This window comes from Hyperoodon ampullatus, assembly GCF_949752795.1.
Source record: "Hyperoodon ampullatus genome assembly, chromosome: 15".
NCBI classification, from domain to species: domain Eukaryota; kingdom Metazoa; phylum Chordata; class Mammalia; order Artiodactyla; family Ziphiidae; genus Hyperoodon; species Hyperoodon ampullatus.
The window spans coordinates 28,633,940-28,705,475 of NC_136928.1; the positions used below are offsets into that span (position 1 = coordinate 28,633,940).

At 46.8% G+C, this 71,536-nt stretch overlaps 1 protein-coding gene across 2 annotated transcripts; it reads left to right on the plus strand.

Moving 5' to 3' along the window:
* Positions 1-4,169: 4,169 nt before the first annotated feature.
* Positions 4,170-42,351, plus strand: ADD2 (adducin 2; the record flags this gene model as incomplete). Of its 2 annotated transcripts, none has more annotated exons than XM_079721454.1 (14): positions 4,170-4,352; positions 6,308-6,446; positions 13,223-13,374; positions 13,823-13,903; positions 15,785-15,934; positions 17,413-17,556; positions 19,714-19,812; positions 24,165-24,341; positions 29,548-29,805; positions 30,721-30,840; positions 31,671-31,760; positions 33,707-33,854; positions 35,434-35,559; positions 42,044-42,351. In XM_079721454.1, the coding sequence occupies 14 exons, from the start codon at positions 4,170-4,172 to the stop codon at positions 42,349-42,351; spliced, it is 2,175 nt and encodes a 724-aa protein (XP_079577580.1). The 2 variants fall into 2 exon arrangements, with proteins under 2 accessions (XP_079577580.1, XP_079577581.1); XM_079721455.1 differs by having other exon boundaries at positions 42,047-42,351.
* Positions 42,352-71,536: the final 29,185 nt, after the last annotated feature.

The following is a 71,536-nucleotide window of genomic DNA, read 5'->3' on the forward strand; positions in this document are numbered from 1 at the left end:
CCCTGCTCACCCCTTTTCTTTTGTGATCTCCCAGTTGACAGGTTCCCACTATCTGCTCAGAGAACGAGGCATTCTCGTCAGTCTCTTTCTGGATTTTCTTTTTGTTAATATAGTTCAAGATTGAATTCGTTTGGGGACTAAAACATATAATTACAGTTATTTGGTGTGCACCTGTTTACAATTGAATCATAAGCCTCTCATAACTCGAGTTCCTCATGCTACGATGATTCTAGCCCCTCAATGACACATAAGAAGAGCAAATGCTAATAGCACTTGCTATGCACCAGGGGCTTTTTGAACTACTTCACATACATTAACTCACCCAATCCTCACAGCAACCTAAAGAGAAGTTAAATAGTTGCAATCCCTGTTTAATATATGGGGAAACTGAGGCACAGAGAGGTTAGGTAACTTGCCCAAGGTCACACAGCTAATAAGGGGCATAGCTAAAATTCGAACTCATGGTCTGGTTCCAGAGTCCTTGGTTTTAACCACTAAGGTGTGCTGCACACAACTTTGACTACCTCCCAACATTTTGGGAAGGGAAAGAAGGGGCACAGAAGAATGCCTTTGGTTCACGAAGCCGAAGAGTTTGCCCAGGCCCCAGCTGTCGTGGTGAGGGAGTCAGGGCTTCCATTTTCTACCCCGTCCCCCATCGGAGCACCTCTGGAGCAGCCCTGTGGGGCTGGGCTCTAACGAGTGAAGGCAGGCCTGAAGGTTCCTGTCCATCGGGCCTGGAAGGTCTTCATTCCTCATGCTTCGTGGGCCAGAGCTACTTCAGAGACTTCACAGCCTGATTCCTGGGAAGTGCAGCCACTACAAAGGGAAGAGAGAGGACCAGCTTTTTCCTGCCTGGATGAAAAGGATTTAGTCCAGGAGGGTCCAGTACCAGGCTGTGCTGGTCCCAGAGAAGCTGACAGCTCAGGTGGTTCTGGAGCTAGTGGGATTTGGCGTTGTGAGGGGCACAGGGATCTCCACACCCACATCCAGTGTATCCATTGGGGTGTTGCTTGTTGCTATTTTAAAAATAACATCAAAGATTTGGGGGTGTGAAGGTGCCCAAGAGAATTAAAGGGGACGGATGCAGGGGGGCGATGCCTCTGGAAGAAGTTTGGTCTGCAGCGGTGTCTGCCCAGAAGAATCTGGGTGGTGACGCCATGTCTGCATGGCTCTGATGCATTCCCATTATGTTTGACCTTGCGATCTCTTCTTTCTTCCCAAGTTCCAGAGATGAAGCTGTCTGGGAGCATGATGGGAGAGAAGTATTCTTAACTCATCCCATGTGCATGGCATTGACTTGAAACCACAAGGCAACAGTCAGTAGGTCATATGTGCTCTTTGCAGATGTTTCTCTTTCAGCATTTGGCTTGAGGAAGAGGAACTGGGGAGATGCAGGAAGAAGGTCTCTTGCTCCAGGAAACCTAGATCCTCCATCCTTCTGCCTTTTCTACATGAGTCTGTCTCTCTCCCTATAGTGTCAGAACTGGAAGGGGCCCCAGAGGTCCATTCTATCCACTCCCCAATTTAGGGATGGACAAAGTGACACCCAAAGAGGGAAATTACTCGCCCAAGTCCATGAACTAGAGAATGTCAGAACTGGGGCAACATTGCAGATGCTGACTTTAGTCCAGAGCTAATTCAACCAGAAACGTCCCTGATGGACTCAATCACTCTTCACTTAGATGAAGAATCTGCCTTTACATGTCACTAAGTACAACCTCAAACATTCTGGCAACCTGCCACATACGTCTCAAAATATTTCTTTAGAGACCGTTGGTTGGTTTCTTTGTTTCTGGCTGCCACTCCAAGGTGACTCCTTCTTCCCTTCTCCATCCCCCATCCCATCGACATGGCTGGTAAGGGTGGTGCTAACTGGGGGAGATCTGGTGAGGGCTTTCACAAGGAGCTGACTAATTAGTGACGGAATTAAGATCAGAGGTCATGGTTTTGTAAACTTGTAAAAGCAGGTGGTGGTGGCACTTGGAGCCCTCTTGCTGCCCCAGGTCAAGTGTGTGGTGGCAGCTGGTGAATACAGTGGGAGGAGGAGGCCTGGACAGCCATGGGAGGCAGTGCCCGATACTAGCATTAGAGGCTTTGTGCCATCTTGGCAGTCTTGCTAGAAATGGCCAGCACCTGGAATGGATGCCTTCTGTTGCATGATACAACAACTAACATCTAGCCAGTGGTATTTCAACCCGGCTGCCCATTAGAATCACCCAGAGAACTTTTAAAAATCCTGATGATCAGGTCACACCCTGGACTAATAATATTAGCATCTCTGATATCAGTATTTTTCAAAGTTCTCCAGGTGATTCCAACGTGCACCCAAGATTGAGATCCCTGCTCCAGGCCAAGGGTTCAGAGCTTCAGCTGACCCTTGAAGGACCTTGTCCATGTGTCTTCCCTTGAACTTGTTACTTGCCTTCCCCAAAGGAGAATGCAAATAATAATAATAAAATCAATCAATCAATCACCTGAGTGTTCTGGGCTGATGGGATGGACTCCCACTTCTCATGCCCACCCCACTCAGAGGAACTATAAGGTGGAGGGTAAAGTGCTGACAGAAGATGGAAGAAGAGGTCACAGACAGCTCATGGACAACAAGAATATGCTTTCCTGGTTGTCAGCAAGGCCTCTTTTGTAATGAGCTGTTGGCTGGAATGAAGGCTAAGGCTTGGGCTAACAGGATCAGCTGAGGGGTCGGAGCAGATCAGATCTGGGGAGGCCAGCAGCTGCTCTGAGAGAACAAGAGAGGCTCCATCTCCTTCTGGAATGGGAGACCCCAGAGGCAAAGTGAGGGAGGGTCAGGTTAAGGATGAAAGCCAGGTGCCCTGACCCCAGGTAAAGCTCTTTTGTTGGTATCTCCCTACTTGTGTTCAAAGACTAATTATTGTTCAGTCAAGGCACTTGCCTTCTTTTGCTGAGAAGGGGCTCAGCCAACTGGGAGAAGGCTGAAGCTCTGTAAGCCTCCACCCCCTCTGGGTGTTGAAGGGGCACAACCCAGATTTGAGGGCCTAGCAGTGCTGATAGAGAGGGAGACTGTCATGGCCAAAGTCTCACAGCTGGGAAGCAGAGGCTGAATGGCAGCCTCCTTCTTAAGAAGGGCTCCAATATGGCCATAGAAGCCATTCCTTCATTCATCGTTCAGGCATTTAAAAAAGCCTGCTTGGGTAGAAAAAATATGTGTCCCCAGACCAACTTGCCAAACACTACCCTAGTCCTCCCTTCAGGGACCAGGTCAAGATATACGGGCCTCTGGGCAGCCCGGCAATGTGGTGCCCTTCAAACGGTGTTTATTCTTTTACTGTTTCTCAATATTTATTTACTGGGGTTTAGGAGGAACTTATTTTCCATTAATAAAAATTGCACACCTCTTTAAAACTTGGAATAAGAATCTGATTCTCCAGTGAGACATGTTTTACAGAAACCGATTCACCAATAATTCTTTTCCAGAGCCAAGAGCAAAGTCAAAGTTGTGAAGAAAAGCACTGCTCAAAGCGTTTCCCGCCTTTTAGAAGTTACCCGTTCTCTTTTCAGTTTTGTGGGTTTCCCACGGAATGTTTTTTGTTTGTTTCTTTTCATCTTTTTAATCAACTCGGTGAAAGACATCCTAAATGCTACAAGAAACACAACAGAATATTTTTTTCTTCCAGTATTAAAAAAAATGACACACAAATATTTTTAAGAAACTTCTATATAATCGAGGCAGAGATCTGGAGTAAATCACCGAATGTTTTTAGGAAGCTTCTTAGAGGGTTTACATTTTAGATCAAGTACGAATTCCCAGTGAATAGCTTTACACTGTGTAGATAAGCATCACAAGATGCCCCCAGAGGTTTGCAGGTCGCGCTCGCACTGGAGGACCAGTCTACTTGAACCCGAGTGTGGCCGCCGAAGCCGGCCGGGTCAGGCAGGGAAGGGTGGGGGACCCCGAGCCGGCGACACATTTTCACTTCGTTGGACGCCCTACAGGCCGGTAGCCGCGGCGCCCAGCCCTCCAACCCTCGGCCCCGCTCACACCCTCCCGGGAAGAGCCGCCCCCGCCCCCCACCGCGAATCTCCCCGAATCCAAGCCCTCTCTCTGCCTTAGGAAGCGCGTACCCCGACTGGGAGTACCCTCCTTTGTTCTCTGCAGGGTTCCAGGAGTGGACTGTAAACCCACCAGGACAATGAGTGAAGAGCCTGTCCCCGAGGCCGCCTCCCCGCCGTCCGCGCAGGGGCAGCAGTACTTCGATCGTTTCTCCGAGGACGACCCCGAGTACCTGCGCCTTCGCAACCGTGCAGCGGACCTGCGGCAGGACTTCAACCTGATGGAGAAGAAGAAGCGTGTCACTATGATCCTGCAGAGCCCGGTGAGCGGGGTCTGCCCCGGCGGGTTGGGGGAGAAAGGAGGCCGCAGGGGGTGTGGCGAGGGGGGATGAGGGGGACGCTGATTCAGCCGGTGAACCTGAAAGATAAATAACTTTGCTTCCGGGCTTCCCTGGTGGCGCAGTGGTTGAGAGTCCGCCTGCCGATGCAGGGGACACAGGTTCGTGCCCAGGTCTAGGAAGATCCCACGTGCCGCGGAGCGGCTGGGCCCGTGAGCCATGGCCGCTGAGCCTGCGCGTCTGGAGCCTGTGCTCCGCAATGGGAGAGGCCACAACAGTGAGAGGCCCGCGTACCGCAAATAATAATAATAATAAAAAAAAACTCCGCTTCCGCTGGCTCAGGGTCGTTTTCAGCTCTGTGAGCGAGATGCTCTGACAGGGTGTGTGAGTCTCTCCCTAGTCACTGGCGGAGGGCAGTGGTTTGGCTCGGTGCCGGGAGGAGGTGGGCCTGAGACACAGGAGCCCCACCTCAGTTTCTTGTGCCCCTTCTTGAGCCTCACTTTCCAGTCTTCCTTTCCCTCTTCACCGAAAACTGTAACAATTCGAGTAAACCAGGGGCCACCGGGGTTGCCACGTGGGAGGTTTGGGGCTCCCTTTTCTGAAAGCCACAAAGAACGCGGTCCTGGCAAATAAGGCTTTGAAAACCCCAGGAGGTGGGGGAGTGGAGGGCACAGCAGGCAAGACCGGATCAGCCAGCCGTGGCCGGAGTCTGGAGGTCAGCTGGCGCCTGCCTGGCCTGGACACAGAGCTCTTCCTTGAGGCAGGTGGTGCGTTGAGGGTGGAGGGTGGGCCTATGGGACCAGTGAAGCAGGAGGGTGGTGCAGGCCCTCGGAGGGGGAGGACGAGCAGTGTGGACAGAGGCAAGGGGGAGTCTCGGGGCAGTAAAGCTGGGGGGTCCGCAGGCAGCAGTGCATGACCCTAAGTGTTGGGAAGCTCAGGGGTGCAGCTGGCATCTCCAGGCACTTGCCAGGATGAGATCTGCCTTAGCCACTACCTGGCTTTTCTGAGACCCTGGTTGAGAGCACACAGTGAATGCTCGGGCCTCACAGAGGAGTGCTCAGGGGGATGGGCCCGCGGTCTTGGTGACAGGTGACACCATGTTGGGGAGTCTGGAGGAAAATGGCAGGTGCTAAAAACTTTGGGATGACAGAAACTCTGAGGGAGACTAGAAGGGATGGCGGGTGTGGTAGGAGATGTGGCAGAGTTGGTACCAACCCAAGTGTGGGGGCCTGAAAGATGGGACTCTGTTCTCAGGCAGGAGATGGGGACAGGAGGAGGTCATGCTTCTTCTGTCCTTTTGTAGGTTCCCCAACACCTAAGTGGCTCCCTATTTCCTCCTGAGTGTGCCCTGCTGCCACCTGGTGGACAGGCATGCCCTATTTGTGGCCTGATGGTCTGAAAAGCCAGGCTTAGAGTAGCAGGACATCCGAAGTGGAAGTGACCTCTGAGGTCATCAAATCCTGAAAATGAAGAAACTGAGGCCCAGAAGAGCCATCGGCCTGGCTAACGGACAGGAAAGATGGCATACTTTTTCATTCAATTCTGCTTTTAAAAAAGTCTTTTAGAAAAAAAAAAAAAAGAAGAAAAAAAAAGTCTTTTAATTACTAAAGTGAAGTCCTGCCATGTCTGATGGGGGGCGGGGAGGGGAGGGGGTCTAGGCTATCCCTGAGACACAGGAAGGACCTGGAGTCTGGAGTATTGGCCATGAGGCAAAGGAACAGGATCCATTCCCAGCATCTTCTTATTGCTCCCCACACAGAGGTCTGGGGAGGCTCCTGAGGTCCCAGTGGGATTGCCCGGTGCCCCCTGGGGCCCAGATATCCCACATGTGGTCCTGGCCTAGCTGACCCAAGGGCTAGGGGTGGGCACTTGGAAGAGGGGCCCTCTGTCTCCCACATGAGGCACACTGGGAGGACCAGCGCCTCGGGGGCCTGCTTCAGTCTTTCAGGGAGGAGCTGGAAGGCCTCATCCAGGAGCAGATGAAGAAGGGGAACAACTCCTCCAACATCTGGGCCCTGCGGCAGATCGCGGACTTCATGGCCAGCACCTCCCACGCAGTCTTCCCGACATCTTCCATGAGTACGTGGGGAGCTGGGGAGCCGCCAGGAGCAGAGGTGGAGGAAGTGGGGGAGGGGAAGGCGCAGTCAGAAGCGGCTCGGTTGCCGCCGGCCTAAGCAGTGAGCGCTGCAGCTGCATTAGCAGACCTGGGGGAGCTGGGCCGCAGCCAGAGAGATACCTGCCTCTGCTTCTGATGCTGCTGCGATTTAAAGACCCCAGGAGGATTATCGCTGATGCCCAGAAATCGGAGGGCAGGGGGTGGTGGAGACTTAAGGGAGAACCTAGTTCGGGTTCTGCTGGGGGCGGGCGGAGGATGACACAGTGTCACTGCAATGAGAGGCAGGGCGGCCTATGTATGATCCCTCCACCCCCACCCCTCGTAAGCGGATTAGCATGGAGGGAAGAGCTTTGCAACTCAAGGTCCCTTGCACGGCCGCTGCTTGAGGCCCAGGAGTGGACAGTGGAGAGTTAGGATTCTGCTCTCTGTTACTCGAGCTATGGGCACAGAACCTAAGAAAATCCTTGTGTCCTCACAGCATCCTGCCCTCAGGCTGATCTTCCCTCAATCCCCTGGCGTCACTGCCTTGGAGGTGAAGTTGGGGGCGGGGGCAGATGGGAGGCCATTGGAGCCATTGTCTCCTCACCCCACTGGACGGGCCAAGAGCAGCCAGGGCTAGGCACGAACCCATCTTCTTTGGCTCTGAAGCTCTGCCCACAACTTTTAAAAAACAGACATCGAAAAATACTTGCCCTCAGCAAGATGAATATAGGATTATAGTTGAAAATTAGGAAAATAGTTGAGAAAGGGTAATAAAAATTACTGTACTGTGTTCTTACAACCAAGAAATTACTATTATCAATATTTTGGTGTATATCCTTCCAGCCTTTTTCTCTAAACATATACAGACTATGCCAAAAAAAGTGGAATTGCATTATACATACAAATTTAATAGCCTTAGCATATCTTGACTAATTTTTCACATAATAAAATATGGCTCTATAGCATAATTTTTGGTGGATGTACACTCTTCTGTACATGGCTGAATGTGCCACAGTCTATTTAATCAGTTTCCCATTTTTGGACTTTTAGGTGGTTTCCAACTTTTTGCTATTATGAATGACAATGCAATAAACATCCTTGTAAATAAATCTGCGATTATAACCATGACTATTTTCTTAAGATAAATTACTAGAAGTAGAATTGCTTATACGCATGTTTTAAAGGCACCAATGCATAATGCCAAATTACCCTGGAGAAAGATGGAATGAATTTACATTCCTACCAGAAATGCAAGAGTACCCATTTCCTCCACCCTGATCTGTAGTCTGTGTTACCATTTGTTTCATCCTCATGATATGATGGGTGATGAATAGTACTTTGTGTTTTAATCTGCATTTATGTGATTACTATAGAGATTGAATATATTTTCATACACACATTAGGCATGATTTTCTTTTTGTACTAAATTGCCTGTCACATCCTTTGCCAATTTTTCTACTTGCATATTCTTTTCTTACAGATTTAAAAATCATAAAGTAAGACTAGTTCCCTACTGTCTGTCAAATACATTGCAGATTTTTTCCAGTGTCTCCTTTGCCTTTTAATTTTGTTCATGATATTTTTGTGTTGTAGAATTCTTTAATTTCCACGTAGTTGAATCCATTATTATTTTCCTTTGTGTTTTCTGCTTTTGATTGCATACTTAGAAACACCTTCCCTATGTTTTATCATCCAATAAAATACCCTTAATTATTCATTTGCCAATTTTTCTCAACCATTGTTTAAATTGATTCTTTAAAATAACTTTAGAAGTATTTTGTCAGGTCTCTCCATCCACCTCAAAAAATTCCTTTTGGGATTTTGATTGGGATTACATTAAATGAATAGATTAATTTGGTGGAGAATTTATAAATGTACAACTTTATATTAGAATGTAAACTCCATGGTGGGGAGGATATATGTATGTTTTGTTCACCGTTAGAGTAGTGTCCTGGACTTAGAAAAGTAGCACCTGGCATATAACAGGTGCTTAAAAAATATTTGCATGAATGAATTTTAAATCTTTTCAGAAATGATGTGTGTCTTCTATTTATTTAAATCTTTTAAAAAGTTCATCAGAAAAGCTAGTAGTTATTTTCTTATAGCCCTTACTAATTTCTTGTTAAGTTTATCCTGGAAATTTTATGTAACTTTGTCATTTTAAGTGATTCTCCATTCAACTTTTTTTCTGGTTATAGCTGTCATCTAGGGAAATCATTGGAGATATATGTATTTATATATTATTTAAACTAGCCGCTTACTGGACTCTTAAATTCTAGTATGTTCTCAATTCTTTTGAGCTTTGTATATAGAAAAATCACATATTCTGCAAATAATGGTCATTTTTCATCCTTCATTCCAACATTTACCCTTTGGTTTATTTTTCCAGTTTTCTCATTGCATCCGTCAGAACTCTCAGAACAATGTTTAATAATAGATTAGAGAATAATCATCCTTGTCTTGTTTCTGACTTTAATGGAATTTCTTTTACCACAAGAGTTTGAGATAGTTATTCTTTATCATGTTGAGAAAATATCTTTGTATTCTAGTTCAATATGGGTTTTTCTCAGAAATGGATATTGAATTTTATAAAATGCATTTTGGGCATTTATTGATTTTTCTTTCCTTGATGTGGTGAATTATATTAATAGATTTCTGAATATTGAACTCTTTTTTTCATTCCTGGAATAAATCATTCATGGTTTTGATGCATTCTTTTAAAAATACTCTTCTGGGTTTGATTTGCTAGAATCTTATTAATTTTTGCATCCATGGTCACACATGATAAAAAGCAGTTCACTTTTTGGGCAGCCTTTGTTTAGTATTGGTATTAAGACTATAATTTCCTAAGATGAATCAGGGTGATCCCCACCCATTTCTTTGCCCTAATGGAGTTTAAATTAGATAGGAAGTCTCTGCTCTTTTAAGATTTATTATTCACTTGTAAAGCTATCCAGATATGGAATATTTGGATAACATTTTTTTTCTGTTTCATTTAAAGTTCTTTAAAATTTTATTTTGCTGCTTCTTGAGTAAATTTTGGTCATATTTTATATAAAATAATCCATTTCATGTGGCTTTAAAAAATTATTAGCCTGATTTACAATATTATTTTTATTACTTAAACCTTCTACTGTGGATATGACATCCCATTCTCATTCCTGGTGCTGTATATTCCCACTTCCTCTTTATTGGCCAATCCAGATGTTGGTTTCCTCATAGATCTTCTCACATAAGCCAGTTCTTGGATTTACATATTAGTTCAACTAACTTTCTTGTTTTCTGATTTATTGATTTTGTTTTTATACTCATTAATTCTTTTCCATAACTCTTCTTTGGTTTATTTTGTTCTTTATGTTTTTCTACAATAGAATAAAATGGATTTTATTTATTCTCATATTTAATTCAATAATAAAGGCATTTAAGGCTATGAATTTTTTTCTCTGAGTATAAATTTGGTCTTATCCCATAAATTTTGACATGTAGTATTTCCTTTATTGTTAATTTCTAGGTAGTTTGCAGTTGCTGTTTTGGTTTTATTTTTATTCTAAAATAAAATAAACACACTCCAAGAGTGTGTTTTCTCATTTCTAAGTGTTGGAATTTGTATTCTTTTAAAGATTTGTTGATAATGTCTAGTGTTATTGCATTATGTTTAGACAATGTAGCCTACTTAATGTCTGTGTTGGGGATTTATTGAGATTTTCTTTGGCCCTAATAATATCATACTTAAATGATATATGGGTGTAGACTCTGTCTCTGGGACATAGTATTTAATCTTCATCCTCATTTATTGTTTTTGATTTTATAAAGAATTAATGTCTCCCACTGTATTTGATTTCTGTTCATTTCTCTCTGTTTCTGATAGCTTTTGCTTTGAATATCTTGAAATACTTTTCAAAGTATGCATGTTTTTATAGCTATATCTTCATTATGGATTATGACTTTAATCCATGTAAAATGACCTACAAAATGATTCTTTTTGTCCAAAAGAATATTGTTTTCCGTGGCTTCTACTTTGATCATGTTATGGCTCTATTTATCTTTTTGTTTATATTTGCCTTGGCATACTTTTGATGGTCCCTTTATTTTTACCTGTTTTGTGTCACTTTATTGTAGTATTTGTTAGTTTTTGTAAATCTCCTATAGTATTGTCTTTGGCATCGGTTGCTGTAGCAGAGAAGTCTGAAACAGTCTATTATTGGCTCCTTTGTAGGTAACCAATTTTTTTTCTAGGTGCTTGTGGATTTTCCCCCTTACCCTTGTATTTCAAGACTGTGTCAGGAAGCATATAATTGTAGGCTTTTCTTTTTTTTTTTTTTTTTTTTTTTTTTTTTTTTTTTTTTTTTTTGCCGTACGCGGGCCTCTCACTGTTGTGGCCTCTCCCGTCGCGGAGCACAGGCTCCGGACGCGCAGACTCAGCAGCCATGGCTCACGGGCCCAGCCGCTCCGCGGCATGTGGGATCTTCCCAGACCGGGACACGAACCCGTGTCCCCTGCATCGGCAGGCGGACTCTCAACCACTGCGCCACCAGGGAAGCCCCTAGGCTTTTCTTTTAATGGACTTTTCTCCCCTGAAATGCAGTAAGTTCTTGCAGTTGTTATATATATAGGTCTTTTTTTCATTTCTGAATTTTTTTCTTCTATTATATCAATACTTATAACTTATATGCCAGGTCTTCTGGTCTTTGTCTCCCATATCTATCATATTCTTTCTCATCACTTTCATATCTCTGACCTTATACTCTTCCTTTTGAGAGAGAAATAGGGCTGACCAGCATTCCTATCACCTCACTGATCAGCAACTGCCAGGAAAACAGTTGGATGCCTGAAAATCTTGTTGGTGCACGCCAGGGTATCTGAGTCAAGGAATGTGGAGAGGGAAACTTTCAAGTGTCCTGAGTTCAAGCCCGGAGAGGTTGTTCTTTGTCCAGCTCCATTTGCCTTAGAATTTTCTTTGCCTGGTTGGTTTTGGGTTTTTTTGGTTGTTTTGTTTTTGTTGTTTTTTCTAAATAGTGTGTCCTTCAGGCTTAGCTTTCAGGGGGTTTGGTGGATTTTCATCTTTTTCTGTGTTTTCTTAGGTACTTTGAAATAATGGCCCAGTTAGATTTTCACTTTAGTGAGGCTGGTCAGAATAAGCGTTCTTTCTATGAAGACCCTGAGCACAGAGGACTGGGGACTCCTGTGGATCCCTCTGGTCTATTCTGGGCTTGTGGGTGGGTAGTCCTCATGGGGAAGCTCCACAGGGTTGGGGAGGGGATTCTTTGATACAGGACACAGAGGACATGACAGAGTGAGTGTTTTCAGTCCTATTCTGGCCTCCTGCCATCTCTGGGGCTCCGTAGTTATTTCTAAGAGAAGGATTCAAAAGACTCTGGGTCTGAAGGCTCTCCCAACAACAGCCTCCCTCCCTTCCAGCTTTGCCTAGGGGCCTTATGCTTTGGATATGCCTCCCAGCTTGCTGCAAGGGGTGAAGCAAAGAGGTAAATACTTATCTGGGGAACTAGAGAGGAGGCAGGGATCCCAGATTGGTCAGTTTGAATTAGAAATCCTTGACTCTTGGGTTTCGTTGTTGCTCTTCTTGCCAGTTTAGCTGGGTCTTTGGACCACTTCCGTCCCTATCAGCTTCGTGTACTGGACACATGCACTGGAGGCGTACCACCGTTGGTGGGCACAGGCCCTTTGGGGGCATCTTCCTGACATGGGGTGCTCAAGGCTTGCTCTGCTTGCTTTATGCCCCCAGTCCACCCTCATATTTGCAGACTGTCTCGTCATTTCAACTAATGGCAAACCTGATAGAGGACATACATCACATGGTGTGACATTGAGGTTTATAGAGATGGTGGAAGCTTCCAAAGAGCATTTTAATCCATTAACGGTTTTAGTGGGATGCTGGGAGAGACAGCATCAGGAGGCTCCCAGCCAGACATCATTTTAAGCCAGAACCCTTTCCTATTGATTCTTTTATTGTTTCCTAGACACTGATTAATTGGAGTTCTGGGGCTCAGATGCCCTCTTCTGCCTTCCCGAGTCATGCAGGCAGCGGTCATAGTGGTTAATGGGACAGACTGAGCGTCAACTCCTAGACCCTCTGGGTGCCCTGACTATCAAATGCTCTAGGCTCATTTCCATATTACTTCCACATCCCTCTAAATTCCCCAAAAGAGCCATAACTAACCAAGGGACTGCATATCCAGAGGGGACCAGATGTGGCCCACCCAAGGCCTCCAGCCCCTCAGCCAACACAGCTACACTGACTTCTGGACTTGTCAGAAAAACTTGAGGAATTTACTTTCTGGTTGACTTGACTTTCTGTCTGCCCTGTTTCCAAATTAGAGAGAAAGTTATATTACATGGTATAGTTAAAACAATATGATAATGATTAGTAACTTCATTGAAACTGATAAAATATACTCATATTTCCACTCAGAAATTTATTTATGCTTTTATTCAATGTCCATCTCTAGGGTTTGTGGTCATCTTGGCCTTCTGAGGAACTTTCATTCTGTGTCCTTGAGTCTGGCCATGATTTTTGACCCAAAGCAATGCCATTCTTCCCCGAAGGAGGAGAGGACCTTACTGGGCACAGCCCAGTAATTCTGTGGATTTTCTCCTCTGGAGTCAGGATCAAAGAATGTTGAATTCCCTGAAGTCTCGTGTGTGGTTGTAGTGCCAGTGAGAATTTGAGAGGGCAGGGACAGGGCAGGGGAGGGCAGACGGTAGCCCCTGACCCCAAAGCTTCCCTGTGCCCCTGCAGACTTCTCCATGATGACGCCCATCAATGACCTCCACACAGCCGATTCCTTGAACCTGGCCAAGGGGGAGCGGCTCATGCGGTGCAAGATCAGCAGTGTCTACCGCCTCCTGGACCTGTATGGCTGGGCCCAGCTGAGTGACACCTACGTCACGGTAAGGAGAGCATTTGGGGGTGAGGTGGGGCAATGTCTGTGACCCCCACCAAATCCAAAGGGAGAACTCCTGATCTTTGGCATGGCCATGGCACTGCTGGCGGCCTTTGGCCAAAATTCAGTGAGCCCTTCCAAGGTTTCTAACCACTGTGGTTTCCTGAGACAGATAACCTGCCCAGTGGGCGCTTCTCTGGATGAGGAGCCAGGAATTTCTGGATCCTATTTCTAGGGCTACCCTTGACCATTGGGAAATTCCTCTTGTAGTTCCATTTCCCCAGCTCCAAATAAAGCTGAGTCCTCTTCATCTCTTATGGGTCAGGGAGAAGTAAGGGTTCTTGCGGGGAAGATTTGGGTGCAGTGAATTTAGGGAAAGAGGGGATTCAAGCAGTATGTCATTGGAAATGAGCCCTCTCCCTCCTTGCCTCTGAGAACACGTGTCTTTCCTCCAGCTGAGAGTCAGCAAGGAGCAGGACCACTTCCTGATCAGCCCTAAGGGAGTTTCTTGCAGCGAAGTCACAGCATCCAGCCTGGTGAGTACAGTCCGGCCTGTCACTACCCATTTCTTGCTGAAATGACAGTACTCTTTCTGCTCCTACGGTGAGAGGTCATCTCCAAGGTAACCACTGCCATCCTGTCCTTCTTGCAGTTTGTAATCTAGTGGGACAGAGAAGTCACATGGACACCAAAACAAACTGAGAGCGCAGAGCATGATTGATCAAGAGACGAAATGGGAGGTGCAGGCTGCAAGCGCAGTGGGAGGGCGAGGCGAGAAGAGATGAGCCTGGTGGCCTCTGAGCCTGGGATTGCACAAAGGCTGGGAGTCGGGAAGCCTTCCAGCTGAGGGGATACATTAGAACAACAGCCAGTGCTTTGTCCCAAAGCAGTGCAAGACTCTTCTAGTGCCGGTGCCCTGAGAGAGCTTCTGGGTCCCCTTTCTGTCCTCCTGCTCCTTGTAGGCGTGGTAGGAAGAAACTTCCAGAATCGGTTACGATCAGGAAAGATTTCTGGGTGCGGGGGTGGGGGGAGAGGAGAGTAGGGACTGGCTTAGAAGCAGAAGAAGTTGAGTTCAGGTGCATTTTTACATTTACACAAAGTTGTTTTTGTCTGTGCCTAGATGTGATTAAGGAGAGGTTTTTGTCTTCTGTGTCACAGTCAAAAGTGGCCGTCTCTGGTGATGATGTTCTATGAGATTGTTAATGCTAGGCAGTGCCATGGCTCAGCTGTGTGCCAGGTCAGCCGCAGCGACCAGCAGTTGTGTGTGTGTGTCTGTGTGTGTGTGTGTGCACCCGCCCGTGCGCGTGTGCGTGTGTTTTCACCGTGACACCCACAACCCCTTGGAGTCAAAAGCAGATTGTAAGACCAGTGACTGCTCTCCATTTGTCCTTTAAGACCTAGCTTTCGGGTGACTGGTAAATGGGTGTTCATTATATTATCCTCTTTACCTTTGTGTGTGATTAAAAAATTTTCAAAATAAAAAGTGGGGAAAAAAGGAAAAAGGCTCAGTTTAGATGTTACTCCCTTTAATAGGAGGAATTAAAGACTCCTCCTATCTGCTTCTAGAGAATTCTGTGAATGATTCTCCTCTTGCACCTTGCTACTCAAAGTGTGGTCTGTGGACCAGCAGCAGGGGTATCACTGGGATCTTGTTAGAAATGCAGAGTCTCAGGCCGAGTTCTTGGCCTACTGAATCCGAATCTGCATTTTGACAGGATCTCCAGGTGATTCTTTTTTTTAAATCAAATTTTTAAAATTGAAGTACAGTCGATTTACAATGTTGTATTAATTTCTGCTGTACAGCAAAGTGATTCAGTTATACATGTATATACATTCTTTTTTTATATATTTTTTCCAAATGGTTTATCATAGGATATTGAATATAGTTCTCTGGGCTATACAGTAGGACCTTGTTGTTTATTCATTCTATATATAAAAGCTTACATCTGCTAACCCCAGCCTCCCACTCCATCCCTCCTCCAACCCCTCCCCCCTTGGCAACCACCAGTCTCTTCTCTATGTCCCTGATTCTGTTTCTGTTTCATAGATAGGTTCATTTGTGCCATATTTTAGATTCCACAGATAAGTGATATCATATGGTATTTGCCTTTCCCTTTCTGACTTACTTCACTTAGTATGATAATCTCTAGTTGCATCCAGGTGATTAAAGTTTGAGAAACTCTGCTCTAGCATTTTTCAATGCTGAATTATAATCGCCTTTGTTTCCCAGTAGCCTGTGTGCTCACCCTGCAGGCAGGAATGGGGTCTCTTGCCCCCCACATAAAGCACATCCATTGCCCGTGGTATGGTGGAGAGTGGACACAGGTGGGTGGGCGTGTGCCTGGCCCACCTGCGGGGAGGGGAATGAGGGGCCCCTGCCTGCTGGTGGCCGGAAGTCTCTCTTCCCCCTGGCCCAGATCAAGGTGAACATCCTGGGAGAGGTGGTGGAAAAGGGCAGCAGCTGCTTCCCAGTGGACACCACGGGCTTCTGCCTGCACTCGGCCATCTACGCCGCCAGACCCGACGTGCGCTGTGTCATCCACCTGCATACTCCGGCCACGGCGGCGGTGAGTGTCAGCCCTTCAGCCAGCATTTCAGTCCCCGAGGCTGGCAGCAGACCCATGGCACCTGTCTCTCTGAGGGTCTCCCTGAAGAAAGACATAAGCCCCCAAGCTAGGAGCAAACTTGCCATATAAAACAGTTCTGGAAAGATTCCCTGGAACTCAGAGCAAGGTGAGAAGGGGACACCCAACATGGGAACCTCCTCCTCTGCATTTTCTAACTATGGAAGTCTAGGTGAGGAGAGACAAGGTGAAGATGTGTAAAGTCTTCCCTGCTGCACCCCGCACCCGCTACATACGCAAACCGGTGCCACAGGCCCGGGTGACGGCACCTTCCGAGTGTCTGGGAACAGGGAGAGAGCAGAGGGAAGACCCTCAAGGAGCAAGCTGTCCCCCAAGGGTCTCTGGGCATTTCTCCATGTCTACCTGAGACGCTGTGGTGCACCTGGAAAGACAGCAGACACCCAGTCTGGGTGTTCCCTCAACCCTCACCCCCAGGCCACATGCCTACGGGGACAAAAATGACCTGTCACTGGCCTGGGGTTTTCTCCGTAAATCACTCCGGTTACAAGCACTCAGACCTTCCAGAATTCGGACTAAGACTGCATGTTGTATTCGTGCCAAGTATCCATTTCTGCAGAGCCGGGGCTTACGCGAGGGACAAGATGAGTGAAGGGGGCAAGCGGCTCTCCTAACCTCTCCACGCTCCTTGCTTTTAATAAAAGGCGGGGTTTGGGGCATGGCCGTTTCAGCCTGCGTTTTTTTTTTTGTTTTTTGCGGTACGCGGGCCTCTCACTGTTGTGGCCTCTCCCGTTGCGGAGCACAGGTTCCGGACGCGCAGGCTCAGCGGCCATGGCTCAGGGGCCCAGCCGCTCCGCGGCATGTGGGATCTTCCCGGCCGGGGCCCGAACCCGTGTCCCCTGCATCGGCAGGTGGACTCTCAACCACTGCGCCACCAGGGAAGCCCCAGCCTGCGTTTTAACCCTGTTCTCTGGCACTTGCATTGCTCCGTTGCCGGTAAAATGGGGGCTTCTCAATGGGCCTCCCTGTTAGTGAAGAGTCGTGGCTGTTGATGCACTTACCCAAGGCTGAGGGTCTCGCGCAACCCACTCCAGGGACCCTGGACCCTGCTTCAGCCCTGCCTGGTGCCACCTCCACCAGCCTTGCCTCTTCCCGGGTCCTAGGACAAGAACCAAGCAGGGTGGGCACGCCATGCCTGGAGCGTATGCTTTGCAGCAGTTTTAGAAGGTGATGTCTTGACATGGCAGCTGGGAAAAGTGTGATGAAAAGGCTTTAGAGGAAGCAGTGAGAAAGCAAGAGCCTCGCCAAGGGGAGGGGGAGCCTCTCTCGTGCGCTCGCTCCCTCCCCTTCCATGTCCCCAGACAACTTGACTGTGTTGCTCTGAGGCCAGGGCGACTGTGACAGAGGGGTGAGGAGGAGGTGGAGCTGCCGCGCTAAACATTCATTCCATCGTCTCACTAAAGGTGTCAGCCATGAAGTGGGGCCTCCTGCCTGTGTCCCACAACGCCCTGCTGGTGGGGGACATGGCCTATTATGACTTCAACGGCGAGATGGAGCAGGAAGCTGATCGGATCAACCTGCAGAAGTGCCTTGGACCCACCTGCAAGGTTCGGCTCAGCTGTTCTGGGAAGATGCTCTGGGTGGGGTTGTCAAAAACCGACATCACAAGAGTGACAAATGTTCATTGGAAAATGTTTATAAGTTGCAGATAAACAACAATAACAACAAGTGACATAAAAATCTTTCACCCTACCCTGCTATTTGGGTGCACACCCCCATAACTATTCATATAGATTTACAAAACTAGGATTATAAAATATATCCTCCTTTTCCCCCTTAGCGATATACAGTAAACACCCTTGTATGTTACTAAATACTTTCTAATCACTATTTAAATTATACTTCATTGTATGAATGGCTGTGCCACTATTTACCTACACAGTCCTCTGTGGTTGGACATTGAAAAGTTTTCCCCCAATTTTTTTCTTAATCTAAACAACTCTTTGATGAAAATTCTTTCAGCTACATCTTTGTCTTTGCTTGGGATGATTTCCTTAGGATAAACTCCTAAGGATGCACTTTTTTTTCTTCTTTTTTTTTTTTGCGGTACGCGGGCCTCTCACTGTTGTGGCCTCTCCCGTTGCGGAGCACAGGCTCCGGACGCACAGGCTTAGCGGCCATGGCTTACGGGCCTAGCCGCTCCGTGGCATGTGGGATCTTCCCGGACCGGGGCACGAACCCGTGTCCCCTGCATCGGCAGGCGGACTCCCAACCGCTGCGCCACCAGGGAAGCCCCCAGGATGCACATTTTAAAACTCTTACTTCATAGTACCAAATTGCCCTCTTCTCCAGCCATGAGTAGTACTTGAGAATGCTGTTTCCCTACAGTCTCCCCAAACTTGACTGTTATCACATTTTTTTTTGCTAACTTGATAGAGATAAACAGAATCTCATTATTATTGCTTGATATAAGTCTGAAGGCCTCTTTTATAACAGCATGTAATTACGGCTGTTGAGCTTAGGATGGGAAGTTTCATAGCCAAGCCTGGGTGGATGGGCGCTTGCCCCCTTCCTTGAAAGGCACTCACTCCCAGAGTCATTTTCCATCTGAGAGTCCCTGTCTTCCCATCTCTCACATAGAGCAGAAATCCCTGCCACCCTCTCTTGCCATTCTCTGAAGCCTCATTAGCAGTGCCAGGAGAGGGGTGATGTTCACAGTTGTGAAATGGTACAAAAATTTAAGAGATGGGGCGTTCACAAAAGATCTGCAAAATCTTGTGAGCAAAAGTCATGGTCTCTTTCCATCTCTCTGGCTCTTGAGACAAAAAAACTCCAGCTGTTTTCAGCAAGAGTGAAAACACCTCAGCCCAGGTGCTGCAAGGTCAGATCTGATACGTGGGTCTGTGGCCCGGCTCCCAGGTGGGTGTCACCTAGGTATCTTTCAGAGAGTTCTCGAGGATAAAACCAACCAAGAAGAGTTTCCAACAGGGAGGGTGCACCTGGACCTTGGTATAAATTCATTTCTGTTTTTCCCCCCCTTTAGGTCTGCCTGCCCCTGGCTGAGCTACAAACATCGCTCCATCAGGGACAGCCTGGGTTCTGATTCCGACTCTGCCCCTAATTAGCTGGGATACTTTCAATTTCTTTAGGCTTCTCTTTCCTCATTAGTAAAACTAGTGAGTTAGATTAGAAGGTCGCTGTGGCCTCTTTCATGGAACTGTAAAATCTTAGAGCTGCCAGGGCCTCACGGAATTCATGGAGAGGAAGCCTGAGGGCCAGAAAACAGGGGACCCAACTCACCTGTGTCTGCAGAGACACCTCTCAGAGGGCCACCCCCTTGGGTTTGACTCACAAGTCGACTGAGTTACAGGGGGGCAAGTGCTTTTGAGGTTGGACCCTTGTATTCAACAGCAAGTAATTTCCTTCACTTTAACACAAACATTCGGTTTTCAGACTTTAAGCTCTTCAGGGCCTAAAAACCCAGGCCTTGCCCAAAGAAATCCACCAAGCTATTCACTCTCAGTTTTAAAAAGCATCTTCATTTTTTTAGGGTGGATGCTTTAAACGTGCGTTTGGGTGGATATTAAAACTCATGGGGGGGGCAGCATTCGGTGTTTGTATAGGGAGAATGAGTAAGGAATGGGGGGCGGGGCTTGTGCTCCAGGATTGGATACGAAATTGATCTGAATAAAATGAAAAATCTCTCCCTCTTAACTCAAGTTTGGAAGGCTTAAAGTTTTAATTGGCTGTCTACTCCTGTGCAGATCCTGGTGCTAAGAAACCATGGAGTGGTTGCTCTGGGTGACACCGTAGAGGAGGCGTTTTATAAGATCTTCCACCTGCAGGCTGCGTGTGAGATACAGGTGAGCAAGTTCCTCGGGGGTGTGGGCCCAGGAGGGACCCTGACAGGGGCCTGGGGGCAAAGGTGGCAGCCCCATGGGCCGTGATTTAGGGAGACCTTTGAGTGAGACCCTCTGACAGCCTCACCCTATTATTCTGCCTTGGCACCACCTGATTCTTCTCAAGTTTCACATTTGGAATCAGTTTTGTAGCTTTAAAATTTTCTACCGCCATTGTCTAAAAACCAGCACCCAACACTTGGGGATCAGTGCTCAGGACAGGGAGCTGCCTGGGCTCATCAGTAGGACAGTGGGAGGGACTGTACTTCCCATGCTCCTGTATTACCTGGGGTGTACCTGTTACCTCTAGCTGTGCCCCACAGACACCACACAGGTAAGTCTTCTTTCCTTTGTTTGGAGAAGGGTAGTTTGCAAAGACCATGAATGTGGTCAAGTCCAGAAAGAGAAGTGGAAAGCAGGCCAAAGTAGAGTGTTGATATGGCAGGCCTTACCCCAAGGAAGCCCCAGGGTGATGTCCAGGGAGCCCATGGTGAAATTCTCCTAACTGGTAAAGGATGAGATAGAGAGTGGGTGGGGAGTGTCAGTAGTCGTGGGACCCCTAGAAGAGTTGATGGAGAAGCAATAGGAAAACACACGTCCTGTAGTTTTATCCAATAACCAGGTAGTGTTGGATAAGCGAAGCATATGCTCCTTCCAGTGTGGCAAGCCATCGGGTGAGTATGGGGGTCTTGCACGACTGACTGGGCTCCATCCTTCCCAGCCTGCTCTCTGTGCTCTTGGGTCAGGGACTTGCCCTTTGCAAGCCTCCATTTCCTCAACCTCAGACCTGGGTCTAGAGAGACCTTGTGAGGATGGCCTTTCAGATAAGGAGAGGTGTTGCTGATGGTATTTTTAGGACTCGGTTGACAAGAGGGAGAGGCTAGCTGCTCCAGGGTGAGTCAGCTCTTTGCAGGGCCCTTCTGGTGTCCCATCTGCCCTCTCTTGGCTGGTCTGGGCAGAGCAGTGCCCCGAGGAAGACGGCCTGCTCCTCTCTTGGGCGTTATGGGGGGAGAATGGGATAATCCCAGAAGCATCACTAGTGGAGGCTCTACAAGTGAGACCTTTCTCAATGGTTTTCGAAGGATATGTTGAGAGGACAGTGATGAAGAAATGTTAGAGGAGGTGGTGTGAGACCCTCCTGACTCCCCATCCCCCATCCAGTAATGCTGGCCCTGAACTCTGACCCCTGAGTGTTGTTAGAACCTGGCAGAGCCTCTGATATGCCTACTTTCCCTTCTCCACATCTGAAGAGTTGCCCATCTTTCTTCTGAAGAAGAGGCTTCCGTGAGAAAATATCTCATGAAAAAGAATGAATGGAGAGAGGTTCCCGGGTGTCCCCCCGCCACACGGTGAAGGATGCCTTCCCCAGGCTCCAGATCCCTAGAAATGGCCACTGCGCAATTTAAGCAAAGGGAGGATGGCCATCTAGCAGCTGGGGTGATGAAGCGCAGAGCTGCCAGCCACTTTCCTGGACAGCCCCAGCTGCTTCTCTTGGCCCTGTCTGCTGTCACTTTCTTTTCAGTCAGGACTGGCTTGATGCAACCTTTTAAAAGCACATCAGGTGATGGGGACAGATAACCCCAGGAAAGCGCCAGTGGATTTTTTTTCAGCAGGTGGAGCAGGAAGGCTTCTAGAGGGTGAAATGAAGCTGGAAGTTGTGGGAAAAAAACAGGAGAGATTAGACCAAGAGTGTGGGTGAATTAAGGCTCAGAAGAGCCCAGGTACAGCAGCCTGCAGATGCTGTTGGGACTGCAGTCCCTGGAAGGGTCATTTATGGTCAAATGACCAGCACCGACATTCTGTTTCCATCATGACTAGTGTTCTCCCTCAGTGGCCTTGGCAAACAAGCAAATGCGTCCATGGTCATTTCAGCGGTTCAAGGCTAAGAGCCTATTCCATTCTCCTGGGGACAGCGTTCTCTTTGCTCCCCATCAGTTTGGGGTTCCAGGAAACTGGGTCATCCTCTGCTGAGAGAGGCAGCTCCCTGCTCTGTTCACAGGCAGATGAGAAGCAGCTCAGGCAATTCTCCATCTGCTACCCATCGCCATGGAAACGGATGGGGGAAGGGGGAGGGGAGAGGAGGCAGCTCTTGCAAGGGTGTGGGCAGTTTTCTCCTCCTCTATGAATGACCAGTCTCCAGGGGGTATTGCTTCTCAGCCTTTCATGGTAAAACCTCAGAATTTATTTATCATAATTGTTTCTATGGCACTCCGTATGCACCAGGTGCTATTCTAAGTGTTTACAAATATTACCTTAAATAATCCTCACGAGGTAGGTACTATTTTCATTTTACATATGAGAAAGCTGAGGCACAGGGAGGGTAAATAGCTGCTGAAAATCACACAGCAAGTAGGTGGCAGAGCCAGGATCCAAACCCAGACAGCCTGGTACCCAGGTCCCACGTCCTAAACACTACATTGCACTGCCTCTCAGGAAAGCAAGCGTCGGTGGGAAAGGTCAGCTGTCAGGTTGGGACCTCTCTTCAGGGAGCTGGCACTTCAAGTCAGGGTCTCAGGGTCCCAGAGCTGGAGCCCTGCCTTGGCCAGGTAGGGGTCCAGGATGAACTTGGTAATTGATCAACCAGCTGGGATTCACTACCTTTGAGAGTGCGTTTCCAGGTGCTCAGCCTCAGTGCCAGGTGTGAGGGACTTCGGAATTAGAAAACACGGTCAGCAGAGGGCAGAACTGGGACCAGTGAATGAACATAATAAAAAGGTAGATTTCAACTCAGGGTATTCTATATCAACTCACTGTAACCCTTCTAACATTTGGACAACAGTATAATAGGCTGCCTTCCCAGGCACGGAGCTGACCACTTCTAGGGATACTAGACAAGGACTCATTTTTGGTGAGAGAATGGAATAAAAGGCCTCGAAGTCTCTATATTTGTAGGGTGCGGAGTCATCTTTTTAAGATAAAAATGGAGGCTTCCATAGGACACATGCCTTGGATGAGGAGGGCGTGGAAATGCTTGTTCTTCCTCTTCACAGAGTGACGGGGGTCACCTTGGAAAGGCTGCCTGGCTGACCTCTAGGAAGTCTCACAGGGGCCATGTGTTACACTGGTGAATTTAACACACTCTGGAGTGTGTCCAGGATCCTCATGTGTTCATAGACCTGTGTTGGTCAGCAAGCTACATTGGATTATTTACATTTTCAGTAAAATAATAACTGGCACAAAAACTGGAACACTGAAAGTTTATATAATCAGAGCCTTTCCCCCGTAACAAGCAGGTTTACATGGGATATCAAATATTAATCAGAATGCTGGGGTCTTGATGTGCAGTATAAAACTCCAGCTTCACTACCTACAATACTTGGAAACCACCATCTCTCTCTGGACTTACCCAGGAAGCCAAACCATGACCAATTATATCTGAGTGGCAGATACAGGGAGTAAATAGAATGTGCTTTTAGATGAGCATGGAATTAGAAAATAAGATTAGTTGGATTCATGAATGTTTTTAGGATCGTTCTAAAATTGCCTGCTTTATACACACACCACTTGCCCTAAAAGTCAGAGTCCGTTGCCTGTAGCCACCTGGATTGTCCCTTCCCCATGGAGCCTTGACAGTGGGACAAACACTCTAAGTCTTCTGGAAAAGCTTCCTAAGGCCTACACAGTGCCCGGCTGTGACTGTCAGCATTTCATGTGTCTCCTCTTTCTGGGCTTCCTTGACTGGCTAACGCCATCATGGAGGGTCTTCTGCCTTTAGACCTGTTAATTCAGCCCAGCATGCAGCTACACTCATATTTCACTGGCCTAGAAGGCAGCTTATTTCTTTCAAGTGACTTTTTTTTTCTTTAAGGGGAAATATTTCAGACATATAGAAAAGTGCAGAGAGTCATATAATAGACACCCGCTACCAACCAGATTTAACAAATATCAATGGCATTTTCCTCTGGAAGAAGTAAAATATTACAGACAAGAATTGAAGTCCCCTTTTCTCATCTTCCCTCCTTTCCCAGAAATAATCACAATTTGAGGTTTGTCTGTGTCCCAGGTAATTTTTCAGTACTCTGCATTGTTTTATTCTTAAGGTTTAACACTTGCTATATCCCCCTAAGAACTGACATTAGGAAAGAAATACTAATACCTCTTTCCCTGGAAATGGGCACATGCCCTACAAGTTTGGAGGGGCTTTCCTCTGGGAGGAAAAAAACAACTACAACTCAGTTTTCCAGACATTTCTGTTTCTAATCTTCCCCGATCTCCATTCTCTGTTACACAGAGGAGCACAGGTACACACGCAGGGATGTGTGTGTACACATGCACACATGTGTGTGTGAGCTGAGCGTTCTCTGCCCTTTGCGCAGGTGTCTGCTCTGTCCAGCGCGGGGGGCGTGGAGAACCTCATCCTCCTGGAGCAGGAGAAGCACCGGCCTCACGAGTTGGGCTCCGTGCAGTGGGCGGGGAGCACCTTCGGGCCCATGCAGAAGAGCCGGCTGGGGGAGCACGAGTTCGAGGCCCTCATGAGGATGCTGGACAATCTGGTGAGTCTCCTGCCGTTGTCCTTCCAGGCCAGTCCTTTGTGGCTTAGCTCCCCCCAAACCAGTCAGTATGAAGCATTCGGTGGGCGTGAGAACTGCCAGCATCACAGTTAACTTGTTGAAGCCCCTTGATCGGCCACTTGACTTAGAATTTGTGGTCATTCTAATAGTAGTTGAGTTTTCTCAACTGATGACCTTTGCCACCCCTTTTCCAAGGGCTGTGGATGTTATCATACCTGCAGAGTGCTCTTTAGAGAAGAGGTAGGAAGCCCTTGGTTGGTATGAGAGGTGGTAATCCAGCAAAAATCAGGACCACGGAGCCTCTCTCATATTGTAGCTTTGTTCACTCCTCTTTTGCAGTTAGTTCTGCCTTTCTTTCTAATCTCATGACTTAAACCGGAAAACACATAATGCCATTAATTTCCCTGTTCCTGGTGAGCAGCATTATAACAATATCCTATTGTAATGAATGAATCAATCAATCAGGTAGGGCGTTAACTGGTATATGTCCAGGAGTGGGCTTTAAAGGATCCAAAGAATTATAAGACATCCTTCCTTCTGGAGCTAACAATTTAATTGATGATATATGACGTAAATATGAGGCAATTCAAGAATAAGAAGAAAGCATATACAGTGAGGAGCTAATTGCAGGAAGAGACTCTGACTTCTTAGATTGCTCGAAAAAGCGAAGATGAAACCTACCTCTGTGACATTTCTGTATCATTGACCACCCCTCCCCCTCACTGCTACTACTTTGGACCCTCTCTTTGTTGTGTCTGGGTCATTGCAATAATCAGTCCTTTTCTTCTGCCCCCAGTTCCTCCAAATCACTTCCACTTTATTACCAGGCTGACATGAGGGTCACTTTATAATGGTGAAAGGTACACCCCACAATGAAAATACAACTCCTGTTAACATTTGTGTGAGTAACTATGCCTAAATAAAGCACCAGGACCAAGTGGTTTCATGCAGAAATTCTTTCAGACCTTTAAGAGACAGACTATTCTTATGCTATTTAAACTGTTGCAGATAAGAGTGAAAGAAGGAAACCAGACACCAAGAAGGAAACATAATAATTATAACACATTCAGACAAATCTCACTTTGAGTTGATGAAAAATGCTGCATGAAAACTAGCAAATAGTATCCAGCATAACATTAGAATAATAATACACAATAACCAAGTGAGGACTCATTCCTAGTATTGAAGGATAGTTTAATATTATAAATCTTTTAAATATATTTCATGATATCAACGAGTCAAAAATATAAACCTTCTGATCACTTTGAGATCAGAAGTTATTTGATAAAAATTTAATATTGATTTATAAAAATAATAGCTGTTAAGTAGGATAGGAAGCCATTTATTTAACATGATTAAAATGATTTTTTTCTCAAAACACGCACCAGTATCATGGTGAAACACTAGAAGAATTTCCATGAAATTTTGAAACAAAACAATGAAAATATAATGAGAAAATAATCCTATTTGCAAATGCAGCAAAATCAAACTTTAAACAGAACCCCTTTAAAGACAACTGTAAAATTTTACCAACAGACATCAGAGAAAACCTGAAATCAGTGAAGAGCTATAATTTATTCTTGGTTAAAAACTTCAGTAGGGTAACTTTTCCAAATTAATTGATAAACTCAATGTAATTTCCTCAAAAGTGGGGGAAGGTATAAGGACTTAGCAAAATGTTCTTTCAGGTGAAATTCAGAATGGCGCAGAAAATCCTATAAAAAGAAGAGTGATTACCACCACATGGTACAGTGTGATAAGGCTTGAGTCACTAAAGGGTGGAGCACTAGTCCAGAATGGACAGGCCAATCAATGCTACAGCTTAGAGAATCCAGAAATAGATCCCAAACGCATGAAAATTTAACACAGGATAAACAGCCATCTTATAAATCTGTGGGAAAAAGATAGACTGTTAGCCTTCTGGGAAATAAAACTAAGGTGGATTACTACCTTGTCCTTTCAACAAGATAAATCCCTGATTTGTCAAAGATTTAAACATGGAAAGGAAATTGATATAGGTATTTAAAAATATAGATTAATAGTTTTAATGCTCTTGTGTTGGGAAAGACCTTGTCAAGCATGGCAGGAAAGTCTGAAATCGTGATGCCAAATATTGACAGATATGATTACATTAAAATTCAAAATTTGTATTTTTTTAAACCATCCCACCCACTATATAAACAAAGCTAAAAGACAAAGTATGGGGAAAATATTTGCAACATCTGTGACAGTCAAAAGATTCATATCTTTACTGTAAAAGGAGGTATTACAAATCAATATGAGAAAGATGACCATCACAATAGAAAAATGAACTGAGAACCCAGTTTACAAAGGAAGATATTCAAGAGGCCATTAAGTGTAATTAAAAATATCCAGTCTTACTAGTAATCCAAAAAAGAACAAAACAAAAGTAGAGGATATTACTTTTAACCCATCTGATTGCCAAGGATTTTTTTTAGACCTCAGCAATATTCATTGTGGGGAAAGGAGACGAGAACTGGGAACTCCAGCACAATTGGCAGAGGTGTAAATTGGCTCAGTGTTTTGGGAAGACGGACATGATAAATATATAAAAACTTATACTGTGCTCCCTTTGACTCAGTCATTTTCATTACTAGGCACTTATGTTAATTGCCTAAAGAAAAATTGGTAAAGATACTCATGTCAGGGTTGTTTATAATATTTTGAAAATAACAGTGTCCACTGGTATTGGTTAGATAAATTATGATATGTCCATTCACTGGCATATTATGTAGTTGTTTAAAGGTTGCTGTGTATCTATAGGTTCAATAACATGAAAAAAACTCCAAGACACATTGATGAGCTAAAAGCAGCTTATAAAGCTGATTTTGTAGCATTATTATTTACAATAGCCAAGGTATGGAAGCAACCTAAGTGTCCACTGATGGAAGAATGGATAAAGAAAATGTGGTACTTATATATGATAGGATATTATTCAGCCATAAAAAAGTTGGAAGTCTTACCATTTGCAACCATATGGATGGGCCTTGAGGGGATTATGCTAAGTGAAATAAGTCAGACAGAGAAAGACAAATACTGTATGATCTCATTTATATGTGGAATTGAAAAAAACCCTCAAAAACCAAAAATAAAAAAATTCATACTCATAGATACAGAGAACAGATTGGTAGCTGCCAGGTGGGAGGCAGAGAGAAATGGGTACAGGGGTCAAAAGGTGCAAACTTCCATATATAAAATAAGTAATCCTGGGGATGTAATGTACCGCATGGTGACAATAGTTATTAATACTGTATTATATATTTGAAAGTTGCTAAAAGAGTAGATCTTAAAAGTTCTCATCACAAGAAAAGGCTTCTTGACTATTTTTCTCTTGGGAGCACTAACTCTGACTCAAGAACATCCCTGTCTCCTAAGCAAGACCATGTCCCTCAAAGGTGCTGGATGTTAATTAGACTCGTGGTAATCATTTCGCAATACATACAAATTTTTTTTTTTTTTTTTTTTTTTGTGTGTGTGGTACACGGGCCTCTCACTGTTGTGGCCTCTCCCGTTGTGGAGCACAGGCTCCGGACGCGCAGTCTCCGCGGCCATGGCTCACGGGCCCAGCCGCTCCGCGGCATGTGGGATGTTCCCAGACCGGGGCACGAACCCATGTCCCCTGCATCAGCAGGCAGACTCTCAACCACTGGGCCACCAGGGAAGCCCCATACAAATTTTTTAAAATTGAGGTATAGTTGATTTACAATGTGTTAATTTCAGGTGTACAGCAAAGTGATTCAGTTACACATATAATACATACAGATATTGAATCACTATGTTGTATACCTGAAACTAATGTAAAGTTACATGTCAATTATATCTCAATTTTTTAAAAAGCTGCTTATGTTGTACAGTCCATTTATATACTGTTTTATATATATTATATGATGCATTAATTATATAGTCTGTATATTTACATACATGCATTTGTATATGTGTGCTTAGAGAGATGTCTGAAAGGATTTTTAGTGGTTGTCTCTGGGGATGAGATTTTGCATAAAACCCACTTTTTCCTTATGTTTTTTTTTTTTTTTCGATATGCGGGCCTGTCACTGCTGTGGCCTCTCCCTTTGCGGAGCACAGGCTCCGGACGCGCAGGCTCAGCGGCCATGGCTCACAGGCCCAGCCGCTCCACGGCATGTGGGATCTTCCCGGACCAGGGCACGAACCTGTGTCCCCTGCATCGGCAGGCGGACTCTCAACCACTGCGCCACCAGGGAAGCCCCCCTTATGTTTTTTATATTGCTTAATTTTTCTACATGGCTCTGTACTTTTTTTGTAATCCACTTTCTTTTTTTTTTTTTTTCTCTTTTTTTAATTTTGCGGTACGCGGGTCTCTCACTGCTGTGGCCTCTCCCGTTGCGGAGCACAGGCTCCGGACGCGCAGGCTCAGCGGCCATAGCTCATGGGCCAAGCCGCTCCGCGGCACGTGGGATCTTCCCGGACCGGGGCACGAACCCATGTCCCCTGCATCGGCAGGCAGACTCTCAATCACTGTGCCACCAGGGAAGCCCCAATCCACTTTCTTTTTAATGCCACTTTAATTTTAAAAAAGATGACAGACAGAGCCGAGAATTGCTCCAGCAGCTCTTAAGATTCCCGAGTGTTCATTTTGAGTAACAGTCCACCTTTGGGGGACATGGTCTTGCTTAGGAGACAGGGATGTTCTTGAGTCAGAGTTAGTGCTCCCAAGAGAAAAATAGTCAAGAAGCCTCAGAGTCTAGGAAGGGAGGGCTACTGTTAGAATCAGCTGGGAAACTTTTTAAAATCCTGTAGCCCAGATTGCACCACCACTGTCCAATGAAATGGGAAACTCTGAGGTGAGCCCAGGCATCTACATTTTTAAAGCTCCCGCATGATTCTGTTGTGTTGAAAACTACTGGATCAGACCAAAAGCTGGAGCTCTGTCTGGTCCACAAGATTCTGGGGACTTTCTCATCCCTGATCAGAGGGCTTGTTGGGGTGGAGGAGGGGAGGGGTTGGGGGAGCAAGACAGGGAACAATTCTGAAATACAGCAGAGGTGTGGCAAGGCCTGGGTTGTATTACAGAGACTTTGGGTTAAACTGAGTCCTTTAGATGGAAGGGGGTAAAACGTGTGGGCGGGCGAGCAGGCATGTAACTGACCATTTTCCCCACCACATGTGCTTCTATTTTTGTCCTTTTTAGGGTTACAGAACAGGCTACACCTACCGCTACCCCTTTGTTCAAGAGAAAACCAAACACAAAAGTGAGGTGGAGATTCCAGCCACGGTCACAGCCTTCGTGTTTGAGGAGGACGGCACCCCGGTGCCCGCCCTGAGGCAACACGCCCAGAAGCAGCAGAAGGAGAAGACCCGCTGGCTTAACACGCCCAACACCTACCTGCGGGTCAACGTGGCCGACGAGGTCCAGAGGAGCATGGGCAGCCCCCGGCCAAAGACCACAGTAAGGAGGGCAGACGGGGCTCCGCTGGGGAGGTTGGGGTGGAAGGAGAGTGCCCGGCTACCTGTGTGGGCTAAGCCGCTTTAAAAGGGAAACAGTAAACCTCCCCTGGGCCTGCACTAGTCCTGTCTCCCCTTAAGGCTTCCATTGGGCATCTGGGAGAAGCTTTTCATGCCTACAGAGCAGATCACCTGCTTCTTGCACCCTATGCTGAGTTTTTGGTCCAGAGGGTGGCTGGACCAGGTCACTCCCAGCAGCATGAAAGCTTTTTGCTCCCATATCTGGAAGGGGCTTCTGGGAAATTCAAGGGAGGGGTACCCAACATTTGAACTGACCATCTGATGCAAAACCAGAAGATGCATGGGGTACTTGCTTCTATTACGTTGTCCACTCCCTTTATAACCCTCTTCTGTAGAGAGGTGCTTGCTTTAGACATTAGATGTGTGAGACCTGCCCACAGATTGAGTTTTTACAAATTGTGTGCTCTTTTCCTCTCTCTCCCTCATCATACACACTGGCTCTTAATTTGATTTTCACTAACAAAGTAGCTGGCAGCCAAATAGAATAGCTCTTCGTTTAAAAAAAAAAAATGCCCTGCAAATTAACATCCATGCGTCATCTAATACTACAACACCAGTGGCTGCCTGTCTGTCAAAGCTGGCACCAGGGCTCTGTCCTTCCTCTTAAGTGTTCCTTATGGCCATTGATCTGGGGCCTTTCTTTGGTCGCTGGGTCATTTGCTGCCCATCTCTGCTCTGGGAGACAGACATCAAAGAGGCCCAAGAGGAGGGAACGTGTTTGTCTAGGCTTGCTGACTTGCACGTAGGCTGGTCGGCCCAGATCTCATGGGGTGGACCACTAGGGTGGACGGTGAGCCATATGCCTTTGCCTTACCCACTGGGCCTTGTGTGTGTTCAGTGGATGAAGGCCGACGAGGTGGAGAAATCCAGCAGTGGCATGCCCATACGGATCGAAAACCCAAACCAATTTGTGCCTCTGTATACTGACCCCCAAGAAGTGCTGGACATGCGCAACAAGGTAAGGTGATAGCTAATTACCTCCCATCTTTTCTCCCTCAAGGGCGTGGGTGGGGGTCCCCAGGATGCGCCTGACTTACCGACATCCCAGATGCCTCTTATGGAAAAGAAACTACCATTTATTGGCCATATTCCAGGCATAGTGCTAAGCGCTGTGCTTTTGTAATCCTGTGTAACCCTCAAATAGAGAGGTACTAGCTTTAGACATTAGATGTGTCTAAGAGACCAGCCCGCAAATCGCATTTTTACAAATTTTATGCTATTTCCCTTTGGCTCATTTTCAAGATTGCAAAATCCTTTGTGTTTATTTCTCTACCTTTGCTTTACAGGTCACTCACTTATATTTCTAATCTTACTTTAAAAACTTAACTTGTAACAGAACACCTTCAATAGGTCGGGTATGCTCCCTGAACAGTGTTTCAGTGTGTGGTCCTCTGAAGGGCAGATTCCTGGGTCACTCCCACCCCTCCTCCCATGGGACTGAGATTCAATATGCACGGGGTGCCCCCCCCCCGGAATCTGTAGTTTAAACCAATTCCTCAGGGACTTCATAGGAATATTAAAAATTGAGAATTTCCCTCAAGGATCTACTATGCCTCATTTCCCTCTTCATCTCAATGACCTGCTCATGGTTCATGAGAATCTGGTGTTCTACATAAACTTCTCATTCACTCTGGAGCAGACGTGGAGACAGACTGTCTCAGAGCGGACGTGATGCGTTACATCTGCGCCCCTGGGTGGCCTTTCTAGTGTGACCTGGGGATGCTCCCTCCCAACTCCACACCCTGATGCTGGACTGCTAGCTCACTCTCCCCATCCCTTTCCACACAGATTCGAGAACAAAACCGACAGGATGTGAAGTCGGCGGGGCCTCAGTCCCAGCTGCTGGCGAGTGTCATCGCTGAGAAGAGCCGAAGCCCGGTACAGCAGACGCTGCCCTTGTCTGGAGGGGAAACGTGTTTGCCTTCTGGGTCTGCAGTGCCTGGGGCTGGGCAGCAGGACCCCTGAGTCCTTATATGCCCACCTTCCCCTGTGATCTTGGGCACTGGTGCTCTTGCTGCAAAGTGGATGCTGTGAGGACTGGGGACAGTGTCTCATCGCCCCCCCATGGGCGCCAGGCAGGGGAGGAGCAGCCCAGCCTGCCCACGGGAGTGATGCGGCTTCTATGCCTCCCCCATGGAACTCCTCTCTGCCCTCTGTCAGTGCCCCGCAGAGTGACCTCTCAGGAGCGCGGCTGGCCTCTCCCAGCGGCTCCAGGCCTGCCTTCCCTGAGCGGCTCTGGCCTCTGTGCGTGGAAACAGCACCATCAGGCCGTAGCTCTGGGAAGATGCTCACAGGCTCTCAGACGGCAGACATGTATATAAGGACTGGTACTCCTACAGGATGGGAAGGGGCAGTGAGTTGCCCACACAAACACACGTAGAGTTAGAAAATATAAAGTTGTTCCCCTGCTTGAGATAGAACAGTTTTTGTTTAGTGCTTAGCAAAAGGGGTGAACGTCAGACTTCTCGCTTGTGTTGGAAATCATTGCTGCTCATTGCAAAGTAGCAATGGCATCTTCCTTAGCAGTAAGGGCAGGGGCAGGGGATACAGGGACCATTCCTCTCTGCAGAGCAAACTGAGGTGATGTCATGATTGCAGATCAGGTTGTAACCCACCAGGTGGGTGCCCCTTGGCAGAGGAAGTGTGAAGGTTATGTCATCACCTCCACCCCACCTCAGCTGAGCCAAGACAAGGAACATCAATTGTGCTACAGGGTCAAGGATAGAAATACCCCCACGATAATGGGGGGAGGTGGGAGTTCAATACTATGATCAGAATTGTTTAAAACTCTGCCATTTATACCAAGTGCTCTCCTTGGAGTCCCTTTTCTTGGGATCCTGGTCTTGGACTCTTTTGAACCCCATGATTCCTTAAGATAGGCCCAGGGCTGCCTTCTTTTGGAAGGAGCCCATGGGCCCATCATCAGAAGACTTGATGAGCCAGAGACAGATGGCCTGGAGTGTGTGGTGTGGGCCAGCCGCCCAGGCTTACGTACCCCCCTCACTTTCTTTGGCTCCTTGGCTCCAGAGCACTGAATTCCCAAAGGCCGAGATGAGGATGCTGAGTTAGGATAAAGGACTATGGAGTCTGAGCTGACCCGAGCTAAAGGGATCAAAGGATTCCCGAAGCTTACACAAGGCCCAGCTGGTGAGCTCCCCAGAGCCAGGGGCTCCCCAGAGGGGGTGAAACACAGTGATTTTGCCAATGTCCCTTCAGGGACCTGCAGTACAGGCGGGTTGAAGATCCAGGGTTCAGGACCTTGGCCCCCTTGTTATTTATGACTGTGTGCAAAACAGGACTAACAGTTTGGACTGAGAACGCCAAAGCCACTGTGTGTTTTGCATATGACTTACTGCTGGGTGCTGTGGCTTGTGCTGCTGATGCGGGATGGTGGGGTGCATGGTGGGGAGCGGCTGGCGTAACACTGGTTGAGCCAACGCTTTGCATGCTGGGTTTTGGCTGACTGACTATGGGCCGCCAGCTGTACTTGCACAGTGACGGCTTGCAAGCGTGCACAGGAGAGATCGCAATAAAGGTGTGTCTTCCTTCTGCTTGGGAGCATTCTTTGATTTTATTTCTGGGGCAGAGGGAGGACCCCCTGCGTTCATCCAGGCAGTTACAAAGAAGCTGGGTCTGGGGGTGAGGTGTAGCCGTGGGACGGAGTGAACAACCCCTACCCCGAGGCCCCGAGCTGTTGCCATGGAGCTGCATGCCACGCTGTCGCTAGCAAGACCACTGGCAGCCCCATGAGTGTGAAAGGAAGCTCGGGCCTGGGCCCCGACTGCGGCGTTCAGAGAGCGACACGCTCTGTGGTTAACTTTCAGTCCACAGAGAGCCAGCTGATGTCCCGGGGCCAGGAGGATACCAAAGACGAGGCCGAGGAGATAGCGCCCAACCCCTTTAGCCAACTCACGGATCAGGAGCTGGAAGAGTACAAGAAAGAGGTGGAGAGGAAGAAGCTAGAACTCGATGGTAAATAACCCCGGGATGCCGGTGCTTCAGGACCTCCCAGGCGGAGGGGAGAGCTCGGGGCACCCAGAGAGGCAGCAGAGCGAACCACGGCCCTCACTCCCCGCCAGCAGCCCTGGACCCCCTTCCTTGCTGCCTGCCAGGGCCCCCAGGGCTCAATTCAGCCTTGTCTCGCTTTCCTTTTCAATCTTCATTTGCTTCTCTCTGTCTCTTCTCTGTCATGTCCTCACTTTGACCTTCCTGCTCCATCAGCAAGTAATATTCTTTTTTTTTTTTTTTTTTTTTTTTGCGGTACGCGGGCTTCTCACTGTTGTGGCCTCTCCCGTTGCGGAGCACAGGCTCCGGACGCGCAGGCTCAGCGGCCGTGGCTCATGGGCCCAGCCGCTCCGCGGCATGTGGGATCCTCCCAGACCGGGGCACGAACCCGTGTCCCCTGCATCGGCAGGCGGACTCTCAACCACTGCGCCACCAGGGAAGCCCAAGAAATAATATTCTTATCAGCATGAGTTTGTTAATCACAACAATGCCCCTCATGGCTCGTGCCTGACAGTTACACAGTGCTGCTGCCATGACCCCACTGACCCTCTCACCTGGGAATAAGGAGTTAATCCATGAGGAGGGCTTAGGACAGTGCCTATGAATGTGGCCTAGGTCAGTAGACACCAGACAAATGTTAGCTGTAATAATATGTTCATTATAATAGTGATCATAATTACTGATGATCTATCAGATGTGGTATAAACCAAGTAGCCTGGCAATCAGAACTGAGTCCTTTATGTCAGAATCTCAGTCAAGCCCATCTCTCCACGCTGACTCCTAAGTAGTCATACTCTTGATAGCTTGCTCATGCCTTTGTCCCTTCCCGACAGAGTTTCTCCTCTTGGCTAGCCTGATTCAGTATTATCTACACTTCGGCCTCTGTGGCAAACCCCCTCCAGCCAGGAAGCCCTCTCTGTCCCCCACATGGAGCTGTCCCTTCTCTTTGCTTCAAGCGCACTTGGGGTCTGAGACACAGAATTCAGCTCTTGGTTTTGTCCACCAGGCAAGGCTTTCATTCCCTCAGGGCAGGGCCCTCTTCCACAGCCCCCGACCCCACCCAGAGTCAGCCATCTTCCTAGGAGCAAAGGCACTAGAAGAATCCTCGCTGGCTTTCTTGGAGTCAGCTTGCTTGGAGTTCTCGGTGCCAATCGAAAAAGTAGATAGAAAAATATGGTGCTCTTTGTCTCTAGAGATTGTTTGGACCGGACATGTAAATTAGATAAATAATCAATAAGCTACATGCAAACAAATCGTGGGCGGGAGTTCCCCTGCAGTCTTGCCGTCCACATCAGGGGTAACATAGTCCATCCAAAGATGTCCTGTGATGGAGGAAACGGAACAGGACTCCGACTCCTCCCGACTCCTCCCATTTACCTCCCCTAGGATGTAGAAGAAATTGTTTTTAAAAGTTAGAGGAAGCAGCTAACTCCAGCCAGGAGAAATGAGGACCAAGCCAAAGAAAGCAGTTGTTTGAAAGCACTCTCAGGCTGCCCACCTCTCCTCTCCTTGACCTCTATCCTGAGCTGGCTTTCTGTATTTTCAGGAGAGAAAGAACCAGCCCCTGAGGAGCCTGGCTCACCTGTAAAGTCTGCAACTGCTTCTCCAGCTCAGAGCCCAGCCAAGTCAGAGACGAAGAGCCCTGTGGGCTCTCCCTCCAAGTCTGTGGACGGTGAGTCGAGCTGAGCATCTGGGAGGGAGGAGGTGCCTCCGCAGGCTGAGAAGGGGGTCTGCATAGAGGGCGGGCAGGTATGCACTGCAGGGCACCTGTCTTTCAACAGGTGCTGCCCTCCTACGGGAGACTCTCCCCTCTGCTGTTTCTAGAGAACCTGAAACGGGGGTTACCAACTTTAAGCTTGTTCCGTTCACAAGGTGTGACAATACACCTTACGGGTTAAGCCGAGTCTAAGCAATGCTGAGTAAGTTAATGATTGACCCACAGCCTTCTCATCTCTCACTCAGGCCAGGTTGGCTGATGGACCTTTCTAGATGCACCAGCCCAGTGCTCAGACTTTAATGTGCACAGGGATCGCCTAGGGATCTGGTTAAAATGAAGATTAAAATGTTAAAATGAAGATACAGTAGGTCTGGGGTGGGACCTGAGACCCTGCATTTCTGGCAAGCCCCCTGGTGAGGCTGATGGTGTCATTCTCAACCTTGGCTGCACATCGGCATCACCTGGGGAGTTTTACAATCCCTGACGCCTGCCGGGGTCCCACCCCAGCGGTTTCTGAGTTCAGTGGTCTAGGAGTGGGCATGGGGGAGTGCAGCCTGGAGTGGTAAGATCTCTCCAGGTGAATCTAATGTGTAGCCCAGGTTGAAAACCACTTTATTAGATACTAGTTTAGAGAACTGAGTTCTAGGTCCAACTCAACTGTTAATTTTAGAAAATCAGATAATCTCCGTGCCTCAGTTTCCTTGTCTGTCAGATGGGGCTACTAATATTTTCCCCTTTTAAGGTTCTAATATATATAAGGGAAGGTGTAGGTGAGGACATACTTGGAAAGAGTAAAAGCCTGATGTAAATAGAAGATCTAATTATGGTTATGATTAATAATATACATATGATGGAGAATAATATGATAGTCCAAACCTCCTAGATCATGCAAGTGTCTTTAATGAGCTCCTGGAATCGCTCTGGGGCATTAACGCTCCTCCCCTGGGGCACGCCACCCCAACTGTGAGCCCTCACCAGGGAGGGCTGAACCCCAGGCAGACAGTAGCAGCTGGGTGTCCTGATAGAACCTTCCCCCTCCCGGGTAGAATGGCCACATGTGTGGATGCAGCTCGACCCCCCAACTCTGAGCTCCCTCCATAAGTGAACTGCTGCCTTGAGCACAGGCCCAGCGTTGGCAGAGGAAGCCCATCTGCTTGAGGCCAGAGCCCCAAGTGGATGTCCCATGCCTGTGTTCATTGTGTCTCACCGTGGTGTTGTCAACCTGCCTCCGCACCGTCTTCCTTTCTCTTCCCGTTGGTGCCTTCATCAAAGGAGTTTCCTCCGATTCTGAATACTTGTCTCTGTAGTAAGTATAGAGAGGCTGTTTACTAACTCACTCCAATATATGCAATGGGGGAGGGAGGACGTTTACAAAGGTAATATGTTGCTCCTCAGTTTTTTCTTTTGCTGCTCACAACCCTGCCTTCGGGAGGTTTCCTGACCATAAACGTCATGACCAATTCCACATGTGCTGTGCGTGGTTTAGGCATCCCTCTAGGATAGACACACATAGGTCATAGCCGTGCACTAACACACTCCCGTACTTGCATGGCACATGCCACCCACAGTGAATGGGCCTTGGGCAGCTGCTGGACGCCCCCTTTGGCGGAGGGCTTGTGGCCCTCGGGTGCACATCTGCACCCCCTCTTCCTAGTGCATGGGCCCCTCTAAGGAGCCCATGACCTCTTCTAGGGCTGGGGGCCAGAGCCTGAATGACCTTGGGGACCAACTGCCTTATCTGGATGCAGAGAGCACCCGGCCTGACTGCCGTCTGCAGCATCCCTGCACCAACTGCAGGAAGGCGAGCCCGCTGGAGAGGAGGCTGGTGGCAGGAGTGGGACAAGGGGTGGCAATTCCATTTCGGCTCTTGGGAGCCCCTTGGAGTGACCTCTGCTACTCGGTGGGACAGGAGTGGGGAGGAGACGAGTGTGAGGGGTGGAATCACTGCTTTCCCACTGCCTGATGTTGTTCCCACTGCAGCAGGATTCCTGCTTCTCTCTGGCCCAAATCTATGCTCCATGGAGAGGCACACTCTAGTTGAGTTGTTAGAAAAGAGTCTTCCTGTAACACAGGCAGAGCTGGGGAGCGTGGACCTCCTTGGTGCCTTCCCCGCGTGAAGAGGCACCAGTTGGAGCTGTCTGGGGTGACCGGTGTGAAGTGGGGCTGGGTTGCCTTGGCCAGGCTGCCCATTGGCTTACCCAGCTCCTCAGGACAACAGGGCTGACCCCCCGAGTAGCATCTGCACTTTCACATGTAGCTCACCCATCGGATCAGGAATGACTTTTTCACCATTGGTCCCCACGCTCTCAAATCCTCTTGTGCTAATTCACCTCAATGTCACTCCTCATCTGTCTCCCTGACTCCTACCCCCTCAGCCTCTCTGAAGGAGTCCTTCCAGTCCTCGTCCCTCACATCTGGCCACCTCTGTCATCACCTTCTCTGTTGACTGGCTCCTGACTGTCCCTGCCCCTGCTGACTCAATCCCCCCAGGGGCCCCTCAGGAGCACTGGCTATGCCTGCAAAGAAATAGCCCTGCATTCAACATCAGAAGGTCAGCTCTGTCACTTACTAATTTAGCCATCTCAAATAAGTTGCATAAAAACACTGCAGGATGGGGGACTAACATGAATCCTTGCCTTTCTTAACTTACAGCATTGTTATCAGGATAAAATGAGCTCATAAATATAAAAGGACCTTGTAATGTGCTTTCATAAATGAGTTCTCATTATGTACTGTGTTCTCAGGATTGTGAGAGATACTACTCTGCTTGCTGTTTTAAGCCACTAAGTTCTGGTGTGGTTTGTTACGCAGCAGTAGATAACTATTAAATCATAGTGCCTAATGAGAACTGGTTTATGGAAATTAGTTCTTCTGTGGGTTGACTAGGCTCAGCGGGTGGTTCTTCTGCTGCACTGATGTCAGCTGGGGCTGCAGTCATCTGGTTGCCTGACTAAGCTAGAACTTCCAACATGGTGCACTCACATGTCAGGTGCCTTGTCAGGAGCAGCTGGAAGGCTGGCTCAGCTGGGACAGTGGAATGGCTGGGCCTCTTTCTCTGTCTCTCTGTCTGTCTGTCTGTCTGTCTCTCCATATAACTGTAGGTCCTCTCCATGTGGCCTCTCCATCTGTGTTTCCATCAAGGTAGTTGGACTTTACACATGGTGCCTCAAGGCTCCCCAAACTATAGAAGCAGAAGCTACTGGGCCTTCTTAATTCTTCAGCCTGAGGCTGGCTCAGTGGCACTTCCTCTGCATTCTGCTGGTTTCTCCAAGCCACAGGGCCAGCCCAGATTCAGTGTGGGAGGGGACCACACTCAAGTGTAAAATTCATATATTGGTGGTAGGTTTAGAGAAGGGCAAAATCATTGTCAAATGTCAAGGGAGTCTGGAACCAGACGTTGGGGAGATATATGCTTGGACTGGCAGATAAGAGTAGAGTGGGCTGTCCAGGGAGTGGGCATTTCTGGAAGGGGACATCGGAGGACTGAGAGACAAGTGTTTGGATGCTGAGGGATAGTGAGAAATCCAGCCTGAGCGGTAGGTACCCAAACAAGCTCAGCATCTCCCTACCAAAGCAACTCCCTTCCTCCTCCAGCCTCTTCAAGCCTTTCAGCTCTTCCCAAGCCACAAGGGTGTGGCTATGGACCCAGGCTGCCAAGTCCAGTCTTGTTCCAAATCCACTCTCCCTATTCCCCTCTGCTTCCTGGCCACCATCCTTGGATAGATCCCCCGATTTCCCAGCCTCTACCCCTTTCCACCCACCCTACACCTGTCTCCTACTCCCAGAGCTCGAAGTGCCCCATCTAGGAGAGAAAGCCAGTGGTTCGTCTTAGGAGATGCTAGAAGGTGAGTTCCCATCTGCCGCAGCTCCTGGGGCCCTTCAAATAGCTGAAGACCCAGGTAGTTCTGACCTTAACTGTCGTGGGCTGTTAACAAAGGAGAGATCTGGGCTCTCAGAGCTGGTCCTTGATACTTTCCTTACTGGGGCCCAATAAGTATTTATTTCTAGAGCCTTGACTGCTGCCCCTTCTCTTGGCCAACTGCACCCTCCAGGGGTCTCTGTCCCCACCACCTGAGGGACTGGTGACCTCGATCTGGAACCCGACTCCTCCAAGGCCCATGGCACCTCCCAGCCCCACGTTCTGTTTGCTGGTACTCCCCAGACGATTCATGGTGCGGGGGCTCTGTGAGATGCTGGTGGCATGCCCGGTGTGGACTTGTTTTCTGGCTGGGGAGAAGAATCCTAGTGTGCTCTCCTAGAGCAAGCCAGCAGGGGCTGCTGTTGCAGATGCAGCTGAACGGGTGGGTGTGGGTGAAGGCCACTGCTGGGGCGAGGATGCCTATCACCACAGAGCAGGAAATGGCACCTGGACAGAATGGGGGGTCCTCTGATCCATAGTTGTGTTCGTGGAGCTAGAAGGCAGGTGACAAAATCATCTGAGAGTGTGTGACTTGAGAAACACGTCCTCACGGGTCATCCAAGTGAGGGGCCATTGGAGGTACAAGAGCCCAGGAGGCCAAGAGTGGGAACAGGGGAATAGGTACAGGAGACAAAGGCCAGCATTCAGGGCTGCTGTTTGTTTACAAGGTTGGGTCCAGTTCAGCGTAGAAGGCTCAGGCTGGGACAGACAAGAAAGAAGATGAGGTATGGTGTTGGCTTGGTTAGAATAAAACCATTCACACGTTCATTTGTTTGCTTATGCATTCAACCATTCATGGATTCCACAACCATTTTTTGAGTACCTCCTATAAGCTAGTCACGTAGATAATTAAACACAGTCTTGTCTGATTTATTTCAGTTTTGAGGGGAGGGATAGGCATAAAAAAGAAGTGACTGTTTTACAGTCACTGTGATGGAAATTTATCTAGTAGGGGCTGAAAGGAAGGAGTGACAAATTCTACCTGGAAGCAGGGATGGGACCTGGAAAGACTTTAAGGGGAGGATAACACTCAAGCTGATTGATTGTGTGGGTGAAGGTTGGGGACACAGAGAAGGGTGGTCCAGACAGAGGGAAACAGACTGCAATGGCAGGGAGGGGTCCAGGGACCAGAGGGTTGATGAGGCCAAAAGCAGGTGAAGAGAGGAGAGGGGAGTGGTCACGGGGGAAAGCTGTGTCTGGACAGCTTTTCTGCGTTCAAGAGAATGGCCAGTGATGACCATGGGAATGCATGGTGGGCGGGAGGGCAGTAAGGGCCATAGGAGTCAAGCGCATTAGAGGACTTGGTAGATGGATGATGGCAGGATGCGGGCCAGACAGTAGGCAGAATGGGAGCCAGGGCCAAGGTCTTCATTACTAAGAGGGGACAGTCCTCAGGAGTTATTGGAGAAGACGTTTGCTTACCCACATAGTTAAACTAGCCCATGTTAACTGTCCCCAAATTTACCCCCCCGTCCCATCTTCCATATAACCAGACATTTCTCCAGTCTTTACCCCGTCAAGAACCCTAGCCTTTTCCCAAGACATCTATCTTGCCCCACTCTGTCTGTAAGGGACACCAGTCTCCCACCTTCCCCAGCTCCCACACTCCTACTTTCTTGTGGTGTGATATCCCTCACACTCACACACATGCACACTCACACACATGCACAATCACACACACCCCTCTCAGTTTCACGTAGTGAAAACAACACTAAGCTGGGATGGCAGGAAACTGAGGTCTGCCCGCTTTTACGGCTTTACTCAGTTTTCCTATCTGTAAAATGGGGAGGAGCTAGTTGATCTTTACCTTCCTTTCTACTTTTCAGAGTCTGCGGTTTTAGAATTTTCCCTCCTCCTTCCCCGTACAGGCATTTCAAAGCTTGAGTGGAAGCAGGGTGGGAAGAGAGTGGGAAGGAGGAGAAAGGGTGGCAGGAGGGTTTCACTCCTGGCCTTGAACAGGGTGGCAGTCTGTAGGGTCCATGCCACTCAGGGAATTCCACCCTCCCTCTGCCTGCCCCTCTCTGCCTACTGGGAAGATACTCTCCAGTTTTGAAAAGTTCCTCAGTGGTGTAGGAAATGAAATGGGTAGGAAAACATGTCATTTCCATATTTCTACTAGTGAAACTGAACCAGTTACAATTCTTAGCTGCATCCCCTGAGTTGTCCATGGCACTGCCCTCCCCTTCCTACAGCCTCTCTGTAGTCTGCGTCTGTTCCCTTGTTCTGTCTGTTCCTAGGAAAGCTCCCAACCAGGCCCCTGCTGGGCTGCTGCCGTGTCTGGAGATCATTACCTGTTTACATTTGTAGACAAGAGCCCAGAGTCCCCGGCCTGCCAAGGGCCTGTTCTCTCCTGTTTGGGAGAGAACCCTGCCTACCCCTTTCCCCTTACCGTGTCAGCCCGCCCCTCTCTTTGCTCTAGACTTCCTTTATATAATTGCCTAGAAATGGTTCTGTTAGCCCCAGGTTGAAGCTCTCGCCTGAATGAAATCTTATGGGTCACGTCTTTGGATCTTTTTCTAGAAGATGCTAAGAAGACGGAAACAAGCAAAGCCACCACAGAGCCGGAAACGACGCAGCCAGAAGGAGTGGTGGTCAACGGCAGGGAGGACGAGCAGACGGCAGAGGACATCCTCAGCAAAGGCCTCAGCCAGATGACCACCAGCGCCGACACGGATGTCGATACCTCGAAGGACAAAACAGAGTCAGTCACCAGCGGTCCCCTGTCCCCAGAGGGCTCGCCTTCCAAGTCTCCCTCAAAGAAGAAGAAGAAATTCCGCACCCCGTCCTTCCTGAAGAAGAGCAAAAAGAAGGAGAAAGTGGAGTCCTGATTCGCAGCCCCCTGGGGCTCCCACCTGCGACCTCCCTCCCCTCCCTCGCCGTCTCCCATCTCTGTCCCTGGAAGCACAGGGCCAAGGAGGGGTCGAATAGGCCCTGGATCACACTCTGATGGGAAACTTAGAGATTACCCTACCAACCCCTCCTTTTACAGTTGCCCCACAGAAATCAGGTGACTTTCCCAAGGTCATACAGCTGGTTCGTGGCGGAGCCTGCACTGGAAGTCAGGTCTTCTGGCTCCCAGTCCAGTGCTCTTTCCACTACACGACACTGCCTAGCTGTGGGCTGCCCTTGTGAGGAGGCTGCCCCTGATCTGAGCCCAGGGCAAGGGGCCAAAGTCAGCCGCAAGCTCTCACAAATCAGACCCAAATCAGACAGGTCGAGGCTTCCCTGAGCAAGGTCCTTGTCCTTGCGTGAACCTAACCTCCTGCTGATGGAGCTGTCACTATGTTTAGAAATCTCTCTTCTCTTTCCCGTAGGGTAACTGCCCTGCTGCTCACAGGAACCACACAAGTGGACCCGTCCCCTCCACCAGAAGTTAATCCTTGTTCCCAAGGGCTGATAGCTTAGCTTGTGCTCCCCCAACCACTAACCCCGAGCTTTCTTCATGGAACCTCTGGAATGACGGCCGGAACTGTTGTAAGAGTGGGCAGACGTGAGGGCAGCCAGATCAGCCACAGCCTGGAGGATGGTTCGATCGATATAAGAAACCAGGAACTTGACCCATTTGAACAGTGCATCTCAGGCACTTCAAAACTAAAACCAAATTTAGCTTAGGAAAAACTTCTGACATAAGCAGGGCCGAAATTTGGGGAAATTTCAATCCTCTGTTGGCTTTGGGCTGTACAAGGAGGATCAGGACAGCACAGATATGCGATGCCTTTCAAGCATTGCCTGACTCTCAGGGCAGCGCGGCTCACCCTGTCCCCCTCCGGTCTGGCATCTGGGATCCCCTGACCTTCCCTTAAACCTAGAAGTCCTGGCTCACAGCCTGGAACTGGCATCCTTGGCCCCTTGACCTTGGCCCCTTGACCGTAGCTCCTCTGGGTTCTGACTCAGTCACTCTAGGTCCAGCAGAGGAGAATGAGGTGAGCCCTTCAGGATTAATCCTCTCGGACCAGCTCTCAGAGAAAGGCTTGGGTGTCCCTGGCCCTGTCACTGTCTGCCCATCAATCCTGGGGCCTGTAAGAGCCACAGCTATTTTTTTAGATGCCATCACTATCTTTTCATACTCTTCCCTGGGGCTTTGATTTATGAGCATCATTGACTCTTAAAAAATAGACAATCCAATTCTCTTTAAAGCACAGTGTCTTCAAAGAATATTTTCCCTTTCTGTCCTGAATATTGTCAAAGTATTTTTGAAAGTTCTTAATCATAGTTTTCCATTTTTGAGCACTTACTACACACACACACACACACACACACACACACACACACACACTGTGCAGGCTTCACATACACTGTATCCTTTAACTCTCATGATAATCCTGTGATGTGGGTCAGATTATTCCCATTTTATGGGTAAGAGAACTGAGCCCCGCAAAGGATAATTGACTTGTTCCAGTGACTTGGCTAGAAAGATTCAGAGCCTGGATTTGAACCCAGGTCCGTCTGAGTCCAGAACCTTTGCACTTAACAGCTATGATGATCAGAAAACTTTAATCTCTGAGGGTGGTTGTTTTAGTCCTGGACTGTTTTGTTTCTGTGACTGGTCTCCACTGCATAACGTTAGCACTTGAAGTGAAGGTAGGAAACCACCTGTGTTCTCCCCGATCAGTGCACAGTAAGTTCCTGGTGAATGTGGGCTGTGACAGGGCCAGTGTGGACCTCTGACAAAGGAGAGGCCAGAGCCTTCTGGTTGGGGCAGGAAACACCATCATTGTTGGGCTATTTCTTGAGAAGGAAGGAAACTGACACATGACTAAGGAAAACACAAATACTGTGTGTCCCTAGAGCAGATTCCTAACTGCTACCCAGACCCATCTCTCTGTTCTGCTTCTGATTGAGTGAAGTCTTGTGATGGACAACCCAAAGCAGAAAAGTCTGTGATATGGCAAATGCCTTTTAAATCCACTCCTTTGATGCCTTCTTTTTAGAAAAAGAAGATTTCACATTCATTCATTCATCCCAGTATTTGTTAAGCATCCACTAAGCAGCAGGCATTATGCTGACATTAAAAGAAAACAAACGTTGTGACTAGAATAATCAGTGACAGGCAGTGTTAAGAGAAAGGTAGAGGGGACCCAACCACTGATGCAGCTTTTTATGTTGAGTGGTTGTCACTCAGAGATGATGTCAACAGACTCTTTGCTTTCAACACATTCTCTTTATTTCCTTTAAAACAGGGAGGCCTCATTTAGGTGAACATGCCAGGGCCTTGCAGGAGTTTATGCCATGGGTCCACCTCATATCCATCCATCTGTTCTTTCCCTATGCATTCAAAAACCACGCATGAGCTTAAGTCATGGACCAAGCTTGAGGGCAGGACATGGTCCCCACCTGAAGGACGTTCCTAAGTCTAGTAGGCATGTAAACAAGTTACAGAACAGGCAAGGGTGCAGAAGAGGTGTAAGGAAGTGTTGATTGGCTATCTTCCAGGCCAGAGAAACCTTCCTGAAAGGAGTGAGGGTTGAGTTCGGTTTTCAAAACAAAGAGGAATTTTCCAGGAGGACAAGAGGATTAGTAGGACACTGGTGATGAGGGAAGAGCACGTGCAAAGGCACGGGAGCATGAAACGCCATGATGCGTCCGTGGAGTAATTCAGTGAGGCCGGGACAGAAAGTGTGAGTCAGGCGCTGGGGTTCACGTCACAGGTGGGCAGGGGTGGGTCATAAAGAAACTCGTAGAAGGTGTGGGGGAGTGGGACTTTATCATGAATGGGGTTTGGAGCCGCTGAGGGCTTGTGGTCAGGGTAGATCGTGAGCAGGTTGCATCTTAGAAAAATTCCTTTGGTGACTGAGTGGAGAACTGACTGGAGGGGGCAGCGCTGGAGGCATGGGAGGTCTCCACAAGGAGGCCTTTCGGAAACTGGAACGGACGTGGTGGCCTGCCTTACACTGCCTTTTCCCTTATAGCAAATAGTGAGCTGGGAGCACAGAATTCATTCCCATGACATTCTTTGGATAAGGCATCTTAAGAGAGCTTTTCAGCAAGGAGAGGGAACTATTCAGAGAGCTCATGCTCAGCACAGCTTCCAGTTCTGTTTTGTCTTGGTGTAGAGTTGCTGGGAGAGCTGTCGATTCACCCTGCCCATTTCTCCTCCTCTTGAACGTATAGGATGCAGCTGGCATGGCTCCAGGCTCGAGGCCAGGTGCTGAGTGCTGCTGAAGCAGATGTGCCATTCAAACAAGACCACAGGCTCTTAGGGTGAGAGGAAGGGACTTATTCTTTGGCTCTGAATAAAAATTGGCTGGATACTTTGGCCAGTATCTGTCTGGAGAAAAATGTTCATGTGAGGAGCTCAGCAGTGTTAGGTGATAGGATGGTTTCTAGTAAAGCTTGGATATGCTGTGGAAAAGGATGAGAAAGTGTGGACAAACATGCTATGTTATAGATGCTGAGCTGGGGAGTGGAGAGGTTTCTGAGCCTGTCTCCTTGGGAAGATGGGCAGGGGTGGGAGTAAGGAGGCAGAGGTGTTACAGAGATGCAAGCTTGGCGCCAGTGACTCCCCCTGCACTGCTGGCCTGTGCCCAGCAGTCATGTGTGAGGACCATCCACACCACGTGACCTTTCCTCAGACTTTGCAAAAAGCACTGCCAAGAGACCAGCCCAGATCTGGGCTCCACAAGATCCTCCTGGCCTGCGGGTGACCCAAGTCACTGTCCGACTTCAGCCAGGTTATACAGATAAAAATAACCTCCCTCAACCCTCCTGTAAGGAAAACGGGGCTCTTCCTCTGCAGACAGATAAATTCTTTTTAAAGAACTTGAGTGGATTTGGATGAGAAGTCTGGTCCAGTAAGAACCCCACTGGAAAGCATCACCCTTATACCACTGACTGTGTACTCTGAGCCTTGCATCCTGCTCCCCATCCAGTAGCGTCACTGACTCCTGAATGTGGCAAGACAGTCATGCAGATGTCATTTGGCACTGCCATCACAGAGGGCTACTACCCTTGTCAACACGGGAAGAAGTGCTATGTGGTCACTTCTCTGGTTGCCGTGGATTTGAAAGAACCATTCACCCAACATCACGATTCACTTCTGAAAGCCTAAAAAATGAAAAGGAAGTGTGGATTTCTCCATGGAGGTAGTCAGAGGGGCAGATAGACACACAGCCTACCCTCAGCCTCTGTGCCATCTTTGTACCGGTGTGAATTTTATGCTCTAGCTCCAGGCAGGAATACTCAGTTTTTGACTGTTGAACAAATGAGAAAAACTACAGCCCTTCCCCTGGGTACTGGTGCAGGTCGGCAGCAGTACTCGAGGTAGCTGCCACATTGCATTTGCCTCTCCGATCACAGAGGAAGAGGGTCTGTTAAAACCTTCTCTACCATATGAGCCCAAGCGAAGTCTCTAAGACAATAACATTCAAAGAGTCTGAGAAGAAATGAAGGAGGGGACAAATGTATGCTCTCCACCCCCGCAGGAAGGACAGGGCTCCCCACAATTCAAGACGTGGTGGGGCATTATATCCTCACTTTTCCACATCTATTCTGAGAGGGATACTTTAAAAAGCCAGAGACCTGAAATAACTAATGAAATATGCTCATTGGATGTTTATCTGTGGGCAGTTCCACTGGTGCCACAATATGAAAAAGCATGCACAGTACGCAGTAGAGTGTTGAGTTCCAGACGCCCCATCTAAGCAACCTGTCCACTTGGACGTGGATTCTTTTTTGCCAGAACTAAGAGTGCACGTGTAGAGCTCTGTGGCCAATGCACACCCAAACCTGTTAGCCTCCCATGGTGAGAAGCCACCTCTCACCCAGGCCTCAGGGTGGGGTTTCAGGCAGGGTGTCTCTCTTGAGTGGAGAAAGCGCCTTTCGTCATTTTTATGTAGAGAGGCTTCTCTTTTTAGGAAGGATTAGGAAGAATCTCTGGTTGGGGGTTTTCTTAAAAATACAGAAGCTATGGTTTGCGTTGGTTTGTACTTACGTGGTATGAAGGTTTGCCAAATTGATGTTTGGTGCCCTTTGCCTTCAAGCTTGCCCCCAGAGTTGGACTGTCACTATGAGACATTGGGGCCTGAAGATGGAGGAGAAGTGGTCACCATTACCAGCACAGGGTGGGACTCAGGTGGAGCTGGAAGCAGAGTTTCGCTGTGGGGAGGTACCAGCCAGTAGCTTTCCCTGGGTAGTCGGCCCTTTCCAAGCAGCAGGGTGAGGCCCGCTGTGACGTGGCAAACCCCTATCTTTAGTGAAAGAAAATGTTTTGAGGGCTTAGGGGGTTGGGAGGAGACTAGCAAGAAAAACCCTAAACTCTTCTCCCCTCCAACAAATTATCTTGCATAATTTTGAGAAGCGCAAAGGCCAGATCTTGTCTGTTAAAGTGAACCAGAAGGAGGAAGACAGTTGGACCAAGGACAGCGGGGCTACATTTAAATACATCAAAGGCCTCCTAAAATGGGAATATATTTTGGGGACCTCACCCCCACCTTTCAGCTGCACCACATGCCTATCGGTCCTGCTTTGTGGGTGATTGTTTGATCTCCACCGGTTGCTCCACCTTTAAATTCCTGTAATCTATGATACACCCTACACCGCTGAGTCCCACGCCCTTTCTCAGGAAGAGGTGGGGTGGGGAGAAGAAATGGTCCTGAGCCCGGCTCACCTGGTGGTGGAGCACACGGGGGTCTAGGTAGAGTGCTGTGTTCTCTAGAGCTGTGGATGGTTTCGGTGAAATGTCTGTGTCTGACAATCGTCTTCCCTTGTACATACATGGTCTGTGTTTAGCTTTTCCTAGTATTGTGAAGTTTCAAATAGGGGTTCCATGCAAATACTCTTTCTGCTACTGAAATGCCAGCCCCCCGGATTGTGCATCTTTCCCACAAGTGGTTTTGCCTTTACGCTAACACTTTTTGAGCCACTGATGTGCAGATTGATTCGTTTCTTGGGCTTTTATTTTGCAATTTTATATATATATACACACATTATATATATAATATATATATATATATATATATTTATGGGTTGGTTTTGTACGGTTTTCTGTTTGAATCTCTGAGCACCAAAGCTGCCCTCAGATTGTCAAGAGAACTTTCCAAAGCCACTTCCTGAGCCCCCCGCTGCTTTGGTGTTTGTGGTGCCGGGCGGTATCTCTGGCCGTGGATTTCTGTATGTACGTGCTGTCTTCTCACCCGCAGATATTTCCTTAGTAAATCTACTGTGCTTGGCTTCCCGGTGTGTGACCCATCTCTGTCGGCCACCCAGTTCTTCCAGCTCCCTGGGGAGCAGAAGCCAGAGAGGGGCTCCATGTATGGAAACTTTTATCCTGGAAACTTCACGCATGGAAACCTGGACATATGAATCATTGAGTTCTGACTGGGGAGGGAGATAATAAAATGCTACAGTCCTCTGAGAAGGGAAAGGCCAGGTGGATTTGCAAACAGCTCCGTGGAGGAAGGTCAATTTAGATGGGTTGGGATGGGGAGGGCTTGCAGAAACAAACAGGAGCAGGTTCACAGGCTGGAATGGAAAGAGGTGTCAGGCCAGGATCAGAGGGCTGGGGAGAGCTAAGACGTCACCCCAAAGGGCAAAAGGGGAACAGAGACACTAGAGGAGAGGAGGAAGAGGAGGAAAGAGCCATTTCGCCCCCTCCCAACTCTTCTTTACTCAAATAAGGAGCTCCGTGTTTGTGGAGGGTCCACACACATCAGTCAGGTGCTGCTTAAGTGTGTTATACGTAGCATCTCATTTAATCCCCATAAAACCAGAAGGGCGACCCTATTATCATTACCCAGTTTACAGATGAGGAAACAGGCTCAGAAATAAGAAAACTGGGGCTTCCCTGGTGGCGCAGTGGTTGAGAGTCCGCCTGCCAATGCAGGGGACACGGGTTCGTGCCCCGGTCCGGGAAGATCCCACATGCTGCAGAGCGGCTGGGCCCGTGAACCATGGCCGGTGAGCCTGCGCGTCCGGAGCCTGTGCTCCGCAACGAGAGAGGCCACAACAGTGAGAGGCTGCGTACCGCAAAAAAAAAAAAAAAGAAAAAGAAAAAGAAAAAGAAAACTGTCATGAACCACAGGTTAACATGTGGTGAAGACCAAATTCAAACCAAGGTCTTCTAGGTAACCAAGTTCTTCCCACCACTGCCCATTGCCCAGTGTCCTGAGCAAAGAGACCTCTACGGAAGCAGATCCGATCATCAATCCCAGGCCCACCTGTTCCAAAAAATGCAGTCTCCTGCTGCATCCAGGTGCCCCAAAGCCCCCACCGGCTCCCCCCCAGGAGCTGAGGTTCTCCCCTGCCCCAAAGCCATCAGTTTCTCCTCTCCTGAAGTCACCAAGGAAACTGCCTGTAAGCAGCACGTCTCAGCTCTGTCTTCACACAGCTGTGTGCACTGATCAGGGCAGGGACCATAGTCAGTGTGCTGACATCGCTTTATAAGGCTGGCTGCAGCTGAAGGTGCTGATGCAAACGCACAGGTTGAACAACTCCCCACCCCCGCATCCCCCTCCTCCTCTTCCTCCTAAGTTACTACTGCAAGGACGAAAGGGATCCAAACATGGGAGCAGAGTGCCCTCTACCGGCCAGAAACGCTGAGGAATTTCTTCACCGTATGTAGTGCTGGAGGGAAGGTTTAGGGTCGACCAATCGCGTGAGAAAGGAGAGCCTGCCTGGAGAGGAGGGTGAAAGGACCCGAAGTGGAAGCCAGCTAGCTGATAGCAGTAAGGGACACCTGGGACACTGGGGAAATGCTGGGGGAGGGCAAGCCTGGCCTCAAGGCAGAGAGCCAGGTGCAGGATTCACACAGCTGGAACCCTGTTTGCATGGTCTAGGTAACAAGGGGAGAGAAAGGATGCCTCAGCACCAGGATCCTGACAAGGGTCAGAGTGCCAGGACACCCCACGAATGCCGGCTACTCTCATAAATATGAAAAAGGAAAATTTCAGCCAAGTTTTGCAGATTCCACACAGATAATCTCTAATCTGACAAAATGTAACCATTAGAAACGGAAATCTTTCCTTCTCTCTTCCTTTGGACCTTTGGACAGGGAGCCACATATCTCTGACGGGAACCATCTTTAATCTGATAGGGATCGAACTCTTTCAGGAATAAGCATGGAGAAAAATAGTGCGGTAATGATTTAGTAGTTCAAAAACAGGAGCCAGTCTGAGAGATGGGAAGACATGCTCCTCAATGTAGCTGAGTTACTGCAAAAAACAAGAAGAAGGTTAAGAAAATCTTTATTAATATCCACTTGTCAGAAAAGACCAGTCAGTCATGAAAAGGGAGCACTTTAAACTAAGAGAAAAAAAATTCTTTTTGATGATGAGAAACAATGCCATATTTTAAAACGAGGCATGGGCAGTCAACAGCAGGTTGAATATTGTTGATGAATGAGGAGACCATAAAGATATGTTTAGACAGGTAAGGATCTCAAGCCCAGCACCGGAAAAAATTAGCCAATCATGTGTCCAGTTGATTAGGAAATCAATCTAAGTAAATGAGAATGGGAAGGACATGGGATTAAAAAATGGTCGTGAGCAATTAAATCAAACAAGTTTATACCTAAGTCTAGTTTTTCATTGTTAATTTAACAAACTTAAAGCAACTGTTTAAAAAGTAGTTATTGGAATACACACACACACACTTGGAACAGCAGAGAAGTAAAATATGCTAAATTTATCATTATTGATGAGAGGGATCTAATAGATTTTTCATTTTTTTTCACACACACACACTGTATTTTATTTTTACAAGGGATAAATAAACTGACACCAAGCATTGTAAATGGATGACCACAACAAAAGAAACAATGATTGCAATTACCAAACACGAAGTACACTCATACTATGTCATAATATTGACATTCAGTCCAGTAATCCTCCACCGTAACAGCTCCTTTACTTTGCAGTGAAAATTGATTTGTATACTTTTTGCCTCTGAGTCCTTGTGGGATTTTTTTTTTTATTCAAACAGAAAGTCACAAAAATTATAATCATCCTCATCAGTTCACTCAGTCCCATGTAATTAATTTTTTTCATCTTGATCTTTTGTTAGCACTTTTATGAATTCATCAGTTTTCCATTAGAGTTCTGAAAATGCTCATTCAGTTCAGCAGTGTAGTCAGTTACCAGAAACCTGTACTTGTCAGAGTCTTTTCCATGAATTCCTTGAAGATGAAACCCTTTTATAGGAACATTTTTGCAAAAGCATCAGAGTACATCTAGACTGTCTGCAAATGACAAAAGACCACGGTTAAAGTTTTGATGAAAGTTCATAATAATGCAATTGACAAGGAAATTTAGTTATTTCTGAGATATACATTTTAAAGTAGTAACTAGAATTATGACTTATAACATTATCCCAGAACATATAAGATTTTTAGAAATTTCATGTCATGTCTGAAACATTTATATTAACATATTTCCATACAAATAACCCAAAGAAAGTTTAGTGTTAGTTGTTTTGTTTGTTTGTTTGTTTTATACTACAGGTTCTTATTAGTCATCAATTTTATACACATCAGTATATACATGTCATTCCCAATTGCCCAATTCAGCATACCACCATCCCCATCCCACCGTGGTTTTCCCCCCTTGGTGTCCATATGTTTGTTCTCTACATCTGTGTCTTAACTTCTGCCATGCAAACTGGTTCATCTGTACCATTTTTCTAGGTTCCACATACATGCGTTAATATATGATATTTGTTTTACTCTTTCTGACTTACTTCACTCTCTATGAGAGTCTCTAGATCCATCCACGTCTCAACAAATGACTCAATTTCATTCCTTTTTTTTTTTTTTTTTTTTTTTTTTTTTTGCGGTACACGGGCCTCTCACTGTTGTGGCCTCTCCCGTTGTGGAGCACAGGCTCCGGACGCACAGGCCCAGAGGCCACGACTCATGGGCCCAGCCGCTCCGTGACATGCAGGATCTTCCCTGACCAGGGCACAAATCTGTGTCCCCTACATCGGCAGGTGGACTCTCAACCACTGTGCCACCAGGGAAGCCCAATTTTGTTCCTTTTTATGGCTGAGTAATATTCCATTGTATATATGTACCACAACTTCTTCATCCATTCGTCTGTCGATGGGCATTTAGGTTGCTTCCATGACCTGGCTATTGTAAATAGTGCTGCAATGAACATTGGGGTGCATGTGTCTTTTTGAATTATGGTTTTCTCCGGGTATATGCCCAATAGCGGGATTGCTGGATCATATGGTAATTCTATTTTTAGCTTTTTAAGGAACATCCATACTGTTCTCCATAGTGGCTGTATCAATTTACATTCCCACAAACAGTGCAAGAGGGTTCCCTTTTCTCCACACCCTCTCCAGCATTTGTTGTTTGTAGATTTTCTGATGATGCCCATTCTAACTGGTGTGAGGTGATACCTCATTATAGTTTTGATTTGCATTTCTCTAATAATTAGTGATGTTGAGCAGCTATTCATGTGCCTCTTGGCCATCTGTATGTCTTCTTTGGAGAAATGTCTATTTAGGTCTTCTGCCCATTTTGGGATTGGGTTGTTTGTTTCTTTAATATTGAGCTGCATGAGCTGTTTCTATATTTTGGAGATTAATCCTTTGTCCGTTGATTCATTTGCAAATATTTTCTCCCATTCTGAGGGTTGTCTTTTTGTCTTGCTTATGGTTTCCTTTGCTGTGCAAAAGCTTTGAAGTTTCATTAGGTCCCATTTGTTTATTTTTGTTTTTATTTCCATTACTCTGGGAGGTGGATCAAAAAAGATCTTGCTGTGATTTATGTCAAAGAGTGTTCTTCCTATGTTTTCCTCTAAGACTTTTAGAGTGTCCAGTCTTACATTTAGGTCTCTAATCCATTTTGAGTTTATTTTTGTGTATGGTGTTAGGGAGTGTTCTAATTTCATTCTTTTACATGTAGCTGTCCAGTTTTCCCAGCACCACTTATTGAAGAGACTGTCTTTTCTCCATTGTGTATCTTTGCCTCCTTTGTCATAGATTAGTTGACCATAGGTACGTGGGTTTATCTCTGGGCTTTCTATCTTGTTCCATTGATCTATGTTTCTGTTTTTGTGCCAGTACCATATTGTCTTGATTACTGTAGCTTTGTAGTATAGTCTGAAGTCAGGGAGCCTGATTCCTCCAGCTCCATTTTTTTCCCTCAAGACTGCTTTGGGAGCTTCCCTGGTGGCACAGTGGTTGAGAATCCGCCTGCTGATGCAGGGGACATGGGTTCGTGCCCCGGTCCGGGAAGATCCCACATGCCGTGGAGCGGCTCTGCCCGTGAGCCATGGCCACTTGGTCTGTGCATCTGGATCCTGTGCTCCGCAACTTGAGAGGCCACAACAGTGAGAGGCCCGCGTACCACACACACACACACACAAAAACTGCTTTGGTTATTCGACGTCTTTTGTGTCTCCAAACAAATTTTAAGGTGATTTGTTCTAGTTCCGTAAAAAATGCCATTGGTAATTTAATAGGGATTGCATTGAGTCTGTATATTGCTTTGGGTAGTATAGTCATTTTCACAATATTGATTCTTCCAATCCAAGAACATGGTATATCTCTCCATCTGTTGGTATCATCTTTAATTTCTTTCATCAGTGTCTTATAGTTTTCTGCATACAGGTATTTTGTCTCCCTAGGTAGGTTTATTCCCAGGTATTTTATTCTTTTTGTTGCAATGGTAAATGGGAGTGTTTCCATATTTTCTCTTTCAGATTTTTCATCATTAGTGTATAGGAATGCAAGAGATTTCTGTGCATTAATTTTGTATCCTGCAATTTTACCAGATTCATTGATTAGCTCTAGTAGTTTTCTGGTGGCATTTTTAGGATTCTCTATGTATAGTATCATGTCATCTGCAAACAGTGACAGTTTTACTTCTTCTTTTCCAATTTGTATTCCTTTTATTGCTTTTTCTTCTCTGATTGCCATGACTAGGACATCCAAAACTATGTTGAATAATAGTGGTGAGAGTGGACATCCTTGTCTCGTTCCTGATCTTAGAGGAAATCCTTTCAGTTTTTCACCATTGAGAATGATGTTTGCTGTGGGTTTATTGCATATGGCCTTTATAATGTTGAGGTAGGTTCCCTCTATGCCCACTTTCTGGAGAGTTTTTATCATAAATGGATGTTGAATTTTGTTAAAATCTTTTTCTGCATCTATTGAGATGATCATATGGTTTTTATTCTTCAATTTGTTAATATGGTGTATCACACTGATTGATTTGTGTGTATTGAAGAATCCTTGCATTCCCTGAGATAAATTCCACTTGATCATGATGTATGATCCTTTTAGTGTGTTGTTGGATTCTGTTTGCTAGTATTTTGTTGAGAATTTTTGCATCTATATTCATCAGTGATACTGGTCTGTAATTTTCTTTATTTGTAGTATCTTTTTCTGGTTTTGGTATCAGGGTGAAGGTGGCCTCATAGAATGAGTTTGGGAGTGTTCCTTCCTCTGCAATTTTTTGGAAGAATTTGAGAAGGATGGGTGTTAGCTCTTCTCTAAATATTTGATAGAATTCACCTGTGAAGCCATCTGGTCCTGGACTTTTGTTTGTTGGAAGATTTTAAATCACAGTTTCAATTACATTACTTGTGATTGGTCTGTTCATATTTTCTATTTCTTCCTGGTTCAGTCTTGGAAGGTTATACCTTTCCAAGAATTTGTCCATTTCTTCCAGGTTATCCATTTTATTGGCATAGAGTTGCTTGTAGTAGTCTCTTAGGATGCTTTGTATTTCTGCGGTGTCTGTTGTAACTTCTCCTTTTTCATTTCTAATTTTATTGATTTGAGTCCTCTCCCTCTTTTTCTTGATGAGTCTGGCTAATGGTTTATCAATTTTGTTTATCTTCTCAAAGAACCAGCTTTTAGTTTTATTGATCTTTGCTATTGTTTTCTTTGTTTCGATTTCATTTATTTCTGCTCTGATCTTTATGACTTCTTTCCTTCTGCTAACTTTGGGTTTTGTTTGTTCTTCTTTCTCTAGTTCCTTTAGGTGTAAGGTTAGATTGTTTACTTGAGATTTTTCTTGTTTCTTGAGGTAGGCTTGTATAGCTATAAACTTCCCTCTTAGAACTGCTTTTGCTGCCTCCTATAGGTTTCAGATCATAGTGTATTAATTGCCATTTGTCTCTAGGTATTTTTTGATTTCCTCTTTGATTTCTTCAATGATCTCTTGGTTATTTAGTAACATATAGTTTAGCCTCCATGTGTTCGTGTTTTTTACGTTTTTTTCCCTGTAATTCATTTCTAATCTCATAGCACTGTGGTCAGAAAAAATGCTTGATATGATTTCAATTTTCTTAAATTTACTGAGGCTTGACTTGTGACCCAAGATGTGATCTATCCTGGAGAACATTCCATGTACACTTGAGAAGAAAGTGTAATCTGCTTTTTTTGGATGGAATGTCCTATAAATATCAATTAAATCTATTGGGTCTATTGTGTCATTTAAAGCTTCTGTTTCCTTATTTATTTTCATTTTGGATGATCTGTCCATTGGTGTAAGTGAGGTGTTAAAGTCCCCCACTATTATTGTGTTACTGTCGATTTCCTCTTTTATAGCTGTTAGCAGTTGCCTTATGTATTGAGGTGCTCCTATGTTGGGTGCATATATATTTATAATTGTTCTATCTTCTTCTTGGATTGATCCCTTGATCATTATGTAGTGTCCTTCCTTGTCTCTTGTAACATTCTTTATTTTAAAGTCTATTTTATCTGATATGAGTATAGCTACTCCAGCTTTCTTTTGATTTCCATTTGCATGGAATATCTTTTTCCATCCCCTCACTTTCAGTCTGTATGTGTCCCTAGGTCTGAAGTGGGTCTCCTGTAGACAGCATATATATGGGTCTTGTTTTTGTCTCCATTCAGCCAGCCTGTGTCTTTTGGTTGGAGCATCGTTTAGTCCATTCACGTTTAAGGTGATTATCGATATGTATGTTCCTATGACCATTTTCTTAATTGTTTTCGGTTTGTTTTGGTAGGTCCCTTTCTTCTCTTGTGTTTCTCACTTAGAGAAGTTCCTTTAGCATTTGTTGTAGAGCTGGTTTGGTGGTGCTGAATACTCTTAGCGTTTGCTTGTCTGTAAAGCTTTTGATTTCTCCATCGAATCTGAATGAGATCCTTGCCAGGTAGAGGAATCTTGGTTGTAGGTTCTTCCCTTTCATCACTTTTAGTACATCATGCCACTCCCTTCTGGCTTGCAGAGTTTTTGCTGAAAAATCAGCTGTTAACCTTATGGGAGTTCCCTTGTAAGCTATTTGTCATTTTTCCCTTTCTGCTTTCAATAATTTTTCTTTGTCTTTAATTTTTGCAAATTTGATTACTATGTGTCTTGTCGTGTTTCTCCTTGGGTTTATCCTGTATGGGACTTGCTGCGCTTCCTGGACTTCGGTGGCTATTTCCTTTCCCATGTTAGGGAAATTTTCAACTATAATCTCTTCAAATATGTTCTCTGGTCCTTTCTCTCTCTCTTCTCCTTCTGGGACCCCTATAATGCGAATGTTGCTGTGTTTAATGTTGTCCCAGAGGTCTCTTAGGCTGTCTTCATTTCTTTTCATTCTTTTCTCTTTAGTCTGTTCTGCAGCAGTGAATTCCACCTTTCTGTCTTCCAGGTCACTTATCCGTTTTTCTGCCTCAGTTATTCTGCTGTTGATTCCATCTAGTGTAGTTTTCATTTCAGTTATTGTATTGTTCATCTCTGTTTGTTTGTTCTTTAATTCTTCTAGGTCTTTGTTAAACATTTCTTGCATCTTCTCGATCTTTGCCTCCATCCTTTTTCCGAGGTCCTAGATCATCTTCACTATCATGATTCTGAATTCTTCTTCTGGAAGGTTGCCTATCTCCACTTCATTTGGTTGTTTTTCTGGGGTTTTATCTTGTTCCTTCATCTGGTACATAGCCCTCTGCCTTTTCATCTTGTCTGTCTTTCTGTGAATATGGTGTTTGTTCCACAGGCTGCAGGATTGTAGTTCTTCTTGCTTCTGCTGTCTGCCCTCTGGTGGATGAGGTTATCTAAGCAGCTTGATGGGAGGGACTGGTGGTGGGTAGAGCTGACTGTTGCTCTGGTGGGCAGAGCTCAGTAAAACTTCAATCCATTTGACTGCTGATGGGTAGGGCTGGGTACCCTCCCTGTTCATATTTTGGCCTGAGGCAACCCAACACTGGAGCCTACCTGAGCTCTTTTGTGGGGCTAATGACAGACTCTGGGAGGGCTCATGCCAAGGAGTACTTCCCAGAACTTCTGCTCTCAGTGTCCTTGTCCCCACGGTGACACACAGCCACCACCCGCCTCTGCAGGAAACCCTTCAACACTAGCAGGTAGGTCTGGTTCAGTTTCCCCTGGGGTCACTGCTCCTTCCCCTGGGTCCCCATGCACACACTACTTTGTGTGTGCCCTCCAAGAGTGGAGTCTCTGTTTCCCCAAGTCCTGTCAAAGTCCTGCAATCAATTCCCACTAGGCTTCAAAGTCTGATTCTTTAGGAATTCCTCCTCCCATTGCCAGACCCCCAGGTTGGGAAGCCTGACATGGGGCTTAGAACCTTCACTCCAGTGGGTGGACTTCTGTGGTATAAGTGTTCTCCAGTCTGTGAGTCACCCACCCACCAGTTATGGGATTTGATTTTACTGTGATTGCACTCCTCCTTCCATCTCGTTGTGGCTTCTCCTTTGTCTTTGGATGTGGGGTATCTTTTCTGGTGAGTTCCAGTGTCTTCCTGTCGATGATTATCCAGCAGCTAGTTGTAATTCTGGTGTTCTCACAAGAGGGAGTGAGAGCACGTTCTTCTACTCCGCCATCTTGGTTCCTCCCCAGATTTTTCATTTTTAAGACCATTATTGGAATACTGGTTCAATTACATATAAAGTTATGAACTTAGAGATGATTTATAAAAATTTAGAGATAACCTTCATTAAATGCAATATAGCTTCCAAATCATTGAAGAGAAAAACAACAATAGAAAGTGAGTCATTAGGAATCCAGCTAAGATGGAGTACCAGAGACATTTATCCTGCCTAAAAAAACAGAAAGAACTGGATAAAATATATGAAACAATGGTTTTTAAGAGACTTGAAAATGATCATCCACTAGGACACAAGAAAGCTTCCTTGCCCCATACCTGCTAAGGCTGGTGGACCTCTTACTGACACTACTAAAGGTGTCCACCAGGCGGCGACATTTCCTTTCTCCACTTCCAATGCAGAAACAGCCCTAAGCAGTACAGTACTGTTCCATGTTTTGGCAGGCAACCCCCAGCAGTGCTGTCATGGCCCTTAGTCCCTTTTAGTCACCAGCAAAGGGATCAAGGATGAGCAGAGAGCCTCCTTACTCATCCAAGACCTAAGAACCTATCTGATTTCTGAGTAGCCCTTAACACTTATCTAATATCCAGTATTCACTGCCTGGCTTCCAGAGTCCCCACCTTTTGAGCAGCCTGCACGATGGCCCAGCTCACTGGAATCTGTTCTCCCAGCCAAGAGGCCACACACAATAGTGAGCAGTGTCCCAGAGCTCTGGAGCCACCCTCCTTTGACTGAATCCGGGTCCTGTGCTCATGAGCTCTGTGCCCTTGGGCAAGTCACTCAACATCCCTAAGCTACAGTTTCCTCATCTGTAAAATGAAGAAATAATCAATATCGGGGGTGGGGGGGAACAGAATTTGGCGGGACTAATTTTTGGTAATTGAAGATTAATTTTGACTTATACAGTGAGGGACACCATAAAACTTTCACTACTTCAGACTTCTAAAGGACAGCTTCTATTATTCTTAAAACTAATGCATGGACATACAAACACACATGCAGACACCCCCACCATGCACCCCCACACACACATAAACATGAGCACAACCACACACATCCACAGACACACACACATACACACATCGTTAGCATCATTTTAAATAAATTTAAACTTTTTAAAACATCTTTATTGGAGTATAATTGCTTTACAATGGTGTGTTAGTTTCTGTTGTATAACAAAGTGAATCAGCTATACATATACATATATCCCCATATCCCCTCCCTCTTGCGTCTCCCTCCCACCCTTCCCATCCCACCCCTCTAGGTGGACAAAGCACCGAGCTGATCTCCCTGTGCTATGCGGCTGCTTCCCATTAGCTATCTATTTTACATTTGGTAGTGTATAAATAAATGTAAGCTTGATGATCTCAGTTTCCATCGTTTTATCCGTTCAGAAGATCCTGACTGCAGAGCGTGCAACAGGAGCCCCTCCTCTCTAGAGGTGGTCTTTGCCTCCAACAATCTCAGCAGGGCCAACAAGGGGTGCACCTGACCAACATAACTGCTCTGGACCTTCGGGAGTGCAGGGCTAGAATACACCAGAAGCTCACATCCTATATAGCTAAACATTTTAAGTTAAATAGGTTCTAAATTCCTGCCTTTGTAAATATACATTCATAATAGGATGGAAGGCCAGGGTCAAATTTAGACTTCTCAGACTTACTGGAGTCCCACAAAAAAAAAATGACAATGTGGGGAGAGCTGATCCCCAGTCTCTAACTACTAGCCTGAGCCTTTTCTTCCCAATGTGGGGTCCATCCTGTGCCACAGGTGGCCTTGTGTGCATACGTGTGGACACCTAGACCTCACGTCCAGGCTCTGTCCATAACCTCCACACAAACAGCTGCCCTTTGGCCACACTGTAAGTCCTTAGGAATAAGAGCATGAGCTCTGGGAAGAAACTGTGCAGACACCAGAAGTGGGTCAGGGGCTGCTGGAGCATGGAATTCTGGGGTCCTGGATTTCCAGAGCATGGGGTAACACCAAAGGGCATGTTCCTTTGGCCCTGCTGACTCCACCTCCATGGAGGGTGTGGCCAGAGAAAGTGTCAGTGCAGGACCCTCTGTAGGGCGGGACCCAGGGCAGTGGACCCCTGTTGGGGTCTAAGGGCAGAAGCCCTAAGGAGGGGCTGGGAAGTAGCACTGCCCTCTGCAAAGTTCCTGAGAAGGCTGTAAGGTATCCTCAGTTCCATTAATTAACAAAAGCTCACGAAGGGCTTGGTGGGAAGTGTTTTGTTATAACAGAGAAGACAGACACTTGTCAAATCTGGTGGATTTGCCGGGTTGTTGAGGAACCAAGGGACCTTTGCTTTCCCTGGGGTCTAAATACCACCTGAGGGGCTTACCTGGTGGCGCAGTGGTTGAGAATCTGCCTGCCAATGCAGGGGACACGGGTTCGAGTCCTGGTCTGGGAAGATCCCACATGCCACGGAGCAACTAGGCCCGTGAGCCACAACTACTGAGCCTGCGCGTCTGGAGCCTGTGCTCCACAAGAGAGGCCGTGACAGTGAGAGGCCCGTGCACCGCGATGAAGAGCGGCCCCCGCTCGCAGCAACTAGAGAAAGCCCAAGCACAGAAACGAAGACCCAACACAGCCAAAAATAAAAAAAATAAAAAAAATAAAAATACCACCTGAGTATCTTTCGGTGGTACTGAAATGCAGTGAGACTTGGAAGCCTCTCATGGCGTTAAAATCTTAATGGTGAGCATTTCAGTTCTCTCCCCCTCGTTCTTGGTTACTGAAGCATGATAAATACAGGCAGGAAACTGCCCTTGCCTGGTGGTTGGTTCGCTGCCCATCTGGTGCTCCCCCTTATAGGGCCAGAACACTGCTTTTATCAGATCAGCCAGGGGTGATCCGGCCCAGGATTACAGCCTATTTTCCACAGGTGGCATTTTTGGGTGGCTACGTCCTTGGTGATGCGTAGGGAGGCACCTTCATCTTATCTTTTAGCCATCTCCCAACATCGAGACTCCCTCTGGGAGGAGACTGGAGGCCTCTAATCCCGGCTTCCGTATGGTGAGGCTTGTTAGTGCCACTCCTGGCAGCAGCATTTGCTGCCCTGGCCTCCAGCTCTGGGCCTAAAACCTCACTGGATTGTCTATAAATGTCACCCATGAGCCATAACTAAGCTTGGGGTACAGATGTGACCATGTCTCTTATTTTCTTTCCATTGATTATTTAGTCTACACATAACTGTGTTGGCAGAAAGGCCAGCATTGCCCTCTTCAGGACCCCCCCAGCCGCCTCTATCTAGAATTGTCCTAGCACCCAGAGCAGACTGGGTTTGAAGCCTGGCACTCAAACATGAGGAAGACAACTGGAGAGACATGAAACTACTTCTGCCACTGTGACTTTTGCAGAGGCTCGACTTGGTTCTGATGTCACTTTACTACAGCTGCAGTGGTGCTCCCACACTGGCCCAGTCCCCACAGAGGTCAAGGGCTTTCTGCTTGTTCCTAAAGGCTCTACCCCAGGCTGGGGAGCTGGATCCATGGAGCATCCAGCCTTGGCCCCCACCAGCCCATTGGGCTCTCATGGGGCCTGGAACACCAGCCACACTATTATTAGGGGTCTGCTTGTCCTTTCCAGCCAACAGACCTAGGTCACACTTTAATCCCCCTACGGGTGCTTTCCTCACTTCAAGAGGCAGGGAGAACTGGTGTGTCTTGGCTTCTTCACTCTCCAGGTGCCCTGGGTCTTGATGCCAACAGCCCCTGGCTCTCCGCACCCCCGACATATTCTGCATATCATTGGCCACACTGCTAGTACCTGGGTCTGTGTTGTATTCTCTTCCCAGGGCAAGAAGTGCACTCTGCCCCCCCACCATGTATACGGCTGGAGGGACCACTGGAAAGTGAGTTTCCTCCAAATAACAAAAATCGGTCTTGCTATGACTTGCCTTCTGCACTTCTAGGCATAGAAGAAGATGCCATGCTTCTCTTTATCTGGGCTGGGCTGCTGTGTGGTGACCAGATTGGAATGGGAGAGAGCAACTGGGATGACAGAAAGACGACTGGTGCAGGGGTCTTGGTGAGAGGTGACAGCGCACCGGGGTGGAGAGAAGTGGGTGGATCGAGGGCTGGGCAGGAGCCTGATGGGTAGTGGCTGTGATAGTTTGGGGGAGGGGCTGTGGTGGTCAGTACCCTCTAGCAGCCAGTGATCAGAACCTAACTGAAACTAGCTTAAGCAAAAAAGAGGGGTTACTGGGTGTATATAGAGGTGCTCAACAAACCAAGGGCAGCAATGTGGGAAGGCAGACAGGGGCCTGGGGGACTGGAATGAGCTTGCAGCCCCAGGACCCTCGATTTTGCCTGGACTCGCCATTTTCTTTGTGGCAGACAGGTTTTCTCTAGGACCCCCATCTCATACGTCTGCGGCTTTCATAAGGATAGGTGTTAGCTCTTCTCTAAGTGTTTGATAGAATTCGCCTCTAAGTGTATGATAGAATTCATCTGGTCCTTGGCTTTTGTTTGTTGGAAGATTTTTAATTACAGCCTCAATTTCAGTGCCTATGATTGGTCTGTTTATATTTTATATTTTATATTTCTTTCTGGTTCAGTCTCAGAAAGTTGTGCTTTTCTAAGAATTTGTCCATTTTTTCCAGGTTGTCCAATTTATTGGCATATAGTTGCTTGTAGTAATCTCTCATGATCCTTTGTATTTCTGCAGTGTCAGTTGTTGCTTCTTCTTTGTCATTTCTAATTCTGTTGATTTGAGTCTTCTCCCTTTTTTTCTTGATGAGTCTGGCTAATGGTTTATCAATTTTGTTTATCTTCTCAAAGAACCAAAAACTAAAGAACTTTTAGTTTTATTGATCTTTGCTATTTTTCCCTTCATTTCTTTTTCATTTATTTCTGATCTGATCTTTATGATTTCTTTCCTTTTGTTTTTTTTCTTTCTCTAATTGCTAGGTGTAAGTTTAGATTGTTTATTTGAGATGTTTCTTGTTTCTTGAGGTAGAAATGTATTGCTATAAACTCCCCTCTTAGAACTGCTTTTGTTGCATCCCATAGGTTTTGGGTTATTGTGTTTTCATTGTCATTTGTTTCTAGGTATTTTTTGATTTCCTCTTTGATTTCTTCAGTGATCTCTTGGTTATTTAGTAGTGTATTGTTTAGCTTCCACGTGTTTGTAGTTTTTACAGTCTTTTTCCTGTAATTTATATCTAGTCTCATAGTGTTGTGGTCAGAAAAGATACTTGATATGATTTCAATTTTCTTAAATTTACCAAGGCTTGATTTGTGACCCAAGATATGATCTATCCTGGAGAATGTTCCATGAGCACTTGAGAAGAAAGTTTATTCTGTTGTTTTTGGATGGAATGTCCTATAAATATCAATTAAGTCCATCTTGTTTAATGTATCATTTAAAGCTTGTGTTTCCGTATTTCTTTTCATTTTAGATGATCTGTCCATTGGTGAAAGTGGGGTGTTAAAGTCCCCTACTATGATTGTGTTACTGTCAGTTTCCCCTGTTACGGTGGTTAGCATTTGTCTTATGTATTGAGGTGCTCCTACGTTGGGTGCATAAATATTTACAATTGTTATATCTTCTTCTTGGATTGATTCCTTGATCATTATGTAGTGTCCTTCTTTGTCTCTTGTAATAGTCTTTATTTTAAAGTCTATTTTTTCTGATATGAGAATTGCTACTCCAGCTTTCTTTTGATTTCCATTTGCATGGAATATCTTTTTCCATCCCCTCACTTTCAGTCTGTATGTGTCCCTAGGTCTGAAGTGGGTCTCCTGTAGACAGCATATATATGGGTCTTGTTTTTGTCTCCATTCAGCCAGTCTATGTCTTTTGGTTGGAGCATTTAATCCATTTACATTTAAGTTAGTTATTGATATGTATGTTCCTATTCCCATTTTCTTAATTGTTTTGGGTTGTTATTGTAGGTCTTTTCCTTCTCTTGTGTTTCTTGCCTAGAGAAGTTCCTTTAGCATTTGCTGTAAAGCTGGTTTGGTGTTGCTGAATTCTCTTAGCTTTTGCTTGTCTGTAACAGTTCTAATTTCTCCGTCGAATTTGAATGAGATCCTTGCTGGTTAGAGTCATCTTGGTTGTAGGTTTTTCCCTTTCATCACTTTAAATATGTCCTGCCAGTCCCTTCTGGCTTGCAGAGTTTCTGCTGAAAAGATCTACTGTTAACCTTATGGGGATTCCCTTGTATGTTATTTGTTGTTTTTCCTTTGCTGCTTTTATATTTTTTCTTTGTATTTAATTTTTGATAGTTTGATTAATATGTGTCTTGGCGTGTTTCTCCTTGGATTTATCCTGTATGGGACTCTCTGTGCTTCCTGGACTTGATTGACTACTTCCTTTCCCTTATTAGGGAAGTTTTCTGCTATAATCTCTTCAAATATTTTCTCAGTCCCTTTCTTTTTCTCTTTTCTTCTGGGACCCCTGTAATTCGAATGTTGGTGTGTTTAATGTTGTCCCAGAGGTCTCTGAAACTGTCCTCAATTCTTTTCATTCTTTTTTCTTTATTCTGCTCTGTGGTAGTTATTTCCACTATTTTATCTTCCAGGTCACTTATCCACTCTTCTGCCTCAGTTATTCTGCTATTGATTCCTTCTAGAGAATTTTAAATTTCATTTATTGTGTTGTTCATCAATTTTTGTTTGCTCTTTAGTTCTTCTAGGTCTTTGTTAAAGATTCTCATATTTTCTCCATTCTATTTCCAAGATTTTGGATCATCTTTACTATCATTACTCTGAATTCTTTTTCAGGTAGACTGCCTATTTCCTCTTCATTTGTTTGGTCTGGTGGGTTTTTGCCTTGCTCCTTCATCTGCTATGTGTTTCTCTGTCTTCTCATTTTGCTTAACTTACTGTGTTTGGGGTCTCCTTTTCACAGGCTGCAGGTTCGTAGTTCCCGTTGTTTTTGGTGTCTGCTCCCAGTGGCTAAGTTTGGTTCAGTGGGTTGTGTAGGCTTGCTGGTAGAGGGGACTGGTGTCTGTGTTCTGGTGGATGAGGCTGGATCTTGCCTTTCTGGTGGACATGACCACGTTTGCTGGTGTGTTTTGGGGTGTCTGTGAAGTTATTATGATTTTAGGCAGCCTCTCTGCTAATGGGTGGGGTTGTGTTCCTGTCTTGCTTGTTGTTTGGCATAGGGCGTCCAGCACTGTAGCTTGCTGGTCGTTGAGTGGAGCTGGCTCTTAGTGCTGAGATGGAGATCTCTGGGAGAGCCTTTGCAGTTTGATATTACATGGAGCTGGGAGGTCTCTGGTGGACCAATGTCCTGAACTCGGCTCTCCCACCTCAGAGGCACAGGCCTGACACCTGGCCAGAGCACCAAGATCCTGTCATCCACACAGCTCAGAATAAAAGGAGAAAAAAGGAAAGAAAGAAAGAAAAAAAAATAAAATAAAAGTTGTTAAAATAAAAAATAATAAAATTATTAAAAATTAAAAAATTAAAAAGTAATAAAAAAGAAAGAAAGGAGAGAGCAACCAAATCAAATCCACCAATGATAACAAGCACTAAAAACTATACTAAAAAAAAAAGGACAGACAGAACCCTAGGACAAATGGTAAAAGCAAAGTTATACAGACAAAATCGTACAAAGAAGCATACACATACACACTCACAAAAAGAGAAAAACGAAAAATATATATATCTATATATAAAAAAAGAAGGAAGAGAGCAACCAAATCAATAAACAAATTTACCAATGATAATAAACTCTAAATACTAAACTAAGCAAACATAAAACCAGAAACAAATTAGATGCAGAAGGCAAACCCCAAGTCTACAGTTGCTCCCAAAGTCCGCCCCCTCAATTTGGGATGATTCGTTGTCTCTTCAGGTATTCCACAGCTGCAGGGTACATCAATTTGACTGTGGAGATTTAGTCTGCTGCTCCCGAGGCTGCTGGGAGAAATTTCCCTTTCTCTTCTTTGTTCACACAGCTCCTGGGGTTCAGTTTTGGATGTGGCCCCACCTCTGTGTGTAGGTCACCTGAGGGTGTCTGTTCTTCGCTTAGACAGGTCAGGGTTAAAGTAATAGCTAATTAGGGGGCTCTGGCTCACTCAGGCTGGGGGAAGGGAGGGGTACGGAATACAGGGCGAGCCTGTGGTGGCAGAGGCTGGCGTGACATTGCAAAAGCCTGAGACGCGCCGTGTGTTCTCCCCGGGAAGTTGTCCCTGGATCACAGGACCCTGGCAGTGGTGGGCTGCATGGTCTCCAGGGAGGGGATGTGTGGATAATGACCTGTGCTTGCTCATAGGCTTCTTGGTGGCTGCAGCAGCAGCCTTAGCATTTCATGCCCATCTCTGGTGTCCACACTGATAGCTGCGGCTCATGCCCATCTCTAGAGCTCATTTAGGCGGTGCTCTGAATCCTCTCTCCTTGTGCACCCCGAAACAATGGTCTCTTGCCTCTTAGGCAGTTCCAGACTTTTTCCTGGACTCTCTCCCAGCTAGCTGTGGTGCACTAGCCCCCTTCAGGCTGTGTTCACGCAGCCAACCTCAGTCCTCTCCCTGGGATCTGACCTCTGAAGCCCGAGCCTCAGCTCCCAGCCCGCACCTGCCCCAGCGGGTGAGCAGACAAGCCTCTCGGGCTGGTGAGTGCTGGTCGGCACTGGTCCTCTGTGGGGAATCTCTCGGCTTTGCCATCTGCACCCCTGTTGCTGTGCTCTCCTCCGTGGCTCCAAAGTTTTCCACCTCGCCACCCAAGTCTCCACCAGTGAAGGGGTTTCCCAGTGTGTGGAAACTTCTCCTCCTTCACAGCTCCCTCCCAGATGTGCAGGTCCTGTCCCTATACTTTTGTCTCTGTTTTTATTTTTTCTTTTGCCCTACCCAGGTATGTGGGGAGTTTCTTGCCTTTTGGGAATTCTGAGGTCTTCTGCCAGCATTCAGTAGGTGTTCTGTAGGAGGTTTTCTGCATGTAGATGTATTTCTGATGTATTTGTGTGGAAGAAGGTGGTCTCCACATCTTACTCCTCCACCATCTTGAAGGTCTCCTTCTGATGCAATATTATTAATCATTGTGTCTTATAGTTTATGACACATTCTCATCTTAGATGCATGTCAGAGATATAGATTTATTATTTATTTATTTATCTATCTATTTATTTATTTAAATGTATATTATAAGAAACACCCAATGTAAGAACAGGACTATTGACAATAACTTACTATGTATCAATACTCCTTCCCTATCCTGCCGTTGGCCTCCCCCCATTGGAGGTACCAGCATTCTGAATCCCAGTTTATTATTCTCTTGTGGTATTTTCATACAGGGAACATTTAAGGGAATTTAGAACAAATGAACTGCAGATACATGCAACAATATAGATGAATCATACACTGCATATTAAATTTTAAAAGTAAGCCCCAAAGGTAGCCTATAGTATGCTACCTTTTTAAGTTATATATATATATGTAAAATTAATTCATCAAGTTAAGAACAACTACAGCTAGTCAGGCCGGGATAAAAGAAAGGTGAGGTGCTGGGGGGGCAGTGTTTCTGCAGAAGTGAGCAAGTTCCTGTCTGGTAACTTGCTGTTCCCTCTGAAGCAGGAGGCAAAGTCATCGGCTGGAAGTCAGGGAAGAGACAGAGGGAAGGTTAGAGGTGTGCAGAGAGCTGAGAATGTTGACACTAAGTGATAAGTGGGAAAACATGCTCACTAGAGAAACCCCAGAGGACTGCCTGGCAGTGGCAGCGTGATGGGCATCGCTTTGTAGTCTTTGAAATCTGTGCTGGGAGTTCTGTTGCTGCCAGCTCTCAGCTGCTGCCTGCAGGTCCAGAACAAACAGAGCTGGGGGAACCGCGTTGGAAGTTGGCCTGGTGGGGCACTGAAAAGATGGAGGGTCGAGGGAGTTTGGTTTGTTGTGAAGACAATGCTGACATGAGGGACTGTGGACGCAGAACTGGAACACAGGGAAGTGAAGGTAAGAGGAACGTGGACAGGGAGGAAAGCAGAGGGGTCAGCAACTGATGGCCCTGGTGAGGGTGAAGGAGGGCCAGGCGGAGGCTGGTGGACAAGCAGCTGCGTGCCTAATGGTGGGCACGTGAAGGACAGAGGCTGCACTTGGGGTGGTGATAAGCCTGGTATGAGCCTGGGGGTTGGCTGGCTCATGCTGATGGATGAGGAGACCCTAAAATGACAGCACTGGGATTTGGAGGAAGAACTAACAGTGACATCCTGACAGTAGGAGGTGAGGCTGTGCAGAGCCAGTGGTCCAGGTGCTCTGATTGAGGGGGACACGGAGGCCCAATGTTCACCCCAGCAGGGGGTAGGGGAAGGATGGCAGGAACCACTAGGAGAGGACTTGGGTTTTCCAGGCATTCACAAGGGAGGAAGGGCAATGGTCTGAAGATGGAAAGCGGGCCCAAGGAGGTCAACCCAGGCTTCTGGTTGTGACGAACATGGGGTGGGAAGGAGCAAAGCACTAACTCCAGAGAGGGCTGCCCAGGAAGCAGGGACCCTGGGGGAGGTGATGGAACACTCAAAGAAGAGAGGGGACAGGAGGAGCTTTCTGGGTGTAGAAGGGAAGAGAGGCCCAGGGAGAAGGAGCACAGAGGCGCAGTGCAGTTACGAGCCTGGACTGCCTCGATGGTGATATCTGCAGGGATGGCTGCATTGTGTCCTGAGGGCTTAAGGAGGGGGTGCTGCTGGCCTCATGAAAAGGTCTCCACTCTCAGCAGCCTGGGCACATGTCTCTAGCTCTTGAGGGCTCTGTGGCCACCGCTGTTCAAGAGTGGCTGTGCCTCTACCATCTCCCATCAGACTTTCCTCTCCCAGCCCCCAGCTGTCAGCAAGGGAGACTGGACCTTGTGGCTGTTTCCCCGTGGAGGAAAGCAAGCTTCTTGGAGGAACAGGCTGGTCAGATTTTCCCTGTAGATCAGGGCCTAGCAAAGCACCTGGCCCATGTGTGAACCATGCAGGGGCTCAGATGTTTATTAAGCTAACAGTAGAAGAGCAGTAGAACATCAGAGCAGGAGGACTTGATCACTGAGATCACATAATTTACGGCCCCTCCCTCATTCTACAGATGAGGAAACGGAGGCACAGAGGTGAAGCAGCTTGCTCAAGGTCACATTGCTACTAAAGGCTGACCTGTGTTGGGCGTTTCAAGTGATAAGATGCAGGTAAGGGGCTGAGAAGGGGCTCTGGGGCCAGAGGGTTTGGATTCAAGTCCAAGCTCTGCCATTTACCAGCTGTGTGATTACTTAATGTCCTCACCTGTAAACGGGATCATAATGGTGCCACCTCATTGGGCTGCTGAACACTGAACAAGTCGATCTGTTGAAAGCTTCTAGAACACAGCTGGACATGTCATAGTGCACTATAAGTGTTCGCTGTTGCAGCTGTTATTATTATTATTATCACCAAGTGAACCCCTAAATGAAGAACAAAGGCAGCAAAAATTTTTTTAAGGAAAAGATTTTAAAATCTCATGATAACTATGTTTGATTTCATCTATTCAAATTTGCATCTGACCCTTATAACTATCACGCAGAGAATTATTTTTGAGGAAACCTTGCTTCATATCTTAAATTCTCACTAATTACATAGAATATTCAATAGGCAGAAGTTTCTTTTGCAGGAAAATGGACAAAAAGTTAAAAATAACACGCGCGCAAGCCGGAGGAAGATGGCGGAAGAGTAAGACGCGGAGATCACCTTCCTCCCCACAGATACATCAGAAATTCTTCTACACGTGAAACAACTCCAACAGAACACCTACTGAACGCTGACAGAAGACCTCAGACAACCCCAAAAGGCAAGAAACTCCCCACATACCTGGGTAGGTCAAAAGAAAAAAAGAATAAACAGAGACAATAGGATATGGATGGGACCTGCACCAGTGGGAGGGAGCCGTGAAGGAGGGAAGGTTTCTACACACTACAAGCCCCTTCGCGGGCGGAGACTGCAGGTGGCGGAGGGGGAAAGCTTCGGAGTAGCGGAGGAGAGCGCAGCAACAGGGGTGTGGAGGGCAAGGCGGAGAGATTTTGGCACAGAGGATCGGTGCCCTCAGGCACACACCAGCCCGAGAGGCTTGTCTGCTCGGCCACCGGGGCGGGCGGGGCTGGGAGCTGAGGCTCGGGTATCGGGTTTCAGTCGGAGCGCAGGGAGAGGACTGGGGCTGGCGGCAGGAAGAGAGCCTGAAGGGGTTAGTGCTAGCCCGGAGGGAGTCCGGGGAAAGGGTCTGGAGCTACCGGAGAGGCAAGAGACTTTTTTCCCTTTTGTTGCCTGGTGCGCGAGGAGAGGGCATTCCCCTCCCTCCCCTCTGCCTGAGTGAGCCAGAGCCCCCGAATCAGCGGCTCCTTTAAACCCGTCCTGTCTGAGCGAAGAACGGACGCCCTCCGGCGACCTACGCGCAGAGGCGGGGCCAGGTCCAAGGCTGAGACCCGGGAGTTGTGAGAGCAGAGACAGGGAAATCTCTCTGTGCAGCCTCGGAGGCAGTGGATTAAAGCTCCACGGTCCATTTGATGTGCCCTGCGTCTGTGGAGTGTATGGACAGCGAATCATCCCAAATTGAGGAAGTGGACTTTGAGGACAAGATTTAAGACTTTCCCCCCTTTTTACAACGAATTATCCCAAATTAAGGAGGTGGACTTAGCAAGATTTCAGACTTCTCGCCCTTTTCCTCTTTTTACAACGAATTATCCCAAATCGAGGAGGTGGACTTGGAGAGCAAGATTTTTGATTTTTCCCCCTGCTCTCTTTTTGTGAATGTGTATGTGTAATCTTCTGTGTAAGATTCTCTCTGTATAGCTTTGCTTCCACCATATGTCCCAGGGTTCTATCGGTCCGTGTTTTTTTTTTCAATAATTACTTTTTAATTTTAATAACGCTACTATATTTCATACTTTATTCTATTTTACTTTACCTGCTCTTTCTTTTTTTCCTACCTTCCCTTCCTCCCTCCCTCCCTCCGCTCCTCCTTTCCTTCTTTCTTTTTCTTTCCTCCCTCCCTCCCTCCCACCCTTCTTCTTTCCACTTTCTTTTTCTTTCCTTCCTCCCTCCCTCCCTCCTGTCTTTCTTTCTTTCTTTCCTTCCTCCCTCCCTCCCTCCCTTCTTCCATTCACTCTTCCTTTTGCTTTCATTCCTCCCTCCTTCCCTCCTTTCTTTCCTTCTTTCTTTCCATCCTTCCTCCCTCCCTCCCTCCTTTCTTTCTTTCTTCCTTCCTTCCTTCCTTTCTTCCCTTCTTCCTTTCTTTCCCTCTCTCTTTCTTTCTTCTACTAATTCTTTCTTTCTACTTTTTCTCACTGTTATTCTGAGCCGGGTGGATGAAAGGCTCTTGGTGCTGCAGCCAGGAGTCAGTGC